The sequence below is a fragment of the Petromyzon marinus genome, unplaced genomic scaffold (genome assembly GCF_048934315.1).
Source record: "Petromyzon marinus isolate PM22_M1 ecotype Great Lakes invasive population unplaced genomic scaffold, UKy_Petmar_22M1.pri1.0 PM_G_Scaffold_103, whole genome shotgun sequence".
Taxonomy (NCBI): domain Eukaryota; kingdom Metazoa; phylum Chordata; class Hyperoartia; order Petromyzontiformes; family Petromyzontidae; genus Petromyzon; species Petromyzon marinus.
The window spans coordinates 216998-289086 of NW_027422655.1; the positions used below are offsets into that span (position 1 = coordinate 216998).

Genomic DNA, 72089 nt, shown 5'->3' on the forward strand with positions numbered 1-72089 from the left:
GCAACCCAGGCGAGGTGCTCCAGTCAACCCGGAACGGGGACTGGCACCTCGGGGGGCTGTGTGGTGCCGCCGCAGCGGAGCCGCTCCAGCGGAGCCGTACCCATCGCCGCGACGCCATCACCGATGCCTCGGATTTCCCGCCACTCTCCCGGGCCGGTGCCTTCTCAGACGTCCGCGTTTTGCCCACTGCACAGTCGTGAGGCCGCCGCAGCAGGGCCGCTCTGCCGAGGCCGTGCCCACCGCCGCTCTGCCGCCACCGGGGGATGCCGACGCGGTGCACCCTCACCACCCCCCCCCCCCCGCACGAACGCACACACGCCCAACGTAGAGCCGGGAGGGGAGGTCACCCAGCCGATAGATTTTTTTCCAGAAGTCCCTAATGGGATCGAACTTCATGGTTTCCTGCGGCCGGGAAATTGGGCGATCTTCCCCCTGTAGCTGACATGCACTGCGGCGCCGTGACCTAATAGTAAAAGTTGCATGGTCACGGAAAGGGCCATCGAGCCACCACGAGTGGAACCACACACACACAAGCACGGGTCAGTGGACTGGTAGCGGGAGAACAAAGAGCGTATGTCGGAGAGATCATTGCGGCGACGTCACCTGAGCTGGGATCCGGGTATCGAAAGGGCGGGAAAATCCGAGCCCCTGATTGGACGGGAGGTCAAGGAAGCGAAACGCCGAAATTCCTTTGTTGTAGGTGGGATAAAGGGAGGGGGATTCAGGTAGCAAGGCAGTTCTTCTTCAAGATCATCGCGGTCCACGCAGGAGGGGAGTCAGCCGTTCGAGACGTCCGCGTGACGAACTTCAGCGCAGCCAGGCTCAACCCTCTACTGATCGCTTTTCTACAGCTTCCAGTGCAGCAGAGTGGAAGTACGCATGAGTAAGAGAGAGGTAAGTTTGGGCTATTTGATTGAGGGTAGAAAGCAGAGCGATAGGCAGGGGAAATACAGTCTAGGATCCCAAGGGGAATAGGCTGACATCCACTTACCCACAGAATTACGCGTAGCTTAACGGGTTGCTCGCGGTAAATAAAATAACTGGTAGGGGAATAAACTGTTTCGTGTGGTCCTTTGGAGGGTGAAGAGGAGGGTGGAGAGTGTTTTGTGTTCGCGCGCACACGCGGCTGTTTGCGGCGAATAAGGGAGTAGAGCGTGCTTGGTGTCCGTACCTGTACGATCGTTTCCAGTATTGTTCAGCGCATACCTACACGACTATTTTCGGTGGTGCCCAGCGCTCGCGTACCTGCGCAATCACCTACAGTAGCGCTTTGCGCTCGCGTGCGTGCGTGGTTGTTTTCCACGAAGCGGAGTGTTCAGTGTACGCGTGCCTACGCGTTTGGTTTCGGTGGCGTTTAGCGCTCGCATACCTGTACGATTGTTTACAGTAGGGCTTAACGCTCGCGCATCTGTGTGACGGGGTGGCGGTCGCGCACCCGCGTGATTGTCTAATAGCGAGGGAGCGAATTAAGCGCCTAGCGTGCGCGAAAACGCAGCTGTGTAAACAGCCCATTAAATCGGAGCAAAGTAATCGCGGCGTGTTTGTTTTTGCTCAAGCGGGTGGAGCGTGGGTGGGAGGGAATCCCACGGCGGCGCGCCGCACCTGTTTATTCCCGTGCAGGACGGGGTTTTACTTTGTGAGCGCGCTCACTGTGGCACGCCGCCGTTGAACAGGGTAGCGCATCGCAAGCGCAAAGCGTACGAGCCGCTAATTAAGCTACGCAAACACGGTCGACATCCCAGGCAGAGGTACAGGGGTGCGAGACATTAGGGGTCGGCAGTCTGGACCTGACAGAGCAGCCGGGGGGTAGCGGTATGAGTGGAACGGGGGAGTCGGTGGGCAACGGCCCTGACAATTCAGTGATGGCGGGGGACGGTAGCCCCCACAGTTTGGCGTCAGAAGCGGTACGAACCCCCGCGTTACCCCACGCAAAAATAAGGCATATATTCACCGGCCGGGGTACCCCTTCGTGGAAAGCGTTTGCCCGCAATGTCCTAGGGGCTAAGGAAATTAGTGGGTGGACGGACGCGCAGGCGTTACGTCAACTTAATATGAATCTGGATGGGCGGGCAGCCGATTTTGTGGAAGCCCTACCCGCAAGCGCGCAGACACAGTTAGAGGAGCTGATGCGCCGACTTGATCTGCGTTTCGGTACGCGCGATGAGGAGGAGGCAAAAGCAGCCTTAGAGGCACGCCGTTGCCAACCCGGTGAGGACCTGCCTGATTATGCCGAGGATGTGCGCGAGCTAACAAAGATCTTACACCCGGGGTACACAACAGAGGTTTTTTATTGGTTAGATGGCGTAGATATATGAATGTCTTCAAACCCGCCACCACCCGACAGCCCATTTAGTCAGGTTCGTCACGTAAACAGAATGTGCCAATTCGTTACCTGCACGGCACACCAGTTGTGTGTTGGAGAGCTAAAGCCACGACATTGATGATCTATGTTCGTGTTTGAGTACAGATGAAGCTGTCACGTTTTTAATTCATTAATGTTTTATCGTTGAAGCGATTTGTGGATCGAGTACGCCAGCCCCACATTTAGGTCGCCCCTTGACGCTGGTTGGCTTGCCACTTCATCAACGCACATTTATCGTAAATTCTGTCGCGTTTTTGATCCACAAATCGTCGCATTGAACGCGGCAGTCGCGTGACAGGAAATTACTTGGACAATTTAAGAAAAAAATTGCTCACAAATGCACTTCACCTACCTCTCATCTCACTCCACTCTCCTCTCATCTCACTCCCCTCCACTCACTCTCCTGCCTCTCCCTCTCAATCCACTCCCCTCCACGCACTCTCCTGCCTCTCCCTCTCACTCCACTACCCTCCACTCACTCTCCTGCCTCTCCCTCTCATCCCACTCCACTCCACTCACTCTCCTGCCTCTCCCTCTCATCTCACTCCACTCACTCTCCTGCCTCTCCCTCTCATCTCACTCCACTCCACTCACTCTCCTGACCCTCCCCTCTCATCTCACTCCATTCCCCTCACTCTCCTGCCTCTCCCTCTCATCTCACTCCCCTCCACTCACTCTCCTGTCTCTCACTCCCCTCCACTCACTCTCCTGCCTCTCCCTCTCATCTCACTCCACTCACTCTCCTGCCTCTCCCTCTCACTCCACTCCACTCACTCTCCTACCTCTCCCCTCTCATCTCACTCCACTCCACTCCCCCCACTCTCAGACCCCTTCCCCTCTCGTCTCTCCGTGGCCGCGTGTATTTTCACTCGCGACACGTTATTAACATTCACGTCTTCAGCTCCCAGTCCCCCGAGCTTGGAGAACTTCGCTCCCCATTCCGGCGTCAGTGGGAGCCGTCGCTCTCCCAGCTTTGGCATCTCCCGTGCCTCCAGGCGCACCTCGTCGGGGCCTTTGGGAGGAAGTTTGGGGGAGCGACCGCCCTCCGTGTTACCGCCACCACCGCCGCCATCGCCGCCGCCGCCCAAGTCGTTAGCTATCCAGGAAACTTCCCTGGGCCGGCGCCTGAGACACCGCGGCCGGCAGCGGCGGCCTACAGCCAGGCCGCTCAGCAGGCAGACGGCCAGCGACAGGGGGAGCAGCACAGGCAGCAGGGAGCCTGGGGGAGGGGAGGGGGAGGGAGGGGGGGGAGGAAGGGGATTGAGACCACAAACTCCAAATACTCCCCTACTTAGGTACCATGCAATTGCAGGCAGACAACTCTACTAACGAACAAGTAACGTTCCAGAGCTCCGTGTGTTCCTAAGTCTCAACGTCACCACCATCACGGTCAACTACTCAGTCCCCTATCACCCCCCCCCCACTCACCATCCACGCCGGCGGAAGCCGGGGGGACGAATCTGCCACCGTCGATGGTCGTGACGCCCTCGCTGGACTCACACGAGGAGCCAACACCGTCAACGCTGCTGCACTCCTCCACCTCCTCCACCTCCTCCTCCTCGTTGTCGTCGTTGTCATCGTCCACCTTCTCTCCTGATGGCGCACAAAAAACACAGGAAGGCCGTAGGTACGTCTATGGGTCTCTGTGTGGTGAGTCTATGGGTCTCTGTGTGATGAGTCTATGGGTCTCTGTGTGATGAGTCTATGAGTCTCTGTGTGGTGAGTCTATGGGTCTCTGTGTGGTGAGTCTATGGGTCACTGTGTGATGAGTCTATGGGTCTCTGTGTGGTGAGTCTATGGGTCTCTGTGTGATGAGTCTATGGGTCTCTGTGTGATGAGTCTATGGGTCTCTGTATGGTGAGTCTATGGGTCTCTGTGTGATGAGTCTATGGGTCTCTGTGTGGTGAGTCTATGGGTCTCTGTGTGATGAGTCTATGGGTCTCTGTAAGGTGAGTCTATGGGTCTCTGCGTGGTGAGTCTATGGGTCTCTGTGTGGTGAGTCTATGGGTCTGTGTGTGGTCAGTCTATGGGTCTCTGTGTGGTCAGTCTATGGGTATCTGTGTGATTAGACTCTGGGTCTCTGTGTGATGAGTCTATGGGTCTCTGCGTGGTGAGTCTATGGGTCTCTGTGTGATGAGTCTATGGGTCTCTGCGTGGTGAGTCTATGGGTCTCTGTGTGTGATGAGTCTATGGGTCTCTGTGTGGTGAGTCTATGGGTCTCCGTGTGATGAGTCTATGGGGGGGATCGGCAACAACACACCACACACTCACCACACTCACCACACTCACCACACACACTCACTACACTCACTACACTCACCACACTCAACATACACACACCACACTCACCACACACTCACCACACACGACACACACACACACTCACCACACTCACCACACTCAACACACACTCACCACACTCACCACACACTCACCACACACTCACGACACACTCACCACACTCACCACACACACACCACACACACACACACCACACACTCACCACACACTCACCTATCTCGCAGCTCATGCCGGAATACCCTTGGGGGCAGTTGCAGGTGAACTCATCCGGCTTGGCGTTGATGCAGCTGCCTCCATTCAAGCACGGCTGGTGGCTGGCGCAGTAATTCAGATCTAGCGAGAAGCGAGGGAGGGGAACGGCAACAACAACATCCACCACCGTGTGACAATTGGGTTTCCCCCTTTTATCTGGCAGCAAAACAGCGACGTTAAGATGTTAAAACACCAAATTGTGAAACCCTTTTACAAGGAATCACGTCACTGCATTAACCAAAATGCTTGTGGTCAGAATGCAAACAAAACACATCATCTGATAGTAGATGATGATGATGCGCTGTCCTTGAAGCTGATTGGTCCACACCAGAGACGGCTTTCTTTAGAGCCTCGTCTCAAACGGTGTGAGACCAGAGGTGACCTCTAGACCAGAGGTGACCTCTAGACCAGATGTGACCTCTAGACCAGAGGTGACCTCTAGACCAGAGGTGACCTCTAGACCAGAGGTGACCTCAAGACCAGAGGTCACCTTAGACCAGAGGTGACCTCTAGACCTGAGGTGACCTCGAGACCTGAGGTGACCTCGAGACCAGAGGTGACCTTTAGACCAGAGGTGGCCTCTAGACCAGAGGTGACCTCCAGACCAGAGGTGACCTCTAGACCAGAGGTTCATTCTGAACCGCAAGGCATTGTGGTTTGTGCAGTGACGTCATGCCTTGTAAAAGGTTTCACAGTTTGGTGTTTTAACATCTTAATGCCGCTGTTTTGTTGCCAGAAAAAAAGGGGAAAAACTTATTGTCATATTTTGGTACTGGCAGAGGAGGTCCCATGATGTAACATCCACAACCACCACAACCACAACAACCACCACCACATCCACCAACACCACCACCACAATCACCACCACCACAACCACAACCACCAACACCACCAGCACCACCACCACCACCAACACCACCACCAACACCATCACGACTATCACCATCACCACCACAACCACCACAACCACCACAACCACCATCACCACCACTATCACCACCACTATCACCACCACCACTATCACCACCACCATCACCACCACCATCACCACCACCACCACCAGCACCACCATCACCACCACCATCACCACCACTATCACCATCACCACCACTATCACCACCACCACCATCACCACCACCACCATCACCACCACCACTATCACCACCACCACCATCACCACCACCATCACTACCACTATCACCACCACTATCACCACCATCACCACCACCAACACCACCGCCACTATCACCACCACTATCACCACCCCCACCACCACCGCCACCACCACCACCGCCACCACCACCACACACTCACCACACTCACCACACACACCACACACACCACACACCACACACTCACCACACTCACACCACACACCACACACTCACCAAACTCACCACACACACACCACACTCACACCACACACACCACACACTCACCACACACACCACACACTCACGACACTCACCACACACACACCACATACTCACCACACTCACCACACACTCACCACACTCACACCACACACTCACCACACTCAACACACACACAACACTCACCACACTCAACACACACTCACTACACTCAACACACTCACCACACACACACCACACTCACCACACTCACTACACTCACCACACTCACCACACACACACCACACACTCACCACACACTCACCACACACTCACTACACTCAACACACACACACACCACACTCACACTACACTCACCACACTCAACACACACACACCACACACTCACCACACACTCACCATACTCACCACACACACACCACACTCACCACACAATCACTACACGCACCACACTCACCACACACACTCACCACACACTCACCACACTCACCACACTCACCACACACACACCACACTCACCACACACTCACTACACTCACCACACTCACCACACACACTCACCACACACTCACTACACTCAACGCAGACTCACCACACTCACCACACTCACACTACACTCACCACATTCACACACACACACACACCACACACTCACCACATACTCACCACACTCAAAACACACACACCACACTCACCACACACTCACCACACACTCACAACACTCACCACACTCACCACACATACTCACCACACACTCACTACACTCAACACACACAAACCACACTCACCACACTCACCACACTCACACTACACTCACAACACACACACCACACTCACCACACACTCACCACACACTCACGACACACTCACCACACTCACCACACACACAACACACACTCACCACACACACCACACACACTACACTCACCACATACACTCACTACACTCACCACACTCACCACACACTCACCACACGCTCAACACACACTCACCACACACTCACCACACTCACCACATTCACCACACACTACACTCACTACACACTCACCACACACTCACCACACTCACCACACTCACCACACACACACCACACTCACCACACACTCACTACACTCACCACACTCACCACACACACTCACCACACACTCACAACACTAACCACACTCACCACATACACACCACACTCACCACATACTCACTACACTCCCCACACTCACCACACACACTCACCACACACTCACTACACTCAACACACACACACACCACACTCACCACACTCACCAGACTCACACTACACTCACCACACTCACACACACACCACACTCACCACACACTCACCACACACTCACGACACACTCACCACACTCACCACACACACCACACACACTACACTCACCACATACACTCACTACACTCACCACACTCACCACACACTCACCACACGCTCAACACACACTCACCACACACACACCACACTCACCACACTCTCACCACACACTCACCTATCTCGCAGCTCATGCCGGAATACCCTTGGGGGCAGTTGCAGGTGAACTCATCCGGCTTGGCATTGATGCAGCTGCCTCCATTCAAGCACGGCTGGTGGCTGGCGCAGTAATTCAGATCTAGCGAGAAGCGAGGGAGGGGAACGGCAACAACAACATCCACCACCGTGTGACAATTGGGTTTCCCCCTTTTATCTGGCAGCAAAACAGCGACGTTAAGATGTTAAAACACCAAATTGTGAAACCCTTTTACAAGGAATCACGTCACTGCATTAACCAAAATGCTTGTGGTCAGAATGCAAACAAAACACATCATCTGATAGTAGATGATGATGATGCGCTGTCCTTGAAGCTGATTGGTCCACACCAGAGACGGCTTTCTTTAGAGCCTCGTCTCAAACGGTGTGAGACCAGAGGTGACCTCTAGACCAGAGGTGACCTCTAGACCAGATGTGACCTCTAGACCAGAGGTGACCTCTAGACCAGAGGTGACCTCTAGACCAGAGGTGACCTCAAGACCAGAGGTCACCTTAGACCAGAGGTGACCTCTAGACCTGAGGTGACCTCGAGACCTGAGGTGACCTCGAGACCAGAGGTGACCTCTAGACCAGAGGTGACCTCTAGACCAGAGGTGACCTCCAGACCAGAGGTGACCTCTAGACCAGAGGTTCATTCTGAACCGCAAGGCATTGTGGTTTGTGCAGTGACGTCATGCCTTGTAAAAGGTTTCACAGTTTGGTGTTTTAACATCTTAACGCCGCTGTTTTGTTGCCAGAAAAAAAGGGGAAAAACGTATTGTCATATTTTGGTACTGGCAGAGGAGGTCCCATGATGTAACATCCACAACCACCACAACCACAACAACCACCACCACATCCACCAACACCACCACAATCACCACCACCACAACCACAACCACCAACACCACCACCACCAGCACCACCACCACCAACACCACCACCACCACCAACACCATCACGACTATCACCATTACCACCACAACCACCACAACCACCACAACCACCACTATCACCACCACTATCACCACCACCACTATCACCACCACCATCACCACCACCATCACCATCACCACCACCACCAGCACCACCATCACCACCACCATCACCACCACTATCACCATCACCACCACTATCACCACCACCACCATCACCACCATCACCACCACCACTATCACCACCACCACCACCATCACCACCACCATCACTACCACTATCACCACCACTATCACCACCATCACCACCACCAACACCACCACCACTATCACCACCACTATCACCACCCCCACCGCCACCGCCACCACCACCACCGCCACCACCACCACACACTCACCACACTCACCACACACACCACACACACCACACACCACACACTCACCACACTCACACCACACACCACACACTCACCACACTCACCACACACACACCACACTCACACCACACACACCACACACTCACCACACACACCACACACTCACCACACTCACCACACACACACCACATACTCACCACACTGACCACACGCTCACCACACTCACACCACACACTCACTACACTCAACACACACACACCACACTCACCACACTCACCACACTCACACTACACTCACAACACACACACCACACTCACCACACACTGACCACACACTCACCACACTCACACCACACACTCACCACACTCAACACACACACAACACTCACCACACTCACCACACACTCACCACACTCACCACATACTCACTACACTCACCACACTCACCACACACACACCACACACTCACCACACACTCACCACACACTGACTACACTCAACACACCACACACTCACCACACTCACACCACACACTCACCACACTCAACACACACACAACACTCACCACACTCACCACACACTCACTACACTCACCACACTCACCACACTCACCACACACACACCACACTCACCACACAATCACTACACGCACCACACTCACCACACACACTCACCACACACTCACCACACTCACCACACTCACCACACACACACCACACTCACCACACACTCACTACACTCACCACACTCACCACACACACTCACCACACACTCACTACACTCAACACACACTCACCACACTCACCACACTCACACTACACTCACCACATTCACACACACACACACCACACACTCACCACATACTCACCACACTCAAAACACACACACCACACTCACCACACACTCACCACACACTCACAACACTCACCACACTCACCACACATACTCACCACACACTAACTACACTCAACACACACACACTCACCACACTCACCACACTCACACTACACTCACCACACACACACCACACTCACCACACACTCACCACACACTCACGACACACTCACCACACTCACCACACTCACCACACACACAACACACACTCACCACACACACCACACACACTACACTCACTACACTCACCACACTCACCACACACTCACCACACGCTCAACACACACTCACCACACACTCACCACACTCACCACATTCACCACACACTCACAACACACACTACACTCACTACACACTCACCACACACTCACCAGACTCACCACACACACACCACACTCACCACACACTCACTACACTCACCACACTCACCACACACACTCACCACACACTCACAACACTCACCACACTCACCACATACACACCACACTCACCACATACTCACTACACTCACCACACTCACCACACACACTCACCACACACTCACTACACTCAACACACACACACACCACACTCACCACACTCACCAGACTCACACTACACTCACCACACTCACACACACACCACACTCACCACACACTCACCACACACTCACGACACACTCACCAAACTCACCACACTCACCACACACACCACACACACTACACTCACCACACACACTCACTACACTCACCACACTCACCACACACTCACCACACGCTCAACACACACTCACCACACACACACCACACACACCACACTCACCACACACTCACCAGACTCACCACACACACACCACACTCACCACACACTCACTACACTCACCACACTCACCACACACACTCACCACACACTCACAACACTAACCACACTCACCACATACACACCACACTCACCACATACTCACTACACTCCCCACACTCACCACACACACTCACCACACACTCACTACACTCAACACACACACACACCACACTCACCACACTCACCAGACTCACACTACACTCACCACACTCACACACACACCACACTCACCACACACTCACCACACACTCACGACACACTCACCACACTCACCACACTCACCACACACACCACACACACTACACTCACCACACACACTCACTACACTCACCACACTCACCACACACTCACCACACGCTCAACACACACTCACCACACACACACCACACTCACCACACTCTCACCACACACTCACCTATCTCGCAGCTCATGCCGGAATACCCTTGGGGGCAGTTGCAGGTGAACTCATCCGGCTTGGCATTGATGCAGCTGCCTCCATTCAAGCACGGCTGGTGGCTGGCGCAGTAATTCAGATCTAGCGAGAAGCGAGGGAGGGGAACGGCAACAACAACATCCACCACCGTGTGACAATTGGGTTTCCCCCTTTTATCTGGCAGCAAAACAGCGACGTTAAGATGTTAAAACACCAAATTGTGAAACCCTTTTACAAGGAATCACGTCACTGCATTAACCAAAATGCTTGTGGTCAGAATGCAAACAAAACACATCATCTGATAGTAGATGATGATGATGCGCTGTCCTTGAAGCTGATTGGTCCACACCAGAGACGGCTTTCTTTAGAGCCTCGTCTCAAACGGTGTGAGACCAGAGGTGACCTCTAGACCAGAGGTGACCTCTAGACCAGATGTGACCTCTAGACCAGAGGTGACCTCTAGACCAGAGGTGACCTCCAGACCAGAGGTGACCTCCAGACCAGAGGTGACCTCCAGACCAGAGGTGACCTCTAGACCAGAGGTGACCTCCAGACCAGAGGTGACCTCCAGACCAGAGGTGACCTCTAGACCAGAGGTGACCTCTAGACCAGAGGTTCATTCTGAACCGCAAGGCATTGTGGTTCGTGCAGTGACGTCATGCCTTGTAAAAGGTTTCACAGTGTGGTGTTTTAACATCTTAACGCCGCTGTTTTGTTGCCAGAAAAAAGGGGGAAAGTTATTATCATATTTTGGTACTGGCAGAGGAGGTCCCATGATGTAACATCCACAACCACCACAACCACCACAACAACCACCACCACATCCACCAACACCACCACCACAACCACCATAACCACCACCAACACCACCACCAGCAGCACCACCATCACCACCACCAACACCACCACCAACACCATCACAACTATCACCATCACCACCACCACAACCACCACAACCACCACAACCACAACCACCATCACCACCATCACCACCACCAACACCACCACCACCCCCACCATCACCACCACCACCATCACCACCACCCCCACCATCACCACCACCACCATCACCACCACCACCATTACCACCACCACCATCACCACCATCACCACCACCACCACCATCACCACCACCATTACCACCATCACCATCACCACCACCCCCACCATCACCACCACCATCACCACCATCACCACCACCATCACCACCACCACCATTACCACCATCACCATCACCACCACCACCAACACCACCACCATCACCACCACCCCCACCATCACCACCACCACCATCACCACCACCACCATCACCACCACCACCATCACCACCACCACCATTACCACCATCACCATCACCACCACCAACACCACCACCATCACCACCACCCCCACCATCACCACCACCACCACTATCACCACCACCACCATCACCACCACCACCCCACCACCCCCACCATAACCACCACCACGGATGATGATGATGATGATAGGTAAATATTGATGGACACATCCGAGCGTTGGATGGGGAGCGAGTGGAGGGAAATTCACCGGGTGACTTGGGGGGTGGAGGGGGGAGGAGGGGGGGGGAGGAGGGGAGGTAGGTGGAGGAGGTGGGGAGAGGGGGTAGGTGGAGGAGGGGGGGTAGGTGGAGGAGGGGGGGGGGAGGAGGGGGGGGGAGTAGGAGGAGGGGGGTGCGGTAGTGGCACCTTTGTCACAGAGGAGGCCTCCCCAGCCACTGTCACAGCTGCAGCGCCAGGGCTGCTGTCTGCAGCTGCCGTGGCCACAGCCTGGGTAGGGGACGCAGCGCTGGCACAGCTCGCCCTGCCACCCGGAGCGGCACCTGCGGACACGCGGGCAGTGCTGAGTCTATGGTGCAGTGTTGAGTCTATGGGCAGTGTTGAGTCTATGGGCAGTGTTGAGTCTATGGTGCAGTGTTGAGTCTATGGGCAGTGTTGAGTCTATGGTGCAGTGTTGAGTCTATGGTGCAGTGTTGAGTCTATGGTGCAGTGTTGAGTCTATGGTGCAGTGTTGAGTCTATGGTGCAGTGTTGAGTCTATGGTGCAGTGTTGAGTCCATGGTGCAATGTTGAGTCTATGGGCAGTGTTGAGTCTATGGGCAGTGCTATGGTGCAGTGTAGAGTCTATGGGTAGTGTTGAGTCTATGGTACAGTGTTGAGTCTATGGTGCAGTGTTGAGTCTATGGTGCAGTGTTGAGTCTATGGTGCAGTGTTGAGTCTATGGGTAGTGTTGAGTCTATGGTGCAGTGCTGAGTCTTTGGTGCAGTGTTGAGTCTATGGGTAGTGCTGAGTCTATGGTTCAGTGTTGAGTCTATGGTGCAGTGTTGAGTCTATGGGGAGTGCTGAGTCTATGGTGCAGTGTTGAGTCTATGGGCAGTGTTGAGTCTATGGTGCAGTGTTGAGTCTATGGGCAGTGTTGAGTCTATGGTGCAGTGTTGAGTCTATGGGCAGTGCTGAGTCTATGGTGCAGTGTTGAGACTATGGTGCAGTGTTGAGTCTATGGTGCAGTGTTGAGTCTATGGTGCAGTGTTGAGTCTAGGGTTCAGTGCTGAGTCTATGGTGCAGTGCTGAGTCTATGGTGCAGTGTTGAGTCTATGGTGCAGTGTTGAATCTATGGCTAGTGTTGAGTCTATGGTGCAGTGCTGAGTCTATGGTGTAGTGTTGAGTCTATGGTGCAGTGTTGAGTCTATGGGCAGTGTTGAGTCTATGGTGCAGTGTTGAGTCTATGGGCAGTGTTGAGTCTATGGTGCAGTGTTGAGTCTATGGGCAGTGTTGAGTCTATGGTGCAGTGTTGAGTCTATGGGCAGTGCTGAGTCTATGGTGCAGTGTTGAGTCTATGGTGCAGTGTTGAGTCTATGGTGCAGTGCTGAGTCTATGGGCAGTGTTGAGTCTATGGGCAATGTTGAGTCTATGGTGCAGTGTTGAGTCTATGGGCAATGCTGAGTCTATGGTGCAGTGTTGAGTCTATGGTGCAGTGTTGAGTCTATGGGCAGTGTTGAGTCTATGGTGCAGTGTTGAGTCTATAGGCAGTGCTGAGTCTATGGTGCATTGTTGAGACTATGGTGCAGTGTTGAGTCTATGGTGCAGTGTTGAGTCTATGGTGCAGTGTTGAGTCTAGGGTTCAGTGCTGAGTCTATGGTGCAGTGCTGAGTCTATGGTGCAGTGTTGAGTCTATGGTGCAGTGTTGAATCTATGGCTAGTGTTGAGTCTATGGTGCAGTGCTGAGTCTATGGTGCAGTGTTGAGTCTATGGTGCAGTGTTGAGTCTATGATGCAGTGTTGAGTCTATGGGCAGTGTTGAGTCTATGGTGCAGTGTTGAGTCTATGGGCAGTGTTGAGTCTATGGTGCAGTGTTGAGTCTATGGGCAGTGCTGAGTCTATGGTGCAGTGTTGAGACTATGGTGCAGTGTTGAGTCTATGGTGCAGTGCTGAGTCTATGGGCAGTGTTGAGTCTATGGGCAATGTTGAGTCTATGGTGCAGTGCTGAGTCTATGGGCAGTGTTGAGTCTATGGGTAGTGTTGAGTCTATGGTGCAGTGTTGAGTCTATAGGCAGTGCTGAGTCTATGGTGCATTGTTGAGACTATGGTGCAGTGTTGAGTCTATGGTGCAGTGTTGAGTCTATGGTGCAGTGTTGAGTCTAGGGTTCAGTGCTGAGTCTATGGTGCAGTGCTGAGTCTATGGTGCAGTGTTGAGTCTATGGTGCAGTGTTGAATCTATGGCTAGTGTTGAGTCTATGGTGCAGTGCTGAGTCTATGGTGCAGTGTTGAGTCTATGGTGCAGTGTTGAGTCTATGATGCAGTGTTGAGTCTATGGGCAGTGTTGAGTCTATGGTGCAGTGTTGAGTCTATGGGCAGTGTTGAGTCTATGGTGCAGTGTTGAGTCTATGGGCAGTGCTGAGTCTATGGTGCAGTGTTGAGACTATGGTGCAGTGTTGAGTCTATGGTGCAGTGCTGAGTCTATGGGCAGTGTTGAGTCTATGGGCAATGTTGAGTCTATGGTGCAGTGCTGAGTCTATGGGCAGTGTTGAGTCTATGGGTAGTGTTGAGTCTATGGTGCAGTGTTGAGTCTATGGGCAGTGTTGAGTCTATGGTGCAGTGTTGAGTCTATGGTGCAGTGCTGAGTCTATGGGCAGTGTTGAGTCTATGGGCAATGTTGAGTCTATGGTGCAGTGCTGAGTCTATGGGCAGTGTTGAGTCTATGGGTAGTGTTGAGTCTATGGTGCAGTGTTGAGTCTATGGGCAGTGTTGAGTCTATGGTGCAGTGTTGAGTCTATGGGCAGTGCTAAGTCTATGGTGCAGTGTTGAGTCTATGGTGCAGTGTTGAGTCTATGGGCAGTGCTCAGTCTATGGTGCAGTGTTGAGTCTATGGTGCGGTGTTGAGTCTATGGTGCAGTGTTGAGTCTATGGTGCGGTGTTGAGTCAATGGTGCAGTGTTGAGTCTATGGTGCAGTGTTGAGTCTATGGGCAATGTTGAGTCTATGGTGCAGTGCTGAGTCTATGGGCAGTGTTGAGTCTATGGGTAGTGTTGAGTCTATGGTGCAGTGTTGAGTCTATGGTGCAGTGTTGAGTCTATGGTGCAATGTTGAGTCTATGGTGCAGTGTTGAGTCTATGGGCAGTGTTGAGTCTATGGTGCAGTGTTGAGTTTATGGTGCAGTGTTGAGTCTATGGGCAGTGTTGAGTCTTTGGGGCAGTTTTGAGTCTTTGGTGCAGTGTTGAGTCTATGGTCCAGTGTTGAGTCTATGGTGCAGTGTTGAGTCTATGGTGCAGTGTTGAGTCTATGGTGCAGTGTTGAGTCTATGGTGCAGTGTTGAGTCTATGGTGCAGTGTTGAGTCTATGGTGCAGTGCTGAGTCTATGGTGCAGTGTTGAGTCTATGGTGCAGTGCTGAGTCTATGGTGCAGTGCTGAGTCTATAGGTAGTGTTGAGTCTATGGTGCAGTGCTGAGTCTATGGTGCAATGTTGAGTCTATGGTGCAGTGCTGACTCTATGGGTACTGTTGAGTCTATGGTGCAGTGTTGAGTCTATGGTGCAGTGTTGAGTCTATGGGTAGTGTTGAGTCTATGGGCAGTCTTGAGTCTATGGGCAGTGTTGAGCCTATGGTGCAGTGTTGAGTCTATGGGTAGTGTTGAGTCTATGGGGAAGTGCTGAGTCTATGGTTAGTGTTGAGTCTATGGTGCAGTGTTGAGTCTATGGGCAGTGTTGAGTCTATGGTGCAGTGTTGAGTCTATGGTGCAGTGTTGAGTATATGGTGCAGTGCTGAGTCTATGGTGCAGTGCTGAGTCTATGGTGCAGTGCTGAGTCTATGGGCAGTGTTGAGTCTATGGTGCAGTGTTGAGTCTATGGTGCAGTGTTGAGTCTATGGTGCAGTGTTGAGTCTATGGGCAGTGTTGAGTCTATGGTGCAATGTTGAGTCTATGGGCAGTGCTGAGTCTATGGTTGAGTCTATGGTGCAGTGTTGAGTCTATGGGCAATGCTGAGTCTATGGTGCAGTGTTGAGTCTATGGTGCAGTGTTGAGTCTATGGGCAGTGTTGAGTCTATGGTGCAGTGTTGAGTCTATGGGCAGTGCTGAGTCTATGGTGCATTGTTGAGACTATGGTGCAGTGTTGAGTCTATGGTGCAGTGTTGAGTCTATGGTGCAGTGTTGAGTCTAGGGTTCAGTGCTGAGTCTATGGTGCAGTGCTGAGTCTATGGTGCAGTGTTGAGTCTATGGTGCAGTGTTGAATCTATGGCTAGTGTTGAGTCTATGGTGCAGTGCTGAGTCTATGGTGCAGTGTTGAGTCTATGGTGCAGTGTTGAGTCTATGGTGCAGTGTTGAGTCTATGGGCAGTGTTGAGTCTATGGTGCAGTGTTGAGTCTATGGGCAGTGTTGAGTCTATGGTGCAGTGTTGAGTCTATGGGCAGTGCTGAGTCTATGGTGCAGTGTTGAGTCTATCGTGCAGTGTTGAGTCTATGGTGCAGTACTGAGTCTATGGGCAGTGTTGAGTCTATGGGCAATGTTGAGTCTATGGTGCAGTGCTGAGTCTATGGGCAGTGTTGAGTCTATGGGTAGTGTTGAGTCTATGGTGCAGTGTTGAGTCTATGGGCAGTGTTGAGTCTATGGTGCAGTGTTGAGTCTATGGGCAGTGCTAAGTCTATGGTGCAGTGTTGAGTCTATGGTGCAGTGTTGAGTCTATGGGCAGTGCTCAGTCTATGGTGCAGTGTTGAGTCTATGGTGCGGTGTTGAGTCTATGGTGCAGTGTTGATTCTATGGTGCGGTGTTGAGTCAATGGTGCAGTGTTGAGTCTATGGTGCAGTGTTGAGTCTATGGGCAATGTTGAGTCTATGGTGCAGTGCTGAGTCTATGGGCAGTGTTGAGTCTATGGGTAGTGTTGAGTCTATGGTGCAGTGTTGAGTCTATGGGCAGTGTTGAGTCTATGGTGCAGTGTTGAGTCTATGGGCAGTGCTAAGTCTATGGTGCAGTGTTGAGTCTATGGTGCAGTGTTGAGTCTATGGGCAGTGCTCAGTCTATGGTGCAGTGTTGAGTCTATGGTGCGGTGTTGAGTCTATGGTGCAGTGTTGAGTCTATGGGCAGTGTTGAGTCTATGGGCAGTGTTGAGTCTATGGGCAGTGTTGAGTCTATGGGCAATGTTGAGTCTATGGTGCAGTGCTGAGTCTATGGTGCAGTGCTGAGTCTATGGTGCAGTGCTGAGTCTATGGGCAGTGTTGAGTCTATGGTGCAGTGTTGAGTCTATGGTGCAGTGTTGAGTCTATGGTGCAGTGTTGAGTCTATGGGCAGTGTTGAGTCTATGGTGCAATGTTGAGTCTATGGGCAGTGCTGAGTCTATGGTTGAGTCTATGGTGCAGTGTTGAGTCTATGGGCAATGCTGAGTCTATGGTGCAGTGTTGAGTCTATGGTGCAGTGTTGAGTCTATGGTGCAATGTTGAGTCTATGGTGCAGTGTTGAGTCTATGGGCAGTGTTGAGTCTATGGTGCAGTGTTGAGTCTATGGTGCAGTGTTGAGTCTATGGTGCAGTGTTGAGTCTATGGCGCAGTGTTGAGTCTATGGGCAGTGTTGAGTCTGTGGGCAGTGTTAGTACCTCCATCATCCCCAACTCCCTCCCTCCCCCAATCCACGGTGCCTATTGTGGCCTGTTGGACACCACGGCCCTGACGAGACCCCACGTGGACATCGCCAGGTATGGCTGCGAGACGATGCAGCGCTGACGTCGTCAGGGAACGGTTGCAAATGGTTTAAAAATGCAAATCCTGTTCATTCCTTCACTATACACTACGCTATACACTATACTATACACTACACTATACACTACACTATACACTACACTATACACTACACTACACACTACACTATACACTACACTACTATACACTACACTATACACTACACTAATATACACTACACTATACACTACACACTACACTACTATACACTACACTACTATACACTACACTACTATACACTACTATACACTACACTAAACACTACACTACTATCCACTACACTACACTATACACTACACACTACACTACACTACACTACACACTACACTATACACTACACACTACACTATACACTACACTATACACTACTATACACTACACTATACACTCTTATACACTACACTATACACTACACTATACACTACTATACATTACACTACACTATACACTACACACTACACTATACACTACACTACACTATACACTACACTATACACTACACTACACTATACACTACACTATACACTACACTACTATACACTACACTATACATTACACTACACTATACACTACACACTACACTACACTATACACTACACTACACACTACATTATACACTACACTATATATTACACTTTACACTACACTATACACTACACTACTATACACTACACTATACATTACACTACACTATACACTACACACTACACTATACACTACACTACACACTACACTACACTATACACTACACTATACACTACACTACTATACACTACACTATACACTACACTACACTATACACTACACTATACACTACACTATACTTTACACTACACACTCCACTACTTGACACACGACGTCGGTACGCTCAGCGGCAGGTCGTCCAACGCCTCGCTGGGAGTGCATTGCGGCGTTGTTGGCGTCAAAGTTTCGCTCACCGGCATTGTCCGGGGACGTCGCAGCCTCCACGCAGCGAATCGCAGCCCGGCCTGCAAATTGCTGAGGCAGGAAGCCGAAGAGAAAATTCGTCGCCATTCTGGCAAATCGCCCGACCACGGCGACGATTCCACTGGTTGATGTAACGGCGAAACGTCACGGTGCTCACACACATTGTCAATGTCGTGGATTTACTCTGCAAACACACCGGTGGGCTCATGTCGTATACTACACTATACACTACACTACTATACACTACAATATAAACTACACTACAATATACTACACTACTATACACTACACTACAATATACTACACTACTATACACTACACTACTATACACTACACTATACACTACACTACAATATACTACACTACTATACACTACATTATACACTTCACTACAATATACTACACTACTATACACTGCACTATACACTGCACTATACACTACACTATACACTACACTATAATATACTACACTACAATACACTACTATACACTACACTATACACTACACTATAATATACACTACTATACACTACACTATACACTACACTATACACTACACTACTATATACTACTATATACTATACGACATTACTATACACTACACTATACACTACACTACTATACACTACACTACTATACACTACACTATACACTACACTACTATACACTACACTACTATACACTACACTATAATATACTACACTACTATACACTATACTATACACTACACTACTATACACTATACTATACACTACACTACTATACACTACACTATACACTATACTATACACTACACACTACACTATACACTACACTACTATACACTACACTACTATACACTACACTACTATACACTACACTATACACTACACTACTGTACACTATACACCACACTACTATACACTGCACTATACTTTACACTACAATATACTACACTACTATACACTACTGTACACTTCACTATACTATACACTACTGTACACCACACTACTATACGCTATAAACTACACTATACTTTACACAATACTTTACACGATACACTACACTAATATACACTACACGACTATACACTACTATACATTACACTATATACTGCACTATATATTACATTAAACACGACTATGCACACACTATGCACCGCTAGACACTGCACTACTATACACTATACTGTACACTACACTACTATACTATGCACAACTATACACTACACTATACTATACACAACTATACACTACACTACTACACTATACACTACACTATACACTACACCATACACTACTATACACTACACTATACAGTACACTTTACACTACACTATACTATACACTACACTATACACTACACTATACTATGCACTACACTATACACTACTATACACTACACTATACACTACACTATACTATACACCACACACTACTATACACTACTATACACCACTATACACCACACTATACACTACACTATACACTACACTATACAATACACAACTATACACTACACTATACACTACTATACACTACACTATACACTACACGATACACTACACTACTATACACTACTATACACTACACTATACACTACACTATACACTACACTATACACTACACTAAACACTACTATACACTACACTACTACACTATACACTACTATACCCTATACTACTATACACTATACTGTACACTATACACGACACTATACACTACACTATACATTACTTTAAATTATAATAGTAACAAATTGGCATTTTGTTGACGTTACAAATCCCTTACTGATTGGTTGTGTCGGGTGGTGGAGGGTTACGACACAACATCGATACTTATGCAATCTGATACCAACAAACCTTTGTTACGACAAATATCGGTCGTGAAAGGCTCCCTACGCGTCAAGCTTGAGAAAGAATTCGCTTCTAAAGCAACGAGGTCGTCAATTCGGGGCGGCGGTTTCAGAGTGCACGGCCTCCCAGCGGCTCCCCAAGATATCGGCAGGAAAGAACACTCCAGAAGGCCGCTGCTGCTGCGAGAATGAGCAGAGTTGGCGTGGTGGTGGTGGTGGTTCATGCTCCTTGACGAGCTCAGCAGCAGCGAGGGAGGTGTCGGGGGTTTATTTGTGTCAAGGATTGTGTTGTGTGTGTGTGCTTCATCAGGGCCTCACGTCACCACCGCTACCACCACCGCTACCACCACCGCTACCACCACCAAAACTACCACCACCGCCACCACCACCACCGCCACCACCACCGCCACCACCATCACCACCACCGCCACCACCACCACCACCGCCACCACCACCACCACCACCACCGCCACCACCACCGCCACCACCACCGCTACCACCGCTACCACCACCGCTACCACCGCTACCACCACTGCTACCACCATCACCACCGCTTCCACCACCACCACCGCCACCACCACCACTACCACCAACACCACCACCACCACCGCCACCAGCGCACCTCTGTCACAATATTCCCCCGCCCAGCCCGGCATGCACTCCTTGCGTCCGTGGGCGTCGCACTCGTTGTGGCCGAAGTGGTCGTCACGGCGACGGCACCACCGCTTGCAGTCGACGCCGTAGTAGTCGGCGTGGCAACGCACGCGGACGCGGTACTCCAGGGCGGTGGCGTTGGCGGCGGCCGCGTGGTGCAGCGTCCGCCACGGCTCGCCGGGGCGGTCGCCGATGACGTGGACGGCTCGCGTCACCTGCCGGAGATCTCCTCCTGTGGGGGGGGGGGGGGGGGGGGGGTGGAGGAAGAGGAGGAGGAGGATGTCGCGTGAAGATTCAAATAAATAGCGAAATAAAAATGTGCAAAATAAAAAGCGTGCGAATATTTATTGAAATATTTACATGAATATTTTTTGTTGTTTTTTTACGTGACTTTACCAAAAAGAACCAAAGAGTATAGAAATATTACATGAATATTTATAGAAATATTTACATGAATATTTACGTAACATTTTTTTGCTGTATTATGTAACTATGTAAATACATATCTAGATAAATATATGAACAATAAATACGTGTTATATGAAGATTTAAATAAATATGGTCGTAAATATTTAAACTATATTCATTAAAAAAAAAAAATTCAATATTGGCTGCGAATTTTAATAGCGCGGTGAGCTAACCACTGCACCACCGCTCATCATACGTGAGCAATATGCACGTACACACACGCGTACACACACAAAGACAAAGATCCCCCATATAGCCTTAACAGACTGTAGGGGCAAGTGCTGTTAGCGAGCACCTATGAAGGCCGGAACGGTACACGAGGGGGTGGGTGGCCAGCACCACGCCCGACCGCCTTTGTCTCCCTAGTGGCAATGTTTACACACCGCACCAGGTACTCATTTGAGGCTGAGTCGACCTAGGGGAGGCCCGGGACCGGTTCAGATAATCGTCACTGGTGTTGGCCGTGAGCGGGAATCGAACCCGGGTCGCCAGGTTCATAGCGCAGCGCGCTAACCGCTACACTATCGCTCCCCACACACACACGTACACACACGCGTACACGCACACACGTACACACACACGTACACACGCACACACGTACACACGTACACACACACGTACACACGCACACGTACACACGCACATGTACACACGCACACGTACACACACACAAGTACACACACACACACGTACACACACGCACGTACCTGGCGCGGTGCCGTTGTGCTGTTCCCACACATCCACAGCCAGCGAGCACCACAGCTGCAAAGTTCAAGCTCACCGTCAATGAGTCACTCATTGATGGCGAGGTCACGGCGAGGTCACGGCACTCCCTCCCCTCTCTCACTTCCCTCCTTCCCTGCCTCCCTCCCCTCCCTCCCTCCCTGCCTCCCTCCCCTCCCCTCTTACTTGGAGAAAGCTGTGAATTGTTATACAAAGGAGGTTACCCTTCACCCGTGATAGCTCAAAACCGCAAATGGCAACCACAAGCCCCACCACCACCACCACCACCGCCACAACCCCCAGAACCCCCACCACCTCAACCACCACCACAACTCCCATCCCCACCACAACCACTGCCACAACCACCACCACCACAACCCCCACCACCACAACCGCCACCACAACCACCACCACAATTCCCACTACCACAACCCCCGCCAGGTGAGCGTCTCACCCTCACCAGGTGAGTGTCTCACCCCCACCAGGTGAGCTTCTCACCGTCTCCAGGTGAGCGTCTCACCCCCACCAGGTGAGCGTCTCACCCCGACCGGGTGAGCGTCTCACCCTCACCAGGTGAGCATCTCACCCTCACCAGGTGAGCATCTCACCCTCACCAGGTGAGCGTCTCACCCCCACCAGGTGAGCGTCTCACCCTCACCAGGTGAGCGTCTCACCCCCACCAGGTGAGCATCTCACCAGGTGAGCGTCTCACCAGGTGAGCGTCTCACCCTCACCAGGCGAGCGTCTCACCCTCACCAGGTGAGCGTCTCACCAGGTGAGCATCTCACCCTCACCAGGTGAGCGTCTCACCCTCACCAGGTGAGCGTCTCACCAGGTGAGCGTCTCACCCTCACCAGGTGAGCATCTCACCCTCACCAGGTGAGCATCTCACCCTCACCAGGTGAGCGTCTCACCCCCACCAGGTGAGCGTCTCACCCTCACCAGGTGAGCGTCTCACCCCCACCAGGTGAGCATCTCACCAGGTGAGCGTCTCACCAGGTGAGCGTCTCACCCTCACCAGGCGAGCGTCTCACCCTCACCAGGTGAGCGTCTCACCAGGTGAGCGTCTCACCCTCACCAGGTGAGCGTCTCACCCTCACCAGGTGAGCGTCTCACCAGGTGAGCGTCTCACCCTCACCAGGTGAGCGTCTCACCAGGTGAGCGTCTCACCCTCACCAGGTGAGCGTCTCACCCTCACCGGCCACGCGAAGTCGAAGGCCACTGACAGGAGGAGCCCCGCACCGCCTTCGCTGCGAGCGGTGGCCGAGCCCAAGGGGCACGGGCGGAGGCCCGGCGAGGGCCTCCGCCCGTGGGACGCCTCCCCGAGGCAGACGCGGACCACGAAGGAGGAGGGGAAGGAGCCACGCAGAGCGTCGCCCCCGCTGGGCAGGGCCTGGAGAGAAGTCACCTGCAGGGAGAAGTCGCCAGAGGCGTCGCACTGCTGGGGGGGAGGGGGGAGGGAGAGGAGAGGAGGAGGTGAGGGGGGAGGTGAGGGAGGTGAGGGGGGGACATTGTAAGGAGCAACAGCAGGGGCAGAAGCAGCAGCAGGGGCAGCAGCGGCAGGGGCAGCAGGGGCAGGGGCAGCAGCAGGAGCAACAGCAGAAGCAGCAGCAGGGGCAGCAGCAGCAGGGGCAGCAGAAGCAGCAGCAGGGGCAGCAGCAGCAGGGGCAGCAGCAGCAGGGGCAGCAGCAGCAGGGGCAGCAACAGGAGCAGCAGCAGGGGCAGCAGTGGCAGCAGCAGCAGGGGCAGCAGCAGCAGGGGCAGCAGGAGGCCGGTGCAGTACGAACTCCGCACAGCGGCAGCAGCAGCAGGGGCAGGAGGAGGTAGCGGACAAAGTTCCCTGCTGCGTGGGGCCGCTGCAGATGCAGTTCACCCATCCTCCTCCTCTCCCTCATCCTCTTCCTCCTCTTCCTCCTCCTCTCCCTCCTCCTCTTCCTGCTCTTCTTCCTCTCTCCTCTTCCTCTTCCTGCTCCTCTCCCTCCTCCTCTCCCTCCTCTTCCTTCTCTTCCTCCTTCTCACCTTTCTCCTCCTCACTTCACCTTCCTCCACACCTCCTCCGTCTTTCGAGTAAGCTCCTCTCTGCACCACCGCCACCGCCTCCCCTCTTCTGCCTCTCCACACGTGATGATGGTGGTGGTGATGGTGGTGATGGTGATGGCGGTGGTGGTGATGGTGGTGCAGGGATGTGACATCAGCATTGGACGCGAGATGATTGTGGTGGTGGTGGTGTTAATTTGCATTATCCCAGCCACGCGTTGTGCTACAGGTGCCCAACCCCCCAACCCATCACCTTAATTCACTGAGTGGTTAATTGCTTCGGCCAGGTGCGGCCGTCAAACCGCGTGCCGCTTCAACAGCTGCGAACCAGGTGGGGGGAGGGGGGGTGGGGGGAGGGGGGCGGCGTTGTTGTCGACTCATTGTTTGAGATTCTGTGGCAACGCATTGACCGCTTGGATTGGTGCAAAGTGTCTGTCTCTCTCTCATCATCACCATCATCATCACTACGGTGGCTAGGAGGTTAACTCTCTCGCCTGGTACACGGGGGGTTGTGGGTTCAATACAGACCATGAGGATGTCTGCTGCTGTACATTTGGAGTTATTTCTCTCTCTCTCTCTCATCACTCATCATCACTACGGTGGCTAGGAGATTAACTCTCTCGCTTGGTATATGGAGGTCGTGGGTCAATACAGACCCTGAGGATGTCTGCTGCTGTACATTTGGAGTTATTTCTCTCTCTCTCTCTCATCACTCATCATCACTACGGTGGCTAGGAGGTTAACTCTCTCGCCTGGTACACGGGGGGTCGTGGGTCAATACAGACCATGAGGATGTCTGCTCCTGTACATTTGGAGTTATTTCTCTCTCTCTCATCATCATCATCACCACTACAGTGGCTAGGAGGTTAACTCTCTCGCCTGGTATAGGGGAGGTCGTGGGTCAATACAGACCCTGAGGATGTCTGCTGATGTACATTTGGAGTTATTTCTCTCTCTCATCATCATCATCACCACTACGGTGGCTAGGAGGTTAACTCTCTCGCCTGGTATACGGGAGGTCGTGGGTCAATACAGACCATGAGGATGTTTGCTGCTGTACGTTTGGAGTTATTTCTCTCTCTCTCTCTCATCACTCATCACCACCACCACGGTGGCTAGGAGATTAACTCTCTCGCTTGGTATACGGGAGGTCGTGGGTCAATACAGACCCTGAGGATGTCTGCTGCTGTACATTTTGAGTTATTTCTCTCTCTCATCATCATCATCACCACTACGGTGGCTAGGAGATTACCTCTCTCGCCTGGTACACGGGGGGTCGTGGGTTCAATACAGACCCTGAGGATGTCTGCTGCTGTACATTTGGAGTTATTTCTCTCTCATCACCATCATCACCACCACCACGGTGGCTAGGAGATTATCTCTCTCGCCTGGTATACGGGAGGTCGTGGGTCAATACAGACCATGAGAATGTCTGCTGCTGTACATTTGGAGTTATTTCTCTCTCTCATCATCATCATCACCACGGTGACTTGGAGATTAACTATCTTGTCTGGTATTACAGGAGGTCGTGGGTTCCATCTCGACCTTGACGATATCTGCTGCTGTACATATGGAGTTTTCGTGGTAGTGTATAGTGTATTTTTACGCGTGCATGGTGTGGTGTACACATAAAACAGCGTATCGTGTAGTGTATAGTGTACACTACGCGATACACTACACCAGTGGCGTCGCTAGGATTGGTGTCACCCAGTGCGGTGACCCATGTTGTCACCCCTCATGGACCTCTGCCCGCACCAGACCATACAGACTCCTGAGATTTTTGTACCGTTACTCGTACATCGTAATTCCCATATATCACTGAATGCAATGGCAATATTAGTGACATAAACAACGAGCAACATTAAAATTACACCTTTAAATGACAATATCGCTTTTAATTACTACTTCATTCTCAAAAACGTTATCGATATAGGTTCACAAAAACTAAATGGCGCAATATTGTAGCTAAAACACCAGAAAATCTGACAAAATTCAGCGACTATAGAAACACCAGCAGTGATCGAAACCGGCAGCGCGTGCAGACGAAACCACGTGACTTCGAAGCGTCACTGTGATTGGGTAGTAACGACAGCTCTGACCGGGGCGCATTAGGTTAAAAAGTAAATTAGCATAGAGTTTTAGCCTTTGTAGGTGTATTGTACACGTGTAGAGGTGCTAACTACTCACTGTTCGGTAACCTGCATGGCCACTAGGTATCAAAGGGGCAGTGCAGCGTTACCTCGGTGTAGATAACGGTTAGGGTCAGACGAGGTGAAGTGGGTCGTAGCCACGGTTTGGTAAGAACCAATCAGACAGTTCCACGTGTGAATGTGGGATTGGTTACACCTGGCCACAAACGGGTATAAGGGTGAGTTCTCTCCCTACACGAAGACCGAAGCCCGGGCTGAAGATAGCCAGGACCCTGGACCCGGCTTCCCGGCCCTTCTGAGGGCTAAGGCTCGGCGTATCCAGTGGTCAAGACCCGCCAGGCCAGCGGTGGGTCAGATAGCCTCCCTAGGTCCAAGCCGGAGGACTGTAGGATAGCGGTAGACGTGTAAGTCCCGCCAAGACAGGATGCTGTACCTCCTTAGGTTAGCAAGAGACTTGTGTGTAGGTCCCGCTAAGTCCGGACGCTGTACCTTCTTAGGGTATCGGTTGAGGGGACCGTATACCCCTCTGTGTGTGTTAAGGACTGTGTAAGAGAAGACAATAAACAGAGTGTGCCTCGTAAGAAGTTTACTCGTCATTATACAACACAACACACGTGTGGCGATGTCAATGGGCTGTGTACACTTACCTGCAGGGGCAGGCAGGGTCCAGCAGGGGCAGTCGCTATATCCCCAGCCCCAAAGCAGGAGGGGGCTATGGGGTGTCCTGGGATCCCCCAGAGCCCCCTCTGGAACTCTCTGGAAGGTGGGCGGAGTCAGGGGCTGACGCACCGGTGCTGGGTATAAAAGCCGGACCACGGGAAGGGTCCGGGGCCAGTCCAAGACAGAAGCCAGAAGACCGGCTGGCTAGTGCCCTGGGACCCCCTAGCCCCGCTGCCCTTGTAAGGACCGGGACTCTGTGTGGCTCAGTTGTGAGACCCTGGGATACCCCCGGCCCGATGTCTTTGTGAGGGCCGGGTCCGAGTGGGCCAGTGGTCGGAACCCGCACCTTGGCTGGGTCGGGTCGGTGCAGCCTCCTCTAGGGCACCCGTAGCCGGAGGACCCAGAGTTGTAGCCCCGTGACAGGGCAACGCTTGCCCGGAGGCAGTAACTCCCCAGGCAGTGGTTGGAAGGGCCCATCGCCCTGTGTGAGACTGGGACTGTACTGCCGGGTGTTTATGTTGCATAAAAGTGTCGCCTCCAAGATTTGTCTCTGACTTCCATAAAACCCGCTGCACGTGTAAGCTGGACTTAGCTATAGAACTGCAGGAATATATTTATTTATTAAAATAATAAATTTATACTGAAACACTGCACAGAAATTGTACAGTCATTTTGGTGTCACCTCCTCTGATGGTGTCACCCTGTGCGGTCCGCACCCCCCGCACCCCCCTAGTGACGCCACTGCACTACACTCCTATGCACTACCCTATACACTAACCCATACACAACCCCTGTTGTGGGTGTGTGATCTTGCTGATCCTAAACGGGCTACGATTTGCTAATGCGTCATAGTCATTGGGAGCGTAATGGGGCGGAAGCTTTACAAACGACAAACATTTGAGAGTGATGCCAGTCTTTATTAACACCGGAGGAATCTGAAGAGCTGTAAAGCTCTTGGTGTGTCACAGATGTCCAGTAGGGGGCACGGTGTCAGAACGTTACAACAAAAACAACACAAGACACAAACACGATAGGACTTTAACAGTATAGGAAAGGTTGATGGTCACTCATCCAGCTGTGGATTGACCAGTGAGGCCTAGTGGAGTCTGTTCAGTCAGGCCTAGTAAAGACCCAAACACCTCTATTATGGCTAGTAAAGCCTGTTTAGTAAGGCCTAGTGAAGCCTGTCCAGTCAGGCGTAGTAAAGCCTGTCCAGTCAGGCCTAGTGAAGCCTGTCCAGTCAGGCCAAGTGAAGCCTGTCCAGTCAGGCCTAGTGAAAAAGCCTGTCCAGTCAGGCCAAGTGAAGCCTGTCCAGTCAGACCTAGTGAAAAAGCCTGTCCAGTCAGGCCTAGTGAAGCCTGTCCAGTCAGGCCTAGTATAAAAGCCTGCCCAGTCAGGCCTAGTGAAGCCTGTCCAGTCAGGCCTAGTGAAAAGCCTGTCCAGTCAGGCCTAGTGAAAAGCCTGTCCAGTCAGGCCTAGTGAAGCCTGTCCAACCAGGCCTAGCAAAGCCTGTCCAGTCAGGCCTAGTGAAGCCTGTCCAGTCAGGCCTAGTGAAGCCTGTCCAGTCAGGCCAAGTGAAGCCTGTCCAGTCAGGCCTAGTGAAAAAGCCTGTCCAGTCAGGCCTAGTGAAGTCTGTCCAGTCAGGCCTAGTGAAGCCTGTCCAGTCAGGCCTAGTGAAAAGCCTGTCCAGTCAGGCCTAGCAAAGCCTGTCCAGTCAGGCCTAGTGAAAACAGCCTGTCCAGTCAGGCGTAGTAAAGCCTGTCCAGTCAGGCCTAGTGAAGCCTGTCCAGTCAGGCCTAGTGAAAAGCCTGTCCAGTCAGGCCTAGTGAAGCCTGTCCAGCCAGGCCTAGCAAAGCTGATGGTCATTCGTCCAACTCATGGGGTACCCCCCCCACCCCTACCCACCGCGCCCGCCCCGGCCTAGAGGCTCGACTCCTCGATGGGGGCGACAAGGAGGAGGAGTGAAGGGGGTGTCGGGGTGGAGAGACGGACAACGACGCCGGGGTCGGAGCAGAAGGGCCTGGCGGTGCCGGTGGTGGGTGGAGGGGCGGTGACGGTGGCGGTGGTGGTGGTGGGTGGAGGGGCGGTGACGGTGGCGGTGGTGGTGGGTGGAGGGGTGGTGACGATAGTGGTGGTGGTGGCGGTGGGTGGAGGGGCGGTGACGGTGGCGGTGGTGGGTGGAGGGGCAGTGGTGGTGGTGGTGGGTGGAGGGGCGGTGACAATAGTGGTGGTGGTGGCGGTGGGTGGAGGGGCGGTGACGGTGGTGACGGTGGCGGTGGGTGGAGGGGCAGTGACGATAGTGGTGGTGGGTGGAGGGGCGGTGACGGTGGTGGTGGTGGTGGGTGGAGGGGCAGTGACGATAGTGGTGGTGGTGGTGGGTGGAGGGGCGGTGATGATAGTGGTGGTGGTGGTGGGTGGAGGGGCGGCTGTGGTGCCACCGCTGCCACCAGGCAGCCCCGGGTCAGTCCGCAGCTGCGCCAGACGCTCCTCCACGCAGTGCGCCGAGAGGCGAGCCTCCGCGTCCTTGTCCCAGCACTCCTCCATGGTGACACACAGCTGGGACAGTCCCTGGGAGTCACGCACCAACATCGTCACCACCACCGCTACCACCACCATCCCCACCAAGCCACCACCACCACCAAGCCACCACCACCACCAAGCCACCACCACCACCAAGCCACCACCACCAAGCCACCACCACTGCCACCACCACCGCTACCACCACCACGCCACCACCGCCGATAGCGAAAGATCAAAATCAATCACCGATTGACAGACCGGGAGAGACGATGGTAAATGTGACATCAGTCGTGGTCAATCCACTGCTGGATGAGTGACCATCATCAGAGGTTAAAACGCAACTCCAAATACAGCAGCAGACATCGTCAGGGTCTGGATCGAACCCACGGCCTCCTGTAGACCAGGTGAGGTAGTCAACATCTCATAGCCACCGCTGCACCCTAGGAACATTGACCAGGAGGTGCGACAGAGGAGGCTAAGAGAGAAGGGAGACGACATAGAGGGAGGGAGGAGGGGAGGGAAAGAGTGAGTGAGCGAGTGACTCAGTGAGTGAGTGGGTGAGCGAGCGAGTGACTGAGTGAGTGAGGAAGTGAGTGAGCGAGTGAGTGACTGAGTGACTGAGTGAGTGAGCGAGTGAGTAAGCAAGTGAGTGACTGAGTGAGCGAGTGACTAGTGAGTGAGTGACTGAGTGAGTGAACGAGTGAGTAGGAGGGTGAGTGAGTGAGTGACTGAGTGAGTGAGTGGGTGAGTGAGTGACTGAGTGAGTGAGTGAGTAAGCAAGTGAGTGACTCAGTGAGTGAGTGGGTGAGCGAGCGAGTGACTGAGTGAGTGAGGAAGTGAGTGAGCGAGTGAGTGACTGAGTGACTGAGTGAGTGAGCGAGTGAGTAAGCAAGTGAGTGACTGAGTGAGCGAGTGAGTGACTAGTGAGTGAGTGACTGAGTGAGTGAACGAGTGAGTAGGAGGGTGAGTGAGTGAGTGACTGAGTGAGTGAGTGGGTGAGTGAGTGACTGAGTGAGTGAGTGAGTAAGCAAGTGAGTGACTGAGTGAGTGAGTGGGTGAGTGAGGGAGTGAGTGGGTGAGGGAGTGAATGAGTGAGCCAGTCAGTGAGTGAGTGACTGAGTAAGAGAGTGAGTGAGGGAGTGAATGACAGAGTAAGTGAGTATTGTGAGCGAGTTAGTGAGCGATTTAGTGAGTGAGTGAGTGAGCGAGTTAGTGAGTGAGTGAGCGAGTTAGTGAGTGAGTGAGCCAGTCAGTGAATGAGTGAGTGAGGGAGTGTGTGAGTGAGCCAGTGAGTGAGTAGGAGAGAGAGTGAGGGAGTGAATGAGAGAGTGAGTGAGTGACTGAGTGAGTGGGTGAGTGAGTGACTGAGTGAGCGAGTTAGTGAGTGAGTGAGGGAGTGTGTGAGTGAGCCAGTGAGTGAGTGACTGAGTGAGTGGGTGAGTGAGTGAGTGACTGAGTGAGTGAGCGAGTGAGTGAGCGAGTGAGTGAATGACTGAGTGGGTGAGTGAGTGAGGGAGTGACTGAGTAACTGAGTGAGTGAGTGAGCGAGTAGGTGAGTAAGCAGGTGAGTGAGTGAGCTAGTGAGTGAGTGAGAGACTGAGTGAGTGAGAGATCGACTGAGTGAGTGACTGAGTGAGTGAGCTAGTGAGTGAGTGAGTGACTGAGTGATTGAGTGACTGAGTGACTGAGTGAGTGACTGACTGAGTGACTGAGTGAGTGACTGAGTGATTGAGTGACTGAGTGACTGAGTGAGTGAGTGACTGAGTGACTGAGTGAGTGACTGAGTGAGTGAGCTAGTGAGTGAGTGAGTGAGAGACTGAGTGAGTGACTGAGTGAGATGTCGACCGGGTGCTTGAGCCAGGGCTCCTGGATCGCTGGGCGGCCATTGCCGTGCACCACGATGTGCTGGAGCTCATCCAGCGTGGGGCACTCACCCACCTCGTCCTCAAAGGGAGCGTGGTGCTCACCCAGCACGCCTGGCACAACACACACAGACACACACACAGACACACACACAAACACAACACACACAGACACACAACACAGACACAACACACAGACACACACACACAGACACACACACACACAGACACACACAGACACACACACAGACAACAACAACCGCCATTCGCCACTAAGTGGCGGTGACGTCACCACGACGCTTGTGCCAGGCCATGTGCACCTTGAGGCCACGTGAAGTATCGAATGCCCGCCAGCAGGAGGTCACGGGGCAGACCCAGGTGCCACGGGTCGACTGACTGAGATGACTGAGATGACTGGCTGATGCACCACCTGTGCCCCCTACTGTGCCAACCTGCTGTGCTTTAGCCACCCGGCGCTCCGCTCGTTGTTGTGAGCGTCGCTCCTCCGCCCTCCGTTGTTGTTGGAGGGCGACTACCTCCAACTGCCCAGTAGTGTCCTTCACGAGCCTCCTCCACAGAGGCCGATCTTGACACCGCTGGTACCAGTCATCGGCAAGTCCACTCAGCTCCACGTACTCCTGTACCACATCACTCCATCTCTTCTGTAGCCCATGCCGCGCCCGTTTAGCCCCCTTGATCCGGCCGAACAAAAACTGTTTCGGCATGTGGTGGCTGGGCATGCGGGCTACATGGCCCAGCCAACGCAGCCTTGCCTGCCGTAGGAGCTCACCGATGGGACTTTGTCCAGATCTTTCGAGGATTTGTGAGCTCCTCACACAATCCAGCCTGGTTAAACCCAGGATGGATCGTAGGCAGGCCACCCTAAAAGTTTATAACCGGGGGGTCCACGTTTCGCAAGCGTAGAGAAGGGAGGGAATGACCGTGGCCGAGAAGACCTGGAGATGCGGAGTGAGAGACCAGGTAGCTCCATACAGCGTTACGCAACCGATGAAAAGATATTGCCGCTCGACTGATTCGGAGTGAGACCTCTGCTGTTAAACCGGAGCCGGTCATGAGCACACTGCCTAGGTTTGAGAAACTCTCCACCCTCTCCACAACTGCCCCGTCACCAATTGGGAGTTGTGGGGGTGGATTGACCGATGGTACAAAATACCCAGGCAGGTGCTTAGTTTTGGTGGGGCTGATGGTAAGGTCCTACCTCTTAGTGGCAAGCTCCAGGTTCAGCAGCAGCGCCTCCAACTCCTCCTCTGAGTGAGCAACTATCACCAGATCGTCGGCATACGTAACATTGTTGAGCAATAGGGAGCCATCCCCTGACCGCACCCGGGCATCGATCAGCCTCCCATTATATCTGTACCCGATGGAAATTCCACCGGTACAGCTATTGAAGGGCTCATGAACTACGTGGTCAAAATAGATGTTAAATTATGTGGGAGCCAGAGGACATCCCTGTCGCACCCCAAGGTGTACAGCGAATGGCTCCGACTCCCAGCCACGTAGTTTTACCCGGACCCGCTCATCATCATGAAGGTCCTTAATGATTGTGAGCAGAGGGTCAGGTACTCCAAAAGCACGAAGAACAACCCAGAGCCCAGGCCTACTGATGGTATCATAGGCCTTGACCAGGTCAATAAAGCAGAGATGTAGGTCTTGTTGGAATTCCCTACACCTCTGCTGTAGCAGACGGACGTAAAATATGGCATCAGTGCAGGACCGCCCTTTCCTGAAACCGCATTGGGGCTCCGCAAGCCTCTCCTCAGCGTGCCTGGCAAGGCGATGTCGAATAATCCTTGCCAGGACCTTTCCCGGCACACTGAGGAGTGAGATGCCCCTGTAGTTGTTCCAGTCTGTGTGGTCCGCCTTCTTAAAGAGGGGGACCACCAGAGCATCCTTCCAATCCTGCGGAACCCATCCAGTGGTCCAGACTGTTGTTATGATGTCATGTAGGGCAGTTTGTGCACAAACGCCACCCTCCCTCAGCATTTCGCTTGGGAGATCATCTCTGCCCGGTTCCTTTCCTGGTCTCAGACTCTGGATCGCCTTCAGTACTTCCGCAACAGATGGCACCTCAGCCAGCCACTCACAGGGGGTGACTTCTTCCTCCAATATTTGAGGCACCGCAGCCTCGCCAGGGTCATCCCCACTTTGTCCCATGTTCTTTTCCTGGGTGAGGGATTTCCCCTCCCCTAGGACCTCACAGAAATGCTCAACAAATCTGCAAACCTGTTCCTGGGGGTCAGAGATTGGATCACTGTTCTTTCCCTTAATGATGGTATTACACACACACACAGACACACAGAAACACACACACACAAAGACACACGCACAGACACACGCACAGACACACACACAGACACACGCACACACCACACACACACAGACACACGCACACACCACACACACACAGACACACGCACAGACACACACACACAGACACACACAGAAACACACACACACAGACCCACACACAGACACACGCACAGACACACGCACAGACACATACACACACAGACACAGAAAAAGATACACACACACACCACACACACAGACACACGCACAGACCCACACACAGACACACGCACAGACACACGCACAGACACACGCACAGACACACGCACAGACCGACACACAGACACACGCACAGACCCACACACAGACACACGCACAGACACACCCACACATAGATCCCCCCCACACACATCACGTGGTGTCGGCACCGTGGTATCGGGGTGGGCGGGGTCGGCCAGCACCACGCCCCGGCGGCCTTTGTCTCCCCCGGGGCCACGCTGCCTCCGCCACCGCCACTCACCGCCACCGGCCGTGCAGCGTGTGGCGATCTCCCACAGAACCAGCCCCAGGGCGTAGACGTCGATACGAAGGAAGGCGTCGCGCCGCAAGCAGACGGCGCCCTCCAGCAGCTCGGGGGCCATGTAGCAGAGAGTGCCGACCTGCAGGGCGCGACGCTCGGGTTTCACGTTCGGCGCGACGCTCTCCGGTCTCTTGGCGGGTAACGAACGGCGGCGGCGTCCGACGCTCGGCGTCTCCGACGAGCAAGCGGCGACGGCGTTTACCCGCGGGATGTCGCCGAGCGGGCGGCCCGGCTGGAGTTTGAGCGCCAGGCCGAAGTCGGCGATGACGGCCGACAGATCGCTCCTCAGCAGCACGTTGTTGCTCTTCAAGTCGCTGTGGGTAGAGATGGACGGGGGGGGGGGGTGGGGGTATTGGGGTGATATAATAACAAAAAGAATTTCAAGATTAGATTAGTTTTTAGTTTTCTCTCATCGCGTTCGAGCGGTCGAAGGGTCAGAGAGAGCAGCGTGAGCAGCAAGCGGAGTCTGAACCCAAGGTTGGCAGGGCCCCCCCCCCCACCCACTCCGCCACCCACGGTGATCCGTGGGCGGCCTGCTACTGACATACCGATGGGCGATGGCCGGCTTGCCTCCATGAACGTGGTGGTGCAGATGGGCGAGGCCGCATGCCAACGTCTCGCCAATGTGGCACAGCTCGGCCCACGACAACGTGGAGCACTTGAGGTGATCGGACAGGGAGCCCTGGGGTGATGAGAGGGGAGCAGCAGCAGTGGTGGTGGTAGTGGTGGTGATAGTAGTGGTAATGGTGGTGGCAGTGGTGGTAGTGGTGATGGCAGTGGTAGTGGTGGTGGCAGTGGTGGTAGTGGTGATGGTGGTGATGGTGGTGATAGTGGTGGTGGTGGTGATAGTAGTGGTAGTGGTGATAGTAGTGGTAGTGGTGGCGGCAGTAGTGGTGATAGTGGTGATGGCGGTGATAGTGGTGGTGGTGGTAGTGGTGGTGGTAGTAGTGGTGGTGGTAGTGGTGGTGGTGGTGATAGTAGTGGTTGTAGTGGTGATAGTAGTGGTAATGGTGGTAGTGGTGATGGTGGTGGTAGTAGTGGTAGTAGTGGTGGTGATGGTGGTGGTAGTGGTGGTGGTAGTAGTAGTAGTGGTTATAGTAGTGGTGGTAGTAGTGGTAGTGGTTATAGTAGTGGTGGTTGCAGTGGTAGTAGTAGTGTAAGTCTTTGGATGAGTAGTCTATGGGTCTCTATGTGAGTAGTCTATGAGTCTCTGTGTTGCTCTTTTCCTCGCACTTTCTGTTTATAGGTGGCGTTGTATCGCCACTTTGGAAGGGTCTAGCCAGAGATCAATCGATCTAATTTTTGGTCCGCGTTTTGGGCAACTGAGAAAATGGGAGACGTCTTCTGGCGTTGCTTGGCACAAAGGGCAGCAGCAGTTTGGGACGTTTGGGTCGATTCGATGTTGGTATTCGGCTAGCACGGAGCAGCAGTCACCTGAACGGAGTCGAGCCGGTCTTGTGCGAGTTGCCCGGGTCTGGGGATTTTTCATCGTCTGCTATGGGTGGGGGCCAACCCCCTAGCACGACATTGGGGGCTTGTAGGCGTTCAGGCGGTGCACGGTGGCGGCGGTGCACAAGTGGTTCTACATTGATTTGGTGGTGCTATTTGGTGGAAGAGCGTTTAAAGTTTATTGCACGTTGGCGGAGCTGAAGTAAAGGAAGGTGGATTTCATTTCCCTAGCAGGTGCAGGGGGGGGCTCTGAGTAGCTTTGTGCAAGGATGCGTTGTCGAGTGGCATGATGCCGGATATTGATCGGTGAGAAGCTTGCAGTGTTCTTGAATCGGAAGAACTTTGGTTTCTTGGTGGAGATGGTCAATGGGCGCCACGAGGTGGCATCCTGTAGCTAGGCGAAGTGCCTGGTTTTTTGAGGTTTGGAGCTTTTGGTAACCTGTAGAGGAGTGGTTTGGGCACCAAATGGGACTGGCGTAATTGATGATGGGACGTCCAATGGCTTTGTGGGTTAGGAGTAAAGTCTCCTTTTGTTGACCCCAAGATGTGCCGGCTAAAGCTCGTAAGATGTTATTTCGTTTGTTAACCTTTGCATGGACGTTTCTGCCGTGTTGAGCGAAGCTAAACATGGTGTCAAAGGTTACACCTAGAATTTTGGGGGTTTTTGCTAGTGGGAGGCGTTGGTTGTAGCAACCCGCCGGGGTGGTGTGCTTGGTGGTGGTTGCGATGATGCTTATGAAAATATTTTCAGAGTTATGTGCGGATGTGTGGATATGGTTGATGTTGTCGGCGAATAATGCTTCTGATTCTGAAGTAAAAAGTGGCCAGTTGGTTTTTTTAAAAGTTGTAATACAAGCGATGTTCAGGAGTTTGTGAAGGCTTGGCGGCATTGAGGGTCAACACAATTGGTAGGTGGAAGGATCCAAGGGCCCTAAAGACTTACCAGCCGATTGACGACAGGAGGTTTCCTGATGCTATTGAGATATCTGGTGAGGATGAAGGGCCAGATAATGGAACTCTGGTTTGATTTTCACCGAGTACCCCATAGGGGGAGCCGTTCAAGATATTTTACCCTTTTATCTGGCAACAAACCTGACACATTTTTGACAAGGAGTCACGTTTGCTTTGACCACAATACCTGCGGTCAGAATGCAAACAAAAAACACACAACTCTGATAATGTATTGACACTGTACTTGAAATTGATTGGTCCACACCCGAGACAGTTTTCCTTAGAGCCCTCGTCTAACATGGGTGTTGGACCGCAGGTATTGTGGTCAATGCAAACATGACTCCTTGTAAAAAAAAGGTGTCAGTTTGTTGCCAGATATAAGGGTAAAAACCAATTATCATATTTTGCTACTGGCAAAGGAGGTTCCAATGGTGTAAATTGAGTCGTTGTTTGGTAAAAGTAGATTTATCTTGAACTGATAGTTACGAGGGCAAGAACTGGTCGGTTGGGGTGTAGACGTTGATCACAGTGAGTGGGCCGAGATGGGATTTGATACGGACGCTTAAGACTTCTGTGGCGATATCGGAAGGAGGCATTGGGATTTTAATTTCTTCAAATTGAATGCTGTTATGGTCGGTCTCGACGGAGGAAAGTGAACTTTTAAAATTTGGGCGGTCTCTGGGAATCAATCCGCCATCTTCAAGCCTGGGTCCTCGGTCTCCGGTCTTCGCGCGCGTGGACCAGGCAGCGTGTTCGCTGTCCTGGTCCGACTTAGTAATTATCCCGTCCAGCATGTAGATAGTCAGCCGTGGTGGTCACCACCCTAAGTATATATTCAGCCATGGTGGTCACCACCCTAAGTATATAGTCATCTGTGGTGATCACCATCCTAAGTATATAGTCAGCTGTGGTGGTCACCATCCTAAGTATATAGTCAGCTGTGGTGGTCACCATCCTAAGTATATAGTCATCTGTGGTGATCACCATCCTAAGTATATAGTCATCTGTGGTGATCACCATCCTAAGTATATAGTCATCTGTGGTGGTCACCATCCTAAGTATATAGTCATCTGTGGTGATCACCACCCTAAGTATATAGTCATCTGTGGTGGTCACCATCCTAAGTATATAGTCATCCGTGGTGGTCACCACCCTAAGTATATAGTCATATGTGGTGGTCACCATCCTAAGTATATAGTCATCTGTGGTGGTCACCATCCTAAGTATATAGTCAGCTGTGGTGGTCACCATCCTAAGTATATAGTCAGCTGTGGTGGTCACCATCCTAAATATATAGTCAGCCATGGTTGTCACCATCCTAAGTATATAGTCAGCTGTGGTGGTCACCATCCTAAGTATATAGTCAGCTGTGGTGGTCACCACCCTAAGTATATAGTCAGCTGTGGTGGTCACCATCCCAAGTATATAGTCAGCTGTGGTGGTCACCACCCTAAGTATATAGTCAGCTGTGGTGGTCACCATCCTAAGTATATAGTCATCTGTGGTAGTCACCATCCTAAGTATATAGTCATCTGTGGTGGTCACCATCCTAAGTCATTATCCTGTGAATGTTAACCTGTGGTAATAAACATGTTGCCTCCAAGATCAAGTGTGCACCTCGGTTAAACGCACTACATGTGTGTCTTTGTGCGTGTGTGTTTGTGTGAGTAGTCTATGAGTCTCTACGTGAGTAGTCTATGAGTCTCTGCATGGTGAGTGAGTCTATGAACCCGCTCGTGGAAGGCGGTGATGATCCACAGCTCGGCTTCGGCGTTCCCTTCCCGTCTCTCCGCGCCGATGAACTCCAGCAGGTTGCGGTGACTCAGGCCGGGCGTGCCGAAAATATCCACCTCGTTCTGCCACAGCCGTTGGTTCTGCTGAGCGTCTCTGACGAAGACAATGCCGATGACGACGGCGGGGAGAAGAGGAGGAGGGAGCAAACGCGTGAAGTTACCCAGTCCGAGGTCACGTCCAGAGGCGCAGAAGTCTCGCGGGGGGAAGCAGAAATGCACGCGGAGACGTGGGGTGACACACGTGGCGAGATCCGCAGACACACGCAGACACACAGGAGACACGCGGAGAAATGGAGACATATGGAGACGCATGGAAACACACGCAGACACACGCAGTGCGTTTCTGTGGGTCTCTGGGTTTCTGTGAATCTCTGAGTATGGGTCTCTGTGGGTCTCTATGGGTCACTGTGGGTCTCTAAGGGTCGTCTCTGTGGGTTGCTGTGAGTCTCTATGGGTCTCTATGGGTCACTGTGGGTTTCTGTGGGTTGCTGTGGGTCTCTGTGGGTTGCTGTGGGTCTCTATGGGTCTCGATGGGTCTCTGTTGGTTGCTGTTAAGTCTCTATGAGTATGGGTCTCTGTGGGTGTTTATGGGTCTCTCTGAGTATGGGTCTCTATGGGTCCACTGTGGGTCTCTGTGGGTCTCTGTGGGTTGCTGTGAGTCTCTATGGGTCTCTATGGGTCACTGTGGGTCTCTGTGGGTTGCTGTGGGTCTCTGTGGGTCGCTGTGGGTCTCTCTGAGTATGGGTCTCTTTGGGTCTCTATGGGTCACTGTAGGTCTCTGTGGGTTGCTGTGGGTCTCTGTGGGTTGCTGTGGGTCGCTGTGGGTCTCTCTGAGTATGGGTCTCTATGGGTCTCTATGGGTCATTGTAGGTCTCTATGGGTCACTGTGGGTTTCTGTGGGTTGCTGTGGGTCTCTGTGGGTCCCTGTGGGTCTCTCTGAGTGTGGGTCTCTTTGGGTCTCTATGGGTCACTGTAGGTCTCTGTGGGCCTCCGCCAGTCTGTAGAAACACGTGTCGTGTAGGGTCTGTGTGTGTGTGTGTGGGGTCTCACCACGGGCTGGACAATCTTCACCGCGACGATTTCAGACAGGAGCTGAGCGCGCCAGACGCAGCCGAAGCGACCGCCGCCCCTAAACTCCAGCAGGCGCACCGGCCGCAGCAGCAGCAGCGCCGTCAGGCTCACCGCCTCCTGTTGGCGAAGTGGACCGTCAGCCACCCTTGCTGCCGTTAACGGCAGAGACCCCCCGTCGCGTAGCCTCGACAGACCGGCAGGGCAAGTGACTACACTATACACTACTATACACTACACTTTACACTACATTATACACTACACTATACACTACACTATACACTACACCATTCACTACACTACTATACACTACACTACTATACACTACACCATACACTACTATACACTACACTATGCACTACACTATACACTACACCATACACTACACCATACACTACACTATACACAAGATATACAACACTATACACTACCATACTATACACTGCACTATACACTCAAGTTTACACGATACACTGCACTATATTCCACACTACACTATACACTACACTATCCACCACTTCACTATACACCACTACACTATACACTACTATGCACTACACTGTCCACTACACAACTATACGCTACACTATACACTATTATACACTACACTATTATACACTACACTATACACTACTATACATGACACTCTGCACTACACTATATACTAGTAATGAATTGGCCACGTCTTGTTTACGTGACACTAACCTTACTGATTGGCCGTGTCGGGTGGTGGTTGTTTTAACGAAACAACGTTTTTATTTGACTCAAAACAATTCTCTTTTCTGGAGGGGGAGTTGCCCAGCACCATGCCCGGCCGCCGTTGTCGCCCCGATGGCAATGCTCACACATCGCACCGGGTACTCATTTCAGGCTTAGTCGATCTAGGGGAGGCCCAGGACCGGTTCAGATAATCCACGCGGTGTTGGCCGTGAGCGGGAATCGAACTCGGGTCGCCAGGTTCATAGCGCAGCGCGCTAACCACTACACTGCCGCTCCCCACAGACACACACACACACAGACACAACAACAACCGCCATTCGCCACTAAGTGGCGGTGACATCACCACGATGCTTGTGCCAGGTTATGTGCACCTTGAGGCCACTAGAAGTGTCGAACGCCCGCTGGCAGGAGGTCACGGGGCAGACCCAGCAGGTGCCACGGGTCGACTGACTGAGATGACTGAGATGACTGGCTGATGCACCACCTGTGCCCCTTACTGTGCCAACCTGCTGTGCCTTAGCCACACAGCGCTCCGCTCATTGTTGTGAGCGTCACTCCTCCGCCCTCCGTTGTTGTTGGAGGGCGACTGCCTCCAACTGCCCAGCAGCGTCCTTTACGAGCCTCCTCCACAGAGGCCGATCTTGACACCGCTGGTACCAGTCATCGGCAAATCCACTCAGCTCCACATCCTCTTGTACCACATCACTCCATCTCTTCTCTAGCCCGTGCCGCGCCCATTTAGCCCTCTCGATCCGGCTGAACAAAAGCTGTTTAGGCATGCAGTGGCTGGGCATTCGGGCTACATGGCACAGCCAACGCAGCCTTGCCTGCCGTAGGAGCTCACCGATGGGACTTTGTCCAAATCTTTCAAGGATTTGTGAGCTCCTCACACAATCCAGCCTGGTTAAACCCAGGATGGATCGTAGGAAGGCCAGCCAAAATGTTTCTAACTGGCGAAGATGTTCCATTTGGGGGGGTCACGTTTCTAAAGCGTAGAGAAGGGAGGGAATGACTGTGGATTGGGAGATCATCTCTGCCCGGTGCCTTTCCTGGTCTCAGACTCTGGATCACTTTTAGTACTTCCTCAACAGATGGCACCTCAGCCAACCACTCACAAGGGGTGACTTCTTAAAATATTTGGGGCACCGCAGCCTCTGCAGGCTCATCCCCATGTCGAGGGATTTCCCTTCCCCCAGGACTTCACAGAAATGCTCAGCAAATCTGCAAACCTGTTCGTGGGGGTCGGAGATTGGATCCCCGTTTTTCCCCCTAATGATGGTAATAGGTATGGCGCTGCAGGTTACTTTTTTGATGGAGTTAAATAGGGATTTGTGATCGCGGGCCATTGAGGCAGACTCCATCTCCACAGCAACACGCGACCACCACCCATCCTTCTAGCGCCTCACGGCTCTCCGAACCTCTGAGCGAAGGCTACGGTAAGCCTCCTCATTCTCTGACGTGGGATGCTGTAGACAATTCGAGTGGGCCTGTCGCTTTATCTCAACTATCCTGAACACTTCCTCTGTCAGCCAGGGTTTCTGGGAGGTCTGGACCGCAGTCACAGTCCTAAACCTCACCCATGTACCCTAGACATCTGGAGGAGTGGGGGACGATGCTAACCCCAGCCGCAAGCGATGATTAAATTCTTGCTTGCAACTTTCATCAGCTAGCTGAGACCAGGCCACCTTAGGTTGGAATGGGGTCCTGGGTGTATACCCACCACCCGAGTGGAAGAATGGCAGGCGCATCTTACAGATGACAAGTCGATGGTCAGAGGGCAGATCAGCTCCACGGTAGGTCCTGGTGTCAAGGACATGGACCCAGATCCGCTGATCCGTCACTATGTAGTCCAGCAGATGTTCTTGCTTGGACCCGGCATGCGTCCATGATGTTGTGTGGATGCGCCGATGCCTGAACAGCGTGTTGGTAATTTAAAGCCCATGGGCTGCACAAAAATCTAGCAGCCTCCTACCGTTGTTATTGAGCTGATCTGGCCCATGCTTTCCAATCACTCCAGACCAGATGCCAGCATCATGACCAACTCGGGCATTAAAGTGACCCAACAAGATGACTCTATCCCGAGGGGCCACTTTAGCCAGCACCTATGACAGGAGGTCATAGAAGGCATCTGACTCATCGACCTTGCCAGCATCCCTCCACGGATGTTCGTCTTCGGTGGGGGCATAAGTAACCCTGACCACCACTCCTCGCCTCCGGTCGATGGGAAGGCGAGCCCAAAGTAGCCTGGGGCTTACAGCTTCCCACAAATCACCGCCACGCTCCCACGCCCCCTTCATTCTTTTGTTCAGAAGAAGAGCCACTCCCTGTTGTTTAGTAGTCTCCTCCCCGAGTAGAGGACTGTCCACTCCTCATAGTGGCAGGAGCCATAGCTGGTCCACCGGACCTCCTGATTGCCACAGAGATCCAGACGGTACCGGCCCAGCTCCCGACAGAGGAGTGGCAGCCTCTCCTCCGCAGTGAGCGTTCGAACATTCCACGTGGCCATCCGTAGTGGCTTTTTGTTGTTTATGGAGGAGCCCCGAGGGTAAAGAATCAATCTCCTGGCTCCGCCAAATGGGGTTTGGCCAGGAGACGTCAAAGACGCCTGTCCCCCCGGGGCCTCCGGCACAAGCTTATTCATTAGATATTTTAGACATGGTTTAGTGGTAATTTATTGAAGGTGGAGGGGTTACCAGCCCCTCGCACCCGTCCAGAGCCCCCATTTAGCTGCTGTGGTGGCCACAGACGCAATGAGGGGAAAGGCCAATCGGAATTGGCCCTCCCCCCACGGCACTGCCCATGACGTTGCCCGTCCGGCACCACGAGGAGGGAGGGGGTTGTTCTGCCAGACACAGACACACACACACAGACACACACACAGACACACAGACGCACACATAGTACCACCACCACCTGCGGAGGCGTTGTGGCGTGCGTCAGCTTGCGGCATCGCCGGTACATCCACACGGAGAGCAGCAGCAGCAGCAGGAGCAGCAGCAGCGTCGTGACGGCCAGCAGGGCCACCGGCGTGGGCACCGGCCTGGCCACCGGCGTAGGCTGCTGAGTGCCCTCTGCAACAGGAGGCTCAGCTGTGAAGCCACTCACAGGGGCTGCTCCCATAGACTGCAATGTTAAAGGCTGCCATAGACTTCAATGTTAAATCCTCCCATATACTTAAATGTTAAAGGCTGCCATAGACTTCAATGTTAAAGTCTCCCATAGACTTCAATGTTAAAGTTTCCCATTAACTTCAATGTTAAAGGCTCCCATAGACTTCAATGTTAAAGGCTCCCATAGACTTCAATGTTAAAGGCTCCCATAGACTTCAATGTTAAAGGCTCCAATAGACTCCATTGTTAAAGGCTCCCATCGAATTTGAAGCTTTCGTGACTGCAGGAATCCATACTCTTTGGTTCTTTCGGCAAAGTCACGTAGGTATAAAATAAAATAAATCACGACGTCATCAGCTACCATTCCTGGATGTTTTGATCGAGAAGAGACCTGATGGCTTGTTGGGACATTCGGTCTACAGGAAAGCCACCCACACGGATGCCTATCTAAAGCCTGACTCCCACCACCATCCAGCCCAGAAGAATTCCCTCGTCAAAACACTACACCATAGGGCCCGTTGCATCTCCGACCAGCACCACCTAGCCAGTGAGTTGGAGTACGTACACCAAGCCCTCAGGATGAACGGATACTCGGACCGTACATCTGCAAAGCTGTCTCCCCAGCCATGCGGAGACAACCTTCTGAGGATCCAACCAAGACCATCACTTTACTGTACATAGCAGGGGTTACCAAATAGATTTCCAAAATCTTAAACAAGCACAAGATCCAGGTTCGTTTCAACACAGTACACAAAATCAGTGATTTAATCCCATCTGAAAGGGATGTGATTCCTGACATGCAATACCCTGGTGTCTACAAACTGAGTTATGGTTGAGGCAACAGTGACATTGGGGAAACGAAACGACATGTCTCGGACTGTGTTCGTGAACACAAGGTAGATCTGAAACACGGTAGGACTAATACCTCTGCCGTTGCCGATCATTGTTTTAACGCTGTGGGTTCACACGAAATTGATTTTTCCAAGACGGAGGTACTCTGCAAACCTACCGGCTACCTTCAGAGATTTGTTCATGAAGCCATCCAGATACATAAACACAGACACAACTCCAACCAAGAAGATGGGTACAAACTGAGCAATCATGGGAAGGACGTTATTAACCAGGTACAGTCTTAACTGACTGTGATGTTTCCATCCTACCTGCCTATGTCAGCTGTTATTTCCGACTCTCTGTGTGTATCTCTCTATGCATCTCTCTTAGATATCTCATGCTCACATGTCCTTTTGATTGCACTCTCATGCTCACATGTCCTTTAGATTGCACTCTCATGCTCACGTGTCCTTTGCATTGCACTATCATGCCTTTGGATTGCACTAACATACTCACATGCCCTTTGGATTGCACCCGTTGGGTTTGCACGCATGCCTTTGGATTGCACCACTCTTCGATTTTACAATAACATCACGCTAATCTCTCACATTAACATCGCCACTTCCATGCCCTCGTCGAGGAGGCCACTCTCCTATCTTAAATTTCGATTTAAAGCTTTTGTGACTGCAAGGATTCATCTTCTTTGGTTCTTTCGGTAAAGTCACGTAGAATGAGAATAAAATAATAAATTAATAAAATAACACAATAAAATTCTCACGACGTTTCGGCCACAACACAAGTGGCCTTCTTCAGGTGAAAGGAACAGACCTGTCGGGACGACAGAGCTTCAATGAACGTTGTTAAGATTCATAGCGTCTTTTAAGCTGGTTTACAGAAGTGAGGCACCTTGACCCTTTCAAACCTTGACAAAGGTGCCTCACAATTTAAGGCCACACAAGCAATTGTTTACTTTGAGGCTAAAGCAACCTATTAGTTAATGATTCCTTAACACTGCGTTTTTTGTTTGCCTCCACGAGTGTGCAAGGACTCTAAGTTATATTTATTTAACGATGAGTGAATGTATTTAATAAACACATTTTTCTAAAAAGTAGATTTGTTTGCAAAATACATTAATTTATTTAACACGCAAATTTATAATTAGATATCACTATCAAATTATTTTTTCATTTACTGCTTCATAATTTATTCAATAAAAATAGTTTATTGAATAAATATATCTCTTTCCTTTCTTTTTTCCTTTCATTATTTTCTTAAACGAGGATTCTTTATTCATCCTCAGTTTACATTCTCTCAAGGGGAGCTCTGAACAGAAGCGCAGCACCACAGTCAGGTAGAAATTGAAGGCAGCAGGAATAAAATGGCCACCTACGCAAAGGTCGCAGCTGCCAATCTGCCTGGAGTCACGAGGCCCCCCACTAGGGCCTCTCCTCCAAAGCGAACCCCCCCAAGCGCGCAGCGACCACTGCCGCTGCGCGAGAACGGCATCCGCTGCTACACCTCGAGCTCCGTCACGATCGAGGCGTACGTCGAGGCCCTGGCCGCCATCGTCCCGCCAGCCACCATCACCCACGCCTCGAAGGTCAGCGGGAAAGCCGTCTTCTTCCTGACGACGAAAAAGGTGGCAGATGCGGCCGTCGAGAAGGGGATGACCGTGGGGGGACTCCACGTCCAGCTGGAACCCATCGCTTCGGTGGCGGCGCGAATAGTCGTTTGGAACGTGCCGCCCTACATCCCCGACAAGGCCGTGTTGGAACACGTGTCCAAGCTGGGCACCATCGTGGTGCCAGTACGTGCCCTGGCACTGGGGTGCAGAAATCCTGCTCTCAATCACATTTTATCTTTCAAGAGGCAGGTGCACGTCCTGCTGACTACCGGACAGCAGGAAGAGGGCTCGTTTGTCATTGTCAATGCAGGCATTGCCCATAGACTGTTTTATGCCAAAGATTGCATCAGATGCAATCTTTGCAAAGAAGAGGGGCACTTACGAAGGGATTGCCCTAAACCAACGACGGCGAGGGTCGGAGAAAAGAGCGGGGAGGAGGGAGGCAGAGCAAGGGGGGCAAAGCAGCAAGAGCCCCTATTGCAACAAGCCCCCCAACAGCCCACACCGGGCCCGCGAGCCACGAATCCTCCTACACCTGAAGTCGTGGCCCCAACTTCGCCGCCTCAAGGAACAAATCGCAAGAGGAAGAATACAGAAGGACCCGGATCTCAAGGGTCAAATTCAGAGGAGGAACCCCTCCCAGACCTCGAACAGGAAGAAGCGGTGAAACCCCCCACACCAGGGGAGGAAGCAGAACAGCTGCCAGACGCCGAAGACGCGGTTTTGCCTTCCCGGATGCCACGCCGAGTGACGCGTGGGCGGCGAGGAAGAAACCCGCCAAGAGGAAGAAGCAGCGTGCGTCTGGGGAAGGGTTTCTACAGCAGGAGACCGTCGACGATGAAGGCGACATCACCACGGAAATCGACCCGCCTACTGTTGTCATAGAGACTCACTCCCCACCAGCTATACAGGAAGCCCTTGACCAAGAGGTAGAAGTTGGCAGAGAGACACTCACCAAGGGCAAGGACGAAATGGATGGGAATGAGGAGGAAGGTCCCCGTCCCACTGCTGATCCAAAACCAGCGGAAGAGACACCGGGCCATCCACCCGAAGAGCCTGAGCAGGAGCCATCCCAGGCCATCCCTGACACTGGGGGAGAGGACGCTGCTGGGCCATGCGCCAGCTCAGCCGCTGCAGCCCTTCTAGCGGAGCCGGACGCCGAGGAAATCGATTCAGATCGGGATGACTGCTTCAGCATGGGGAGCGAGAGCAGCCAGGGGTCTACACTCCTTGACCCTCAGACTCCCCTGATCTCCTCGGAAGATCTCTGGAAATTCCTCGACGAGACCAACATGAGGAAAGACAGAGCAGACATTGCCTTGGCTCGATGGAAGGACAGCAAGGCAATAAAGGCCTCTGTGACTCAAGCAGAGAGACTCCTTGCCAAGCAGATACTCGAGTCCCGGGGCAAGGAGAGGGCAAAGCTGACATTTTTCCGCAAACAAATTATAAGGTGGGAGGCCACGGGGGAAAGGAATAAGCAATGCCTATGTACATCGGCTCCCTGAACGTGAACGGGTGCAGGGAGGCAGTGCGGAGGTTTTCCGCAATGTCTCTTGCGAGGAAACAGGCTGCCTCTGTCTTCTTCATTCAGGAGACGCATCTCACGGTCGAGGACGAGGATGACTGGAGGAAGGAGTGGGGAGGGGACTCCTTCTACAGCCACCTTGACAACACCTCCTGTGGAGTCGCGACCCTGTTCGCTAAAGGGTTTCATCCTGAGCTCATCATCCACACCCAAGTGGTGAAGGGAAGGCTGCTCGCGGTAACGGTCAGGGTGGGCGATGTCACCACCCACCTACTGAACATGTACGCGCCTGTGACCAACAAGGAGAAGATCCCGTTTCTGCACCTCCTGAGGAGGCACCTGGCCGGGATTCCGGACGACGAGTGCGTGATTGTGGGTGGCGACCACAACTGCACACTTGGCGCCCTGGATCATTCGGGGGGGCAGCCGGGGGGAGTAGGGCCTAAGAGGGAAATGCAGGGACTCCTGGAGGACGCCGCCTTGGTGGATGTGTGGCGCATACATCACCCGGGCCAACGCCAGTTCACGTACACGAGGACGAGGCGCGATGGCTCGGTGACGCAGTCCAGGCTCGACAGATTTTACATCTCTAAGAGCTTTGTGATGTGCGCCATAACGACTGGCATCAGGGCGGCACCCTTCACGGACCACAACCTCATCGTGCTCCGTGTCAGGCTGGAGAGGGCCCGTGAGGGCGCGTCCCACTGGCATTTTAACAACTCACTGCTGGAGGATGGCACCTTCTTAGAAATGTTCGAGGACTTCTGGGAAGAGTGGCGAAAAAGCAAAACGCAGTCCGACTCTCTGGCCCAGTGGTGAGATATGGGCAAAGTGCACACCAGGCTGTTGTGCCAACAATACACCTGGGGGAGCACCGGACTGAAGAACGTGGACATCACCGACATGGAAGCCCGAGTCCTCAATTTGGAGGGTCGCCTCGCCGAAGACAGCGACCCTGCTCTTCTCCAAGAATACGAGGAGAATAGGGAGCGTCTCAAAGGGCTACATGAGGAGCAGACGAGGGGAGCGTTTGTGCGATCCCGGGTGAAGCTCATCACGGACCTCGACACGGGATCCCCGCTTTTCTACTCCCTCGGGAGGCAGAATGGGAGACACAAATCCATGGAGTGCCTCTTTGATGGTGACGGTGTCCTGGTGCACGAACTCCAGCAGAAGTCGACCATCATCAGAGACTTCTACGGCAACCTGTTCTCCCCTGAAGAAACATCGGAACCGGCCCAGGCGGAGGCATGGAGTGGTCTACCCACCCTGGGGGAAGACGGGAAAGAGCTGCTAGAGCAAAAGCTCACCAGGACTGACCTTGACGCAGCTGTAAGAGGACTGGCCCCGAATAAATCCCCAGGGTTAGACAGGCTAACAGGGGAGTTTTACGCCGCTTTTTGGCCATACCTGCAGGAGGACTACAGAGAGGTGCTGGAGGAAGCCTCAGTCGCCGGGGTGATGCCTCAGTCTTGGAGGAGGGCGGTGCTCACTCTGCTTCCCAAGAACGGAGACCTGAGGCACCTACAAAACTGGCGTCCGGTGTCCCTCCTGAACACAGACTACAAAATATTGACGAAGGCTCTCTCCCTGCGACTGAAAGGGGTGATTGCACAAGTCGTAAACGGGGACCAGTCCTACACCATCCCCGGACGAACCATCCACGACGGCATCTTCCTGGTCAGGGACCTCATCGCGGTGTCCCAGAGGTTGGGCATCCCAGTCGCGTTTCTGGCTCTTGACCAGGAAAAGGCTTTTGACAGAGTGGACCACAAGTACCTGCTGGGAACCCTCAAGACCTTGGGTTTTGGGGATGCCTTTGTCCGAACGATCTGCCTACTCTACACCAAGGCGGAGTGCATGATCAAGATCAACGGTGCCCTCACTGCCCCGGTCAAATTCGAGCGAGGAGTGAGACAGGGATGCCCATTGTCGGGCCAACTTTATGCCCTGGCATTAGAGCCTTTCCTGAGTCTCATAAGGCGGAGACTCAGCGGCCTGGTGCTGAGGGAACCAAGCGTCAAGTTGGTCCTGACGGCATACGCCGACGACGTCCTCCTCATCCTGCGCTCCCTGGCTGATGTCGCCCTGCTGCATGAGTGCCAGGAGGTCTTTTCGAAGGCCTCCTCATCAAAAATGTACTGGCAAAAGTGCAGCGGCCTGCTGGTTGGAGCGTGGGACATGACCGAGTGTCCCGAGAAGGCAAAAGCCATCAATTGGAGCACAACATCGCTGCACCACCTGGGAGTGTTCCTCGGACCAGAGGAGGAACCACCGCAGAGGAACTGGGTCGAGCTGGAGGAGAAGGTGAAGGAGCGGCTGGGCACCTGGGGTCGCCTGTGCAAGTTCCTCACCTTCAGGACAAAGACGTTGGTGGTGATCCAGCTGGTGACGTCCATGCTGTGGCACCGACTCTTCTCCCTGCACCCCCCTATGAGCCTCGTTAACGCACTTCAGAAGCGAGTCCTCGACTTCTTCTGGTCGGGTGGAGGACACCGGGTCGCGGCTGGGGTCCTGGCCCTGACACTGGACGAGGGCGGTCACGGGCTGGTGTGCGTGCGGAGTCAGCTGGCCACCTTCCGACTGCAGGCGGCGCAAAAGTTCCTGCACGCCGCCCCTGCACCGGCCTGGAGCATCACGGCCTCCTTCCTCCTGAAACAGCTGGGGGGTCTGCAGTGCTCAAAACAACTATTCTACATGGACCTGCAGGGCCTCCCACTGGGACAGCTGCCACCCTTCTACAGAAGCGTCCTGCAGACATGGAGCTCCCTTGCCGTCAGGAGGCTGAACCAACCGCGATCCGCCGTGGATTTGGTCTTCGAACCGATCCTCAGGAACCCACAGACAAAGCTGCCATCCACCACCACCACGCCTGGCATGGAGAGGCACCTCGCCAACGCACGGCTCACCAGGATGGGGGATCTGGTGGAGCCTGAAACACGGGGCCGGTGGCTCGGACCAGCAGACATGGCCGCAAAGACAGGGCTGCAGCCGCTCCGGGTGGCTGCCCGGATCCTGGCCGAAGCCAAGGGGGCCTTCTCAGCGGCAGCGGGGAGAACGCCCCCCATCGGCGTTGGGGATGACGAGGCCCCTCTCGATCCCCCTCCACCGGAGCTCTCAGTCGTGCCACTGCATCGTCAATGCCGACAAACGAAGGCGGATCACAACCTGTGCCAGCTAGAAGACCTACATGAGGTGGCCTTCGCAAATGTAAAGAGGAAGGTGCTCTACTCCTACATGGTCCGGTTCCACCAACAGGACACCCTGAGGAGCCACAAGGACCATGCCTGGAGGAAAGCCCTGCCCTGCGTCTCTCCGGAGAGGCCTCGCTAGAGGCAACTCTACTCCAGCCCGACGTACAACCGCATCGGCGACCTCAGCTGGAGCATCGCCCATGGCACCGTCACCACCAACGTCTCCCTGGCGCGCTTCACCGACACGTCCCCGGAGTGCCGGTTCTGCGGTAAAGTGGAGATGGTGGTGCACCAATACATGGAGTGCAAGAGCCTGGACTCGCTGTTCAAGGTCCTGAGAAACATCCTCCTAAGGTTCAGCCTCCACTTCTCCCCGACGGTCCTCATCTTTGGATACCCGAAGGGCGACGGACCCCAACATCTTCAGGGGCTGGTCAACGTGCTCTTCGGCTACGCCAAGCTCGCCATATACAGGGCGAGGAAGGTGGCCCTGGAGGGGCAACGTCCAGCCAGCAGCCTGGGCATCTTCCGCACTCTGGTCGGAGCCAGGGTGTGGCTGGAGTTCCGCCACGCGCGGCTGACCCACGCCGCGCCGGCCTTCAAGGAGCAGTGGGCGCTGGAGGAGGCCGTGTGCTCGGTGGCAGATGACGGAGAGCTCTGCATGCAGATCTAAGCTACCCGTCGGAGGCCATTTGACTGTGGGAAGGGCTGCGTGCAGATGCAGCACTTGTCATAGTTATAAAGAAAAGAGAGAGAGCGCGAGAGAAAGCCAAATGGAGTAGGACGAGAGAGGGCAGAGAGAGAGGGGGGGCAGAGAGGGGGGTAGAGAGAGAGGGGGGCAGAGAGGGGGGTAGAGAGAGAGGGGGGGCAGAGAGGGGGGTAGAGAGAGAGGGAAGGGGAAAGGAGGGAAGAAAAAAATATATATTGTTGGGTCTTTCATTTAAAAGGGGGGGGGGGGGTTTACATAAAGCAAAGCATTAAAACAAAACAAAAAAAAACGAAATGATGAACGGAGCAAAGTGCCGACTACACCGAGCATCTTCTTGTTTCCTCTGATCGTAAAAAAAGAGAGAGAGAGCGAGAGAGAGCGAGAGAGAGAGAGAGAGCGAGAGAGAGCGAGAGAGAGCGAGAGAGAGAGAGAGCGAGAGAGAGAGAGAGCGAGAGCGAGAGAGAGAGCGAGAGAGAGAGAGCGAGAGAGAGAGAGAGCTTGAATGGCATCAACTCTCCCGGCCTCACGAACCATCTCCAGCGTCTCTCCCGGCTCGAAACTGACCGTGGGCCCTGGGCCGTAGGGCGAAGTCGATGTTACAGAGGTCCCTGTCACAGCAGCAGAAGTAGACGAACGGGTTGCTACTGGACTCCACGCACTTGCTCCTGGTCACAGTGGGAAACCGTGAGGGGGACGAGGGAGCAGGAGGTGGGGGGGGAGGAGGAGGTGGTGGGTGGGAGGAGGAGATGAAGGTGAGGAGATGGTGGAGGAGGAGGAGGAGGAGGAGAAGGGGAGATGGTGGGGAGGAGGTGGGGGGGAGGAGATGGTGGGTAGGAGGAGGGGGCTGCTGTGTGCTGGTCTGACCGGTCTGCCTCCTCACCTTCCACGGCAGTCGTGGACCCAGCAGCCCTGACGCTCCAGCAGGATGTCGCCCGACACGTTGCGCCACGCCGCGTAGCAGAACCCGCGACGACTCTCCCCCTCCTCCTCCCCCTCCTCCCCCTCCTCCTCCCCCTCCTCCTCCCCCTCCTCCCCCTCCTCCTCCCCCTCCTCCTCCCCCTTCTCCTCCTCGCCGCCACCGCTGCCGACACCGTCACAAACCACGGTGCCTCCGGCCGCCGACCGCCCCCCCACCGCCTCCTCCTCCTCCGCGTCGCCGTAGCGGCTGAAGGAGAAGCAGAGACGGTGGCGGCGCTGCTGCTGCTGCGTCTCCACGGCCGCGGGCGGCCAGGCGAGCGCCAGCGACGAGGGCGCGCCTAGAAGGGGTCGTCCAGACGGGGGTCGAGCCGTGATCCGTCAACCCCGCGGGTGTTGCCTTGTACCACCACCACCACTCCCCACACTACTACACACAGTGACCTAACCACTGCACCACCACTCCCCACACTAACCACTGCACCACCACTCCCCACACAGTGAACTAACCACTCCACCACCAATCCCCACACAACTACACACAGTGACCTAACCACTGCACCACCACTCCCCACACCACTACACACAGTGACCTAACCACTGCACCACCACTCCCCACACAGTGACCTAACCACTGCACCACCACTCCCTACACCACTCCCCACAGTGACCTAACCACTGCACCACCACTCCCCACACTACTACACACAGTGTCCTAACCACTGCACCACCACTCCCCACACAGTGACCTAACCACTGCACCACCACTCCCCACACCACTCCCCACAGTGACCTAACCACTGCACCACCACTCCCCACACTACTACACACAGTGACCTAACCACTGCACCACCACTCCCCACACCACTACACACAGTGACCTAACCACTGCACCACCACTCCCCACACCACTACACACAGTGACCTAACCACTGCACCACCACTCCCCACACTACTACACAGTGACCTAACCACTGCACCACCACTCCCCACACTACTACACAGTGACCTAACCACTGCACCACCACCCCCACACTACTACACAGTGACCTAACCACTGCACCACCACTCCCCACACTACTACACAGTGACCTAACCACTGCACCACCACTCCCCACACTACAACACATAGTGACATAACCACTGCACCACCACTCCCCACACAGTGACCTAACCACTCCACCATCACTCCCCACACTACTACACACAGTGACCTAACCACTGCACCACCACTCCCCACACTACTACACACAGTGACCTAACCACTGCACCACCACTCCCCACACTACTACACACAGTGACCTAACCACTGCACCACCACTCCCCACACAGTGACCTAACCACTGCACCACCACTCCCCACACTACTACACAGTGACCTAACCACTCCACCACCACTCCCCACACTACTACACACAGTGACCTAACCACTACACCACCACTCCGCACACTACTACACAGTGACCTAACCACTGCACCACCACTCCCCACACCACTACACAGTGACCTAACCACTCCACCACCACTCTCCACACTACTACACACAGTGACCTAACCACTGCACCACCGCTCCCCAAACTAACCACTGCACCACCACTCCCCACACAACTACACACAGTGACCTAACCACTGCACCACCACTCCCCATACCACTACACACAGTGACCTAACCACTGCACCACCACTCCCCACACTACTACACAGTGACCTAACCACTGCACCACCACTCCCCACACTACTACACAGTGACCTAACCACTGCACCACCACTCCCCACACCACTACACACAGTGACCTAACCACTGCACCACCACTCCCCACACTAACCACTGCACCACCACTCACAACGTCCACCGCAACTTGGTACCCGATTTATCGACCGACTCTGCTCACCGTAGTTACACGTGACGAGGTGGAGGAGGAGGAGAGGCAGGACCAAGTGGAAGAGTAGGCCAAATGTGCAGAGTTTGCGCATCGCCATGAACCCCACACGGAGACAAAATCGATTGGGACGTTGGGGGGGAAGGGGGCGGGGCGAATGGGGGCGGGGGGAAGGGGGGCGGGGGGAATGGGGGGGAAAGGGGGCGGGGGGAAGGAGGGCGGGGCGAATGGGGGCGGGGGGAAGGGGGCGGGGCGAAGGGGGGCGGGGCGAAGGGGTCATCGCCTTCACCTGCTCGCCGCGTGTATCCCTCCGCGCGGTGCAGCGCCCCCCACACCCCCCCTGCGGGAGAGGTGAAGCGGCTCTCGTCCCCCCCACGTGACCTCCGCGCACTTCCGCGCAGCCGGAAGAAGTAGAAATCAGCAGGAGACGAAGAAGTAATGAAAGAAGAAGAAGTAATGAAAGAAGAAGAAGAGAGATAAACAGACGGACAACAACAACAGCAGCAGCAGCAACAAGGCGCGAGTTCAGTGCAAGAGGAAGCTCGCGGATTTCCCTCCCTGGTGAAGAAAGGCGGCGAGGAGGATGGTGATGGGGGAGGATGGTGATGGGGGATGTGGTGATGGGGGTGATGGGGGAGGTGGTGATGGTGGTGATGGGGGTGATGGGGGAGGTGGTGATGGGGAATGTGGTGATGGGGGAGGTGGTGATGGGGGAGGTGGTGATGGGGGAGGTGGTGATGGGGGAGGTGGTGATGGGTGAGGTGGTGATGGGGAATGTGGTGATGGGGGAGGATGGTGATGGGGGAGGTGGTGATGGGGGAGGATGGTGATGGGGGAGGTGGTGATGGGGGATGTGGTGATGGGGGAGGTGGTGATGGGGGAGGGTGGTGATGGGGGATGTGGTGATGGGGGAGGTGGTGATGGGGGAGGGTGGTGATGGGGGAGGGTGGTGATGGGGGAGGGTAGTGATGGGGGAGGTGGTGATGGGGGAGGTGGTGATTGGGGAGGGTGGTGATGGGGGAGGTGGTGATGGGGGAGGTGGTGATTGGGGAGGGTGGTGATGGGGGAGGTGGTGATGGGGGAGGTGGTGATGGGGGAGGATGGTGATGGGGGAGGTGGTGATGGGGGAGGGTGGTGATGGGGGAGGGTAGTGATGGGGGAGGTGGTGATGGGGGAGGATGGTGATGGGGGAGGGTGGTGATGGGGGAGGTGGTGATGGGGGAGGTGGTGATGGGGGAGGGTGGTGATGGGGGAGGTGGTGATGGGGGAGGTGGTGATGGGGGAGGTGGTGATGGCGAGGATGGGGAAGGTGAGGGCGGTGATGGTGATGGGGGAGGTGATGGTGGTGAAGGGAGTTGCTGATGGGGGTGTGATGTAGTTGTGATGAGGAGGTGTTGTTGGGGTGATGGTGATTATGGAAGTTGTGATGTTAGTGGCTTCGGGAGTGCACCTAGCCTGGCACAAGTGCCACTTAGTGGCGAATGGCGGCTGCTGTTGGTGATGGTGATTCAGGTTGGGTGGTGATGGTGATTCAGGTTGGGTGGTGATGGTGATTCAGGTTGGGTGGTGATGGTGATTCAGGTTGGGTGGTGATGGTGATTCAGGTTGGGTGGTGATGGTGATTCAGGTTGGGTGGTGATTCAGGTTGGGTGGTGATGGTGATTCAGGTTGGGTGGTGATGGTGATTCAGGTTGGGTGGTGATGGTGATTCAGGTTGGGTGGTGATGGTTATTCAGGTTGGGTGGTGATGGTGATTCAGGTTGGGTGGTGATGGTGATTCAGGTTGGGTGGTGATGGTGATTCAGGTTGAGTGGTGATGGTGATTCAGGTTGGATGGTGATGGTGATTCAGGTTGGGTGGTGATGGTGATTCAGGTTGGGTGGTGATGGTGATTCAGGTTGGCTGGTGATGGTGATTCAGGTTGGGTGGTGATGGTGATTCAGGTTGGGTGGTGATGGTTATTCAGGTTGGGTGGTGATGGTGATTCAGGTTGGGTGGTGATGGTGATTCAGGTTGGGTGGTGATAGTGATTCAGGTTGAGTGGTGATGGTGATTCAGGTTGGATGGTGATGGTGATTCAGGTTAGGTGGTGATGGTGATTCAGGTTGGCTAGTGATGGTGATTCAGGTTGGGTGGTGATGGTGATTCAGGTTGGGTGGTGATGGTGACTGTGGTAGAGTTGGCGGGAAGTGACGCGTGTTGTGATGGGAGCGGTGATGGAGGTGTCAATGGAAGTGATGTTTGGGGGGGGGGGGTGATGGGGGAGGATGGTGATGGGGGAGGTGGTGATGGGGGAGGTGGCGTGATGGGGGAGGTGGTGATGGTGGGAGTGGTGATGCTGTGGGTAGTGTGATGATGATGGGGGTAGTAACAATATTTGGTTCTCTGGAGTCTGAGAGTTGATGCATGGAGTGAAGTTACCTACGGAGTTACTTTTGAGTGAAGTTACTATAGACAGTGTTGCTATGAGTGAAGTTACTACAGTCAGTGTTGCTATGAGTGAAGTTACTACAGTCAGTGTTGCTATGAGTGAAGTTACTACAGTCAGTGTGGCTATGAGTGAAGTTACTACAGTCAGTGTGGCTATGAGTGAAGTTACTACAGTCAGTGTTGCTATGAGTGAAGTTACTACACTCAGTGTGGCTATGAGTCAAGTTACTACACTCAGTGTTGCTATGAGTGAAGTTACTACAGTCAGTGTTGCTATGAGTGAAGTTACTACAGTCAGTGTGGCTATGAGTCAAGTTACTACAGTCAGTGTTGCTATGAGTGAAGTTACTACACTCAGTGTTGCTATGAGAGAAGTTACTACAGTCAGTATTGGTATGAGTGAAGTTACTACACTCAGTGTTGCTATGAGTGAAGTTACTACAGTCAGTGTTGCTATGAGTGAAGTTACTACAGTCAGTGTTGCTATGAGTGAAGTTACTCCAGTCAGTGTTGCTATGAGTGAAGTTACTACAGTCAGTGTTGCTATGAGTCAAGTTACTACAGTCAGTGTTGCTATGAGTGAAGTTACTACAATCAGTGTTGCTATGAGTGAAGTTACTACAGTCAGTGTTGCTATGAGTCAAGTTACTACAGTCAGTGTTGCTATGAGTGAAGTTACTACAGTCAGTGTTGCTATGAGTGAAGTTACTACAGTCAGTGTTGCTATGAGTGACGTTACTACAGTCAATGTTGCTATGAGTGAAGTTACTACAGTCAGTGTTGCTATGAGTGAAGTTACTACAGTCAGTGTTGCTATGAGTGAAGTTACTACAGTCAGTGTGGCTATGAGTGAAGTTACTACACTCAGTGTGGCTATGAGTGAAGTTACTACAGTCAGTGTTGCTATGAGTGAAGTTACTACAGTCAGTGTTGCTATGAATGAAGTTACGACAGTCAGTGTTGCTATGAGTGAAGTTACTACAGTCAGTGTTGCTATGAGTGAAGTTACTACAGTCAGTGTTGCTATGAGTGAAGTTACTACAGTCAGTGTGGCTATGAGTGAAGTTACTACAGTCAGTGTTGCTATGAGTGAAGTTACTACAGTCAGTGTTGCTATGAGTGAAGTTACTACAGTCAGTGTTGCTATAAGTGAAGTTACTACAGTCAGTGTTGCTATGAGTGAAGTTACTACAGTCAGTGTGGCAATGAGTGAAGTTACTCCAGTCAGTGTTGCTATGAGTGAAGTTACTACAGTCAGTGTTGCTATGAGTCAAGTTACTACAGACAGTGTTGCTATGAGTGAAGTTACTACACTCAGTGTTGCTATGAGTGAAGTTACTACACTCAGTGTTGCTATGAGTGAAGTTACTACAGTCAGTATTGGTAGGAGTGGAATTACTCCAGACAGTGATGCTATGAGTGAAGTCGCTCCAGTCAGTGTTGGTAGGAGTGGAATTACTCCAGTTAGTGGTGCTATCAGCAGAGTTATTATTGTAATTGTTGGAGTTATTTGAGTACGATGGTGGTGAGATGTAAACTACCTCGCCTTGTATGTAGGAGGTTGTGGGTTCGATCCCGACCCTGACTGACGCCTTGTGTATATTTTGTTGCTCTCCCCATGGTCGCGTGGATTTTTCTCCGGGTCCTCCAGTTTCCCCCCCCTCCATATTTAATTGGCGGCTTTTGAATGTGCACGCGAAGATAAGCCACTCCATTGGGCGATCACTTGTGGTCACGTCGCTGCTGAAAGAGACCTATATAGCTCGGTGGGGCCTTACGCTGTCAAAATAAATATAGATTATAGTTTTAATAGTTTACTTTATGGCCGGGAGGGATGACGTATGATGTTCGAGACTCACGAGGGAGTGGAGGGAGCGGTGTTAGCCTTTTGAGCGAACACGCCCAAGAAGACAACCACAGCCGAGGTGGGAACCGTGGCACGTGCGTCACTTCTGTGTACAGTACGCGTGTTGAAATTCTTTCGCACCCTACTTAGCCAACCCGTGCTAATCAGAGGTGCAGTGTTGATTCGATGGGTAGTGTCAGTCTGCGGGCAGTGTGTATGCATGTTCAACTTCTTTCGCACCCTACGTAGCCAACCCGTGCTAATCAAAGGTGCAGTGTTGATTCGATGGGTAGTGTCAGTCTGCGGGCAGTGTGTATGCATGTTCAACTTCTTTCGCACCCTACGTAGCCAACCCGTGCTAATCAGAGGTGCAGTGTTGATTCGATGGGTAGTGTCAGTCTGCGGGCAGTGTGTATGCATGTTCAACTTCTTTCGCACCCTACGTAGCCAACCCGTGCTAATCAAAGGTGCAGTGTTGATTCGATGGGTAGTGTCAGTCTGCGGGCAGTGTGTATGCATGTTCAACTTCTTTCGCACCCTACGTAGCCAACCCGTGCTAATCAGAGGTGCAGTGTTGATTCGATGGGTAGTGTCAGTCTGCGGGCAGTGTGTATGCATGTTCAACTTCTTTCGCACCCTACGTAGCCAACCCGTGCCAATCGGAGTATGTGGGCTAAGGCCAACGAACCGAACACAAAAAGCGGTTCTCAAAAAATTGAGTTTGCGATCTTGATGATTTGAAATTTGCACGGCTCCAGTGGCTTCTTAACATCGGAAGGAAGAGCGTGCCAGACGGCCGCAGAAGCCGCCCCTGAAAGCGCGCGATGCGATGATCACCGCCGTCTTTGTTCGATGGCGCGCCAAAGGCGAGGATGAGCGGAGTTTGCGTGTGATGGTTTACGCTCCTCGACGAGTGAAGTTGCTCCGGTCGGTGTTGAGAGATCGGCAAGGTAGTGCGCGGTTCACTTGTGGCAAGCGCCTTGCGTGTAAGTGAAATGAGTGCGTTCGTCGCCCACCGTGCTAATCGGAGGTGCCGGTACCAGATGGATGGTGACTTCGCAGGTCCTCGCGAGGTGGTGATGGTTTGGGGGGGGGGGGAGGGCCTTCATCCGGCAATGGATAGGTCGTGAATGATGACGGCGATGATGTTTTATGAAACTTTAAATCTTCCCGAATAACGTTTGATCGTTAACTTTTGAAACGAGTCTCCGTCACGTGAAAAGAATGGTTCTTGCTGACTCAAGAGTTGAAAATGACCACGCCATTATGAACCGAATAACTTATTTTTTTAAAACGTGACAACTCTGCCGCACAACTTTATTCCTAATAGTTTTTACCTCGTTTGAGATGAGTAACAGATGTATTATAGCCGGTACAAAAATAATATACTGTAAGTAGAATTTTATCAGGGCAAGTTATACTTCTCGAACATGTATTAAGGAAACAAGAGAGTTAATGTAGACATGGCACATAGGCTGAAGTGGCCCATAGACTTACATCACCCATAAACTAACGTTGCCCTTGGACTAATGTCACCCATGGACCAACGTCGCCCATGGACCAACGTCGCCCATGGACCAACGTTGCCCATGGACCAACGTTGCCCATGCACAAATGTCGCCCCATAGACTGTCAAGTTCTTGAGTAATATCATGGACGGAGCTAAGTGGAAGGAAGGCCACGATCGCCGGCGTCTTTGAGGAAGCCCATGGCTCGAAGAGAGGCATTGTGGGGAAAAAAGAAGCTTGGCACAAAAACGTGGGCACAGCATAGCGCCGCTCGAAGTTCACGTTTGTTATGGTCCAGGTTAAACCTGAATTGTGCTCGGTTGTAAATGTTGTGGGTTTTACTCTCCCAACACAACCGGTTAGTGCTGAACTAGTAACGAATTGGCCACGTTTTGTTAACGTGACAACCCCCTTACTGATTGGCTGTGTCGGGTGGTGGCGGGTTTAACGGCACATTTATATTTACGCGATCTCACCCAAAATAATATAAGCCTCTTATTATGGAAATGATAATGTTGCGAAACTCCCTTCACGTGCGTGTGCCTATTTTTACTTATTTTCGGACCGCACGTAGCTAACCCTGCTAAATCGGAGGTGCGACATCGACATTCCATGCCGCAGAGGAGAGTGTGGACTAATGTCATCTGTCCCCCGTGCTCATGGACTCTTCCTTGTGGGGTTGCTGCTGCAGTCTGTGATACAATTTCGGCTGTGAGTGACTCTATGACTTCCTGTCTGACCGAGCAACTTCCTGATGGCCCTGAATGACTCGGCTCTGTGGATAGCTCACCACCTCCAAATAATCTGCTCTATTTAAGACCGGGAGCAAGCGAGGGCTTTACCATTCTGTCGAATTGCCCGATGATGCTGGATGTAATTACCAGCGAAACATCGTACTCAAACTGTAAATGCTGTGGGTTCACTCTTTAACACACCGGTGGGCTAAAGTAGTGAACTATTTGTCTTTTCTCAACGTGACACTTTTTTTGCTGATTGGCCGTGTCGGGTGGTGGAGGGTTACGACACATTTATAAATAAAGCGATCGAACCCAAAAACCTTTGTTATTAGGAAGGTATTTGTATGTTTATTTATTCAAAATGTATACAACACAACACCTAAAAGCAAGAATGTGCGAAGATAAGATGTTTTAAATAATGATGATTAGTGATCAGGCGTTTTTGAAAATCCGGTGACTCCTTCCCCCACGAAGCCACGGGACAGTCGATGATCGACTGTAGTCCACGACGTTTCTGGCAGTTCCCTTTCTTCAGAGCACGTCATCTTTTGTGTCAAGGCCACCCGTGTTATTGACGAGTGTGATGTAAAAAAAACCTGATTTATTAACTGTGAAGAGTCGCTGTGTTTGTGCTGTGCATGTGTACGCTGTGTCTGTGTACGCTGTGTCTGTGTACGCTGTGTCTGTGTCTGCGCTGTGCATGTGTACGCTGTGCCTGTGTACGCTGTGTCTGTGTACGCTGTGTCTGTGTACGCTGTGTCTGTGCTGTGCATGTGTACGCTGTGTCTGTGTACGCTGTGTCTGTGTACGCTGTGTCTGTGTACGCTGTGCATGTGTACGCTGTGTCTGTGTACGCTGTGTCTGTGTACGCTGTGTCTGTGTACGCTGTGTCTGTGCTGTGCCCGAGTGCGCTGTGTCTGCGCTGTGTGTGTGCCACACGGATGCCGACCTGCGTGACGAGGTAGGACGGTTTGCGGCAGGAGGAGGCAGAGGAAGGGACCCACGGCAGGGCCCTTGGCTACGCTCGGTGGCCACTGTGTTCTCCTACGCAGCGCCCAGGGTGGTGAGGAGGGCGGTGAGGAGGGCGGTGAGGGTGGTGAGGAGGGTGGGGAGGAGGGTGGCGAGGAGGGCGGTGAGGAGGGTGGCGGGGGTGGTGAGGGGAGAGCAGCGGAGGGAGATGGGTACCGTGCCGGCGCTGGTGCTGGTGCTGGGAGCGCTGCGCGTGGCCTTCGAGGGGCCGCTGGTGCCCCGAGTCAGCTTCTCCTACAAAGGTGAGTGCTGGCTGCTGCTGCGGTGGTGGTGGTGGTGGTGGCGGCGATGGTCGGTGCGATGGGTTTTGTGCGATAACGGTGTGGGTCGTGGTGCGATGGGGTGGGTGTTGCGACGGTGGCGGGTGTGATGGAGGACGATTCGATAGCAGCCGCAGCGGCGGAGGATGCGGCGATGGTCTAGGCTGCGATGGCGGTGGGCGTGACGGTGGTGGTTTTAAGTCGCACCGGCTCGCCCTCCTCGCCACGCTGTTCCCTGTCCTGCGGCGCACTACACGGGCGGTTGGATTGCCGGGTAGAAGTGGCGGTGGAAGGGGGAGAGCTTCTTATGGAGCTGAATGAGATTGCCTGTTGCTTTTTTTGCCTGTTGCTTTTTTGCCCGCTGTGCAGGTCAGATCGTTTTGTAAAGTTTAAATGTCCGAGCGAATGTTTTTGGCGTTTTTCGCTCATCCTCGTACCAGCCTGAGGGTTTACTCAAGTCCTCAGCGGAATAACAAAAAACCCGTTTTTAACAAAATCAAATTCTTTCCCTTGCGCTGCCTCCGCCCTGGAATTCCTCCCTCCTGTCATCTCCCGCCTCTTCCCAAGCTCACGCGAGAATAAATAAGTCGCGCGATGCCACCGGCCTCTCCGCAGGCACGGCATTCCCGTCGTCGCTCGCTCTCTCGCTGCCTGTTCAACCCCCCCCTCCCCCGGTGGTGTGGGGGGGGGTGCTGGGGGGGAGGAGACGGAGTGATGATAGTAACAATTGTGACGATAGTAACAATTGTGACGATAGTAACAATCGTGACGATAGTAACAATCGTGACGATAGTAACAATCGTGACGATAGTAACAATCGTGACGATAGTGACAATCGTGACGATAGTGACAATCGTGACGATAGTGACAATCGTGACGATAGTAACGATCGTGACGATAGTAACGATCGTGACGATAGTAACGATCGTGACGATAGTGACAATTGTGACGATAGTAACAATTGTGACGATAGTAACAATCGTGACGATAGTAACAATTGTGACGATAGTAACAATTGTGACGATGGTAACAATTGTGGTAACAATTGTGACGATGGTAACAATTGTGACGATGGTAACAATTGTGACGATAGTAACAATTGTGACGATAGTAACAATTGTGACGATAGTAACGATTGTGACGATAGTAACGATTGTGACGATAGTAACGATTGTGACGATAGTAACGATTGTGACGATAGTAACGATTGTGACGATAGTGACGATTGTGACGATAGTGACAATTGTGACGATAGTGACAATTGTGACGATAGTGACAATTGTGATGATAGTAACAATTGTGACGATAGTAACAATTGTGACGATAGTAACAATTGTGACGATAGTAACAATTGTGACGATAGTAACAGTTGTGACGATAGTAACAGTTGTGACGATAGTAACAGTTGTGACGATAGTAACAATTGTGACGATAGTAACAATTGTGATCACGGTGGGAGGTGTTGTTAACACGGCGCCGTGATGCCAGCGGAACGAACGGTGGAAATTTCGCCTCCGATGATTATCTCTCAGCAGCAGCAGCGGCGGCCCATCAGAGATTACCCCCCCCCCGTGTGTAGCCTGAACACACTGTCGGGGCAAGTGCCGTTGGTGAGTAGCGGGACCCGTGAAGGCCGTGGGCACGGTGGTACACGAGGGCGTGGGTGGCCAGCACCAACGCCCGGCCGCCTTTGTCTCCCCCACTGTACCCATTTGAGGCCGAGTCGACCTAGGGGAGGCCCAGGAACCGCTTTGGATAATTGCGTCGCTGGTGTCGAGCGTGAGCGTGAATGGAACTTGGCTCGCCGGTTTAGCGGCGGAGTGAGCTGACTGCAACGACGACCGCTCTCCGCAGCGCCCGCTTCTCCCCCCGCATTTACATGACGCCCGCTTGTGAATATCGATAACCCCGCGGTGGGGGGGGGGGGGGTTCGGAACGCACGCCCCCTCCCCTCTCCCCCCGCTTGAGTTCACGCGGCCCACGGGCGGCGGTGTGCCGCGCCGTCCGCGAATTCGCGACCCGTTCGTTGCGGCCCGGCGGCCACGTGAGGCCGACTGCGATGCAGCGGCGCGCAGGCAAATTTTTTTTTTTCTCCACCGGCGATCCGCCGCTGCCGGCACTAATCGGGTACTAGAGGGGCGGGGGGGACGGACATACGTTCGAGCTGGGGAAACGGCGCCGCATGCAAATGATTTCGCACCATCGGTTACTTCTGTCATTGCAAGGGCCTCACCCCACCCCGCCCCGCTCCCTCCCCCCACCCCCACCCCTTCAGAGTTGGCGCGGGAGGCGGCGATGAGTTTCCGCGCCGTGCCCAACGCGTCGACGCTGCTGCTGGTGCCGCAGCGCTCGGCGCTCTACGTGGGCGCGCGACTTCTCGTTTGTGAAAAATCCTGGAGGGACCGTGATGGAGGAGAACGGCAGGGGCAAGTGCCCCTTTGACCCCGAGCAGAGGCACACCTCGCTGATGACCGGTGCGTGTCCATCGCAGCTCCCACACTGCCCTCCGCTCACCCACGCCACACCACACACCTCGCTTCACCACACGCACGCTCTGCATTTACCCGCACGCCACACTAAAGATCCCACGCACACACCGCTGTACGCATCGCGCATCCTACACCCACCCACCCACCGCATCCTACGCACCCTCTGCATCACCTCACCCCTGCTCGAGTCATCGCGGCCGTCCCGTCGACCTCCCGGCTGATTTGGCTGCAGGGAGACAGCGCGGCAGTGCGGGGGACCACAGCGGAGAGGGATCGCGGCGATCTCGCGGTTGGAGAGCTCCGTGCGTCGCCGCATTCGGGGGCCGCGTCTCGCGTCTCCGTTCTCGGCTGCGCCGGCCGGTGCCGCGCAGCGCCGGCAAATTCGTTTGTTTTTATCATCGGGCGCACGCCTGCCGAAACCCTCCATGGAAAACTCAACATTCCCCACGTGAAAAAAAGTCTCCCCCATCCCCCCGTCTCTAATCTTTAATCGAGCGTCGACGCCGGTGGAAGCGTTACGCTCGACGGAGAGCGACGGCCGTGACGGTGACGGCGGCATCGCGTCCCCTCCCTCTGCAGGAGGAGAGCTCTACTCGGGCACGCGCAGCAACTACCTGGGCACCGAGTCGGTGGTGCAGCGGAGCCCTAGCAGCATGTCCAGCGAGCTGTCGAGCAGCTGGCTGTACAGTGAGTTCGCCCCCCCCCCCTTCTCTCTCCCCCCACCACCCCCCGCCAATTTGTGTAGAAATTCAAATCCGCAGACTTTTGCGCGTGGGCCACGCCGTGACTCTGCACGCCGTCAACGCCGCTCCCCGCGACGCCGGCCGCAGGGAACGGCGAACACGCGGCGGTTGCTGTCCCGACGGATGTCGATTATTTCTCCGCGTGATAAATTATTATTATTGATTATATTAATCGGCGGGGGGGGAGGGGCAGAGGGGCCGGGATTGACAAATATCGGACTGACTCTTTATTACAATTTTACGCCTGTGATTTTTGCCCCTTCGAGTCGGCCTACGCTCAGCCGCTGCGATAACTAAAACGCAGTAGAATCCATGATAATGACTGGCAGGACGGCCGCTGATAATTTAAAATAGCGGATAATAAAAAATTTAGAACCATTTTCCACGGATCTCTATGCTAAAAAAAGCACTAATACAGCAAAACCTTGAATTGTGAGTAACTTGGCCTTGCGAGTGTTTTGCAAGACTAGCAGAAATTTTAACAAAATATTAATTTGATAAACGAGCGAGGGTCTCGCAACACGAGCGGTGTACGTGTAGTCGCTTTGTACTGCCGAGCGTCACGCGATCGCAACCGACGTACGAGTGCTTTGACGTACGAGTGCTTTGACGTACGAGTGCTTTGACGTACGAGTGCTTTGGATTACAAACACGTTTCCGGAACGAATTGTGCTCGCAATCCCAAGGTTTTACTCTTTTGGGGTATAAATTATGTTTAAGTTAAGAAAATTGAGGGCGATCACATGGAGAACATATTTTTTGGTTTAAGCACCTAAAAACAAGTGTATCAATGTGCACTTGTTTTTAGGTGCGCGCGGTTAATCCGCAAATCGGATAAACCGCCCGCGGATGATCGAGAGTCGACTGCACGTGCACGCACGACGACGTTGTCGGCGTTGTTGTTGTTGTCGGTGTTGTTGTCATTGTTGATGTTGTCGACGTTGTTGGTGTTGTTATTGACGTTGTTGGTGTTGTTGTCGGCGTTGTTGTTGATGTTATTGGTGTTGTTGTTGGCGTTGTCATTGGCGTTGTTGTTGACGTTATTGGTGTTGTTGTCGGCATTGTTGTTGTTGTCGGTGTTGTCATTGTTGATGTTGTCGACGTTGTTGGTGTTGTTATTGACGTTGTTGGCGTTGTTGACGTCGGCGTTGTTGTTGTTGGCGTTGTTGTTGGCGTTGTTGTTGACGTTATTGGTGTTGTTGTTGGCGTTGTTGTTGGCGTTGTTGTTGGCGTTGTTGTTGGCGTTGTTGACGTTATTGGTGTTGTTGTTGGCGTTGTTGTTGGCGTTGTTGTTGGCGTTGTTGTTGTTGTCGGCGTTGTTGTTGACGTTGTTGTTGGTGTCTTGGCCGCGCAGACCCGACGTTCGTGGCGTCGGAGTTTGTGAACGAGAGCGAGTCGCGGGAGCAGGACAACAAGGTCTACTTCTTCTTCTCGGAGACGGCCATGGAGTTCGACTTCTACTCCAGGGTGGTGGTGCCGAGGGTCGCGCGCGTCTGCACGGTGAGGAGGCGTCGGGGCGGGGCGGGGGGGTACGAAGAGAGGGAGAGACGCGGGTGTGCTGACCCCCGCGGCACGACGGGGGGCAGGAGGGTGGCAGCGCGGCGGTCGCCGCCGGCGCCTCGCGGCCGGAGGAGGGGGCCTGGGGGTCAATTCCAGAACTCGGGCGACTCTCCGGGTGGAGTTTTGCGCGTTCCCACGGCAACGTAGGTGACGCACGCATGAAGCCGTCCCGGGCCTCCCCGGTGCGGTCGCGTGTAAAGCGTCGGCGCCACGCGCGGTTACCGGTCGTCCACCCCGCCTCGTGCGCCATGGCCGTGCACCAAGGGGGGGGGGCCGCTCGCTTACGGCGCTTGCCCGCGGTACTTGCCCCGTGCGAAGGACGAGCTGGGGAACGTCGTCGTCCCGCGTTCCCCAGGGTGACACGGGCGGCCTGAAGAAGTTGGAGAGGAAGTGGACGACGTTCCTCAAGTCGCGGCTCGACTGCTCGCTGGGAGGGACGGCGTTCGCCGGACTCCGGCACGTCGCGTCGACCCGCGGCCTCCGTGGCCGGCCCGGCACCGTGTTCTACGCCCTCTACACGGACCGCTGGTGCGCGACTCGCCCTCCGCCCCACGCCCCGCGGGTACCGACGCGCGGTCGCCGCGGGCTCTGACGCGCGGTCGCCGCGGGCGTCCTTGCAGGGGCGGGGGCGCCGTCTCGGCTGTCTGCTCGTACCGCGTGGACGAGGTGCGGCGCGTCTTCTCCGGACGCTTCAAGCACCGGGGAGGGGCCGACCGGCGGTGGGCCCCCTACGTGGGGGCCCTGCCCGCACAACGGCCCGGAGACGTGAGTACCGGCAGTGCGCGCCACGGTAGACTCCACGGTAGACTCCACGGTACACGTGACTGTACACGTCACTGTACACGTCACGGTACACGTCACTGTACACGTCACGGCACACGTCACGGTACACGTCACTGTACACGTCACTGTACACGTCACGGCACACGTCATGGTACACGTGACTGTACTCGTGACTGTACACGTGACTGTACACGTAACTGTACACGTCACTGTACACGCGGCGCTCGCTGTGCACGCGGTGTGGACTCCAGCACTCTCTAGGACACGCGGCCCTCCGCTCCCCCCCACCCCCCCTCGCAGTGTCCCCTGGGCTGGGACTCGCAGACGCTGCCCTCCGAGACGCTCAACTTCGTCTTCGACCACCCCCTGATGGACGAGGCGGTGAAGGCCGAGGGGGGCCGGCCCTGGCTGCTGGTGCCGGGAGTGGCCTACAACCGGCTGCTGGTGGTCGACATGGCGGCGCTGGACGGCAAGAGCTGGAGGACGCTGCTGCTGGGCACAAGTGGGGGGGCCCCAACACACAGAGACCCCCAACACACGCAGACCCCCAACGCACGGAGACCCCCAACGCACGCAGACCCCCAACGCACGGAGACCCCCAACACACAGAGACCCCCAACACACGGAGACCCCCAACACACGCAGACCCCCAACACACGGAGACCCCCAACACACGGAGACTGCCAACACACGCAGACCCCCAACGCACGCAGACCCCCAACACACAGAGACCCCCAACACACAGAGACCCCCAACGCACGCAGACCCCCAACACACAGAGACCCCCAACACACGGAGACCCCCAACACACAGAGACTCCCAACACACGGAGACCCCCAACACACAGAGACCCCCACACACGCAGACCCCCAACACACAGAGACCCCCAACGCACGCAGACCCCCAACACACAGAGACCCCCAACACACGGAGACCCCCAACACACAGAGACTCCCAACACACGGAGACCCCCAACACACAGAGACCCCCACACACGCAGACCCCCAACACACAGAGACCCCCAACACACGCAGACCCCCAACACACGCAGACCCCCAACAAACAGAGACCCCCAACACACAGAGACCCCCAACACACGCAGACCCCCAACACACGCAGACCCCCAACACACAGAGACCACCAATACACAGAGACCCCCACACACAGAGACCCCCAACACACAGAGACCCCCAACACACAGAGACCCCCAACACACGGAGACCCCCAACACACAGAGACCCCCACACACAGAGACCCCCAACACACAGAGACCCCCAATACACAGAGACCCCCAACACACGGAGACCCCCAACACACGGAGACCCCCAACGCACGCAGACCCCGAACACACAGAGACCCCCAACACACGCAGAGCCCCACACACAGAGACCCCCAACACACAGAAACCCCCAACACACAGAGACCCCCAACACACAGAGACCCCCAACACACCCCTGAATTCCCAGTGTTGGGCCCCGGCCCCTGAATGGGTGCGTGTGTCTGTGCCGCGTCTCGGCCGCCCCCCCAGACGCGGGCGCGCTGCACCGCGCCGTGCTGCCGGAGTCGCGCGGAGATCCTCACCTGGTGGAGGAGCTGCAGGCGCTGGGGCAGCAGGAGCCGGTGCTGTCCATGGTGCTGACCCACGACCAGGTGACCCCTCCTAGTGCGGTGCACTCACAACTCACAACTAGTGCGGTGCACTCACAACTCACAACTAGTGCGGTGCACTCACAACTCACAACTAGTGCGGTGCACTCACAACTCACAACTAGTGCGGTGCACTCACAACTCACCCACTAGTGCGGTGCACTCACAACTCACCCACTAGTGTGGTGCACTCACAACTCACAACTAGTGCGGTGCACTCACAACTCACAACTAGTGTGGTGCACTCACAACTCACAACTAGTGTGGTGCACTCACAACTCACAACTAGTGCGGTGCACTCACAACTCACAACTAGTGTGGTGCACTCACAACTCACAACTAGTGTGGTGCACTCACAACTCACCCACTAGTGTGGTGCACTCACAACTCACAACTCACCCACTAGTGTGGTGCACTCACAACTCACAACTAGTGCGGTGCACTCACAACTCACCCACTGGAGCGGTGCAACTCGCTACTAGTCTCAAGTACTCGCCACTACTGTGGCGCGCTCGCTAGCTCTGCCCGCCGACTGGTGGCGTTTATTGGCGTGGCCGAGCTCGCGTGCGGTGCGTGTGCGGTCCTGTGCGGCGTGCGGCGTGTACGTGCGGTGTGTACGTGCGGTGTGTACGTGCGGTGTGTACGTGCGGTGTGTACGTGCGGCGTGTACGTGAGACGTGTACGTGCGGCGTGTACGTGCGGCGTGTACGTGCGGTGTGTACGTGTGGCGTGTACGTGCGGTGTGTACGTGCGGTGTGTACGTGCGGTGTGTACGTGAGACGTGTACGTGAGACGTGTACGTGAGACGTGTACGTGCGGCGTGTACGTGCGGCGTGTACGTGCGGCACAGACCTCGGTGGTCGTGGCCGGCCCCTCGGGGGTGGTGCAGCTGCCCGTGTGCCGCTGTGGCCGCTACCGCGCGTGCTGGGACTGCGTACTGGCGCGGGATCCCTGCTGCGCCTGGGACCCCCAGCGGAGGCTGTGCAGGCGTCACGGCGGGAAGACCAGCGCCGGGTGAGCAGGGCGGCAATCGCACAAAGACAAAGACACCCCCCCCCTCCCCCCCCCCCCCCGTAGCCTTCGCAGACTGTTAGCGAGAACTTCGCACGAGGAGGTGGGCCGCCAGCACTACACCGACGGTGATGATGTTTACACATCACACCGGGTACTCATTTGAGGCCGAGTCGACCTAGGGGAGGCCCAGGACCGGGCTCGTAGCGCGGCGTAGCGCTGACCGCTGCACCGCCGCTCCCCCATCCCCCTCCCCTGTGTGCCCCCCCCCCCCCACCCGCCCCACAGGTCGTGGCTGCAGGACGTGAGCGGTGGTGACGCGACGACGCTCTGCTCTGCTCACCCGCCAGGTCGGTGCTCACCGCGCCGCACTCCGCTGTCTCTCCCTCCCCGTGTCTCCGCTGTCTCTCCCTCCCCGTGTCTCCACTGTTTCTTCCTCCCCGTGTCTCTCCCTCCCCGTGTCTCTCCCTCCCCGTGTCTCCGCTGTCTCTCCCTCCCCATGTCTCTCCCTCCCCGTGTCTCTCCCTCCCCGTGTCTCCGCTGTCTCTCCCTCCCCATGTCTCTCCCTCCCCGTGTCTCTCCCTCCCCGTGTCTCTCCCTCCCCGTGTCTCTCCCTCCCCGTGTCTCCGCTGTCTCTCCCTCCCCGTGTCTCTCCCTCCCCGTGTCTCCGCTGTCTCTCCCTCCCCATGTCTCTCCCTCCCCGTGTCTCTCCCTCCCCGTGTCTCCGCTGTCTCTCCCTCCCCGTGTCTCCGCTGTCTCTCCCTCCCCATGTCTCTCCCTCTCCGTGTCTCCGCTGTCTCTCCCTCCCCGTGTCTCCGCTGTCCCGTCCTCACCGTCGTCTCCGCCGCCCCCGCGTCGCGTGCAGACGTGGTGGCCGTCCGCGTGGCGCTGGCGCCGCTGCTGCTGCTGCCCTGCTCCCCCCCCCTCCCGCCTGGCTCGCCTCTCCTGGGAGCGAGACTCCGGCCCGGCCCCGGGGCAGCCGCTGCCCCGGGCGGGCCTGCTGCTCCGCCA

General features: G+C 54.0%; 3 protein-coding genes across 4 annotated transcripts in view; 1 reads left to right on the plus strand and 2 right to left on the minus strand.

The window, feature by feature from the left end:
* Positions 1-2270: 2270 nt before the first annotated feature.
* LOC142908828 (uncharacterized) lies at positions 2271-25407 on the minus strand. Of its 2 annotated transcripts, none has more exons than XM_076059467.1 (11): positions 24933-25407; positions 24344-24583; positions 23130-23184; positions 21923-22186; positions 19458-19518; positions 12992-13125; positions 11268-11387; positions 7791-7910; positions 4877-4996; positions 3791-3955; positions 2271-3581 (listed from the first exon to the last, which is right to left on the minus strand). In XM_076059467.1, exons 1-11 carry the CDS (start codon positions 25038-25040, stop codon positions 3160-3162), a joined length of 1809 nt encoding a protein of 602 aa, XP_075915582.1. In that variant the 5' UTR covers positions 25041-25407; the 3' UTR covers positions 2271-3159. The 2 variants fall into 2 exon arrangements, with proteins under 2 accessions (XP_075915582.1, XP_075915581.1); XM_076059466.1 differs by having other exon boundaries at positions 24344-24586.
* Positions 25408-28888: 3481 nt separating this feature from the next.
* On the minus strand, positions 28889-53224 carry LOC142908829 (activin receptor type-2B-like). Its single transcript, XM_076059468.1, has 10 exons — positions 53122-53224; positions 52806-52906; positions 44159-44316; positions 40508-40645; positions 39395-39538; positions 35813-35946; positions 35467-35578; positions 35205-35343; positions 32358-32488; positions 28889-30560 (listed from the first exon to the last, which is right to left on the minus strand). The coding sequence occupies exons 3-10, from the start codon at positions 44204-44206 to the stop codon at positions 29913-29915; spliced, it is 1494 nt and encodes a 497-aa protein (XP_075915583.1). The 5' UTR covers positions 44207-44316; positions 52806-52906; positions 53122-53224; the 3' UTR covers positions 28889-29912.
* An 11917-nt stretch (positions 53225-65141) lies between these two features.
* The window catches only part of LOC142908838 (semaphorin-4C-like), a 7437-nt gene continuing 489 nt past the window's right edge, over positions 65142-72089 (plus strand). Inside the window, exons 1-10 of the mRNA XM_076059478.1 lie at positions 65142-65319; positions 65914-66021; positions 67432-67577; positions 67993-68165; positions 68258-68402; positions 68721-68922; positions 69949-70070; positions 70918-71081; positions 71367-71428; positions 71944-72089. The exon at positions 71944-72089 is cut by the window's right edge and continues 489 nt beyond it. Coding sequence (XP_075915593.1) covers positions 65253-65319; positions 65914-66021; positions 67432-67577; positions 67993-68165; positions 68258-68402; positions 68721-68922; positions 69949-70070; positions 70918-71081; positions 71367-71428; positions 71944-72089 — 1335 coding nt within the window. The 5' untranslated portion in view covers positions 65142-65252. The remainder of the gene's footprint in view (positions 65320-65913; positions 66022-67431; positions 67578-67992; positions 68166-68257; positions 68403-68720; positions 68923-69948; positions 70071-70917; positions 71082-71366; positions 71429-71943) is intronic.

Bases quoted from the DNA above. Each gene is read 5' to 3' on its own strand.
- LOC142908828 (XM_076059466.1), bottom strand. From the start codon at position 25,040: ATGAGGGAGAGGAGGAGGATGGGTGAACTGCATCTGCAGCGGCCCCAC. The intron at 23,185-24,343 runs GTGAGGGTGAGA...TGAACTTTGCAG, and splicing joins CCTTCGACTTCGCGTGGCCG to CTGTGGTGCTCGCTGGCTGT. The intron at 13,126-19,457 runs GTGAGCGAAACT...GCGTGTCCGCAG, and splicing joins GACGTCCCCGGACAATGCCG to GTGCCGCTCCGGGTGGCAGG.
- LOC142908829 (XM_076059468.1), bottom strand. From the start codon at position 44,206: ATGTACCGGCGATGCCGCAAGCTGACGCACGCCACAACGCCTCCGCAG. The intron at 39,539-40,507 runs GTGAGACCCCAC...GACGCTCAGCAG, and splicing joins TGAAGATTGTCCAGCCCGTG to AACCAACGGCTGTGGCAGAA. The intron at 35,579-35,812 runs GTATGTCAGTAG...CTCTACCCACAG, and splicing joins AAGCCGGCCATCGCCCATCG to CGACTTGAAGAGCAACAACG.